General features: G+C 56.7%; 2 protein-coding genes across 5 annotated transcripts; one reads left to right on the forward strand and one right to left on the reverse strand.

Moving 5' to 3' along the window:
• Positions 1-1272: 1272 nt before the first annotated feature.
• On the forward strand, positions 1273-28745 carry CSNK1G2 (casein kinase 1 gamma 2). Of its 4 annotated transcripts, XM_082652122.1 has the most exons (12): positions 1273-1501; positions 18718-19150; positions 25932-25972; positions 26117-26186; positions 26265-26413; positions 26512-26746; positions 26812-26897; positions 26976-27060; positions 27160-27308; positions 27472-27555; positions 27640-27746; positions 27866-28745. In XM_082652122.1, exons 2-12 carry the CDS (start codon positions 18967-18969, stop codon positions 27918-27920), a joined length of 1245 nt encoding a protein of 414 aa, XP_082508248.1. In that variant the 5' UTR covers positions 1273-1501; positions 18718-18966; the 3' UTR covers positions 27921-28745. The 4 variants fall into 4 exon arrangements, with proteins under 4 accessions (XP_082508248.1, XP_082508247.1, XP_082508246.1 ...); XM_082652121.1 differs by having other exon boundaries at positions 26117-26413; XM_082652120.1 differs by having other exon boundaries at positions 27472-27746.
• A 12883-nt stretch (positions 28746-41628) lies between these two features.
• BTBD2 (BTB domain containing 2) lies at positions 41629-63953 on the reverse strand (the record flags this gene model as incomplete). Its single annotated transcript, XM_082652305.1, has 9 exons — positions 41629-42591; positions 43007-43153; positions 43445-43532; positions 43685-43877; positions 46901-47098; positions 47270-47375; positions 48457-48613; positions 52281-52400; positions 63559-63953. The coding sequence occupies 9 exons, from the start codon at positions 63951-63953 to the stop codon at positions 42430-42432; spliced, it is 1566 nt and encodes a 521-aa protein (XP_082508431.1). The 3' UTR covers positions 41629-42429.
• Positions 63954-68229: the final 4276 nt, after the last annotated feature.

Consider the following 68229-nt stretch of genomic DNA (forward strand, 5'->3'; position numbering starts at 1 on the left):
ATTTGAAACAAAGTTAAGGCTCAGGTTGGAGAGGGTGAGGATGCAGTGAGAAAGGACAACAGGGGAACGTGGCTTGGGCTTCCCGGAGGCGGTGACATTGCAAGTGGGGCTGAAGGAGGAGGACTGGGGCAGGACAAGCCCTAAACCGTTGTCATTTCGCCGCCCCCCTCCAGTTTAATTCTCCTCCCCCGTTTTTGGCTGCTGAGACCATGGAAATCTTCTTCCCGTCTGCTAGATCTAGCTCTTAGCCCTTAGGGCCTAGCCCTTGGTCACTCTGCCCCAAGTCACCTTGTAACACCATCTGAAACCGTCGTGTCCATTTATTCACCGTCCTGTCCATCCCCCGGCTCAGCACTTAGGACTCGCTGGGAATCCATGCCAAGAGCCTAGCTCACCATTCTATTTTCAGAGCCGCTGGCAGGCACTTAATAAAGACGAGAATGAGTGAGTCTCCTCCAACGGTAAAAATGCCCCGCCGGAGGAGGCCCTGTCCCGGGGGGAGCAGACACTCACTGCAGGGCCCTTGCCAGTCGCCCCATCCCCAAGCTTCCTCTCGGTCCGGGGTGGACTGACAGTGCGTGAGCCAGCACTCTGCAGACGACACTTGTTGAGCGCCAGCTGCGTGCCAGGGCCCGTGCTCGGCCGGAAGGCCCAGCTGGACCAGTGCCTTGGGTGACCCCCTCCTTGGCTCCTCGCTTACGTCACTGTTTCTTAGGACGCGGAGAAGCGCCGCCAAGCCTCTCGCCCGTCGACCTAAAGTCCTCGCCCCTGCCGGTCCCACCCAGCCGACTCCCGCCGCCCGCTCCGGAAGTCGGCCTGCCCCGCGCTGACCACGCCCCGCGGCACCGCCCGGCCGTGACGTCAAGTGGCGAGACCTTGACGTCACAGGAGCGCGGTGGGGCGGTGTCCGGGCGACCGGCCACGCGTCGCCATGGCAACGGCAGGGTGGGCCAGGGCCGGCGGCAGGAGCCCCGCCTCCCGGGAGGGTGGATGGGGTCCGGTTCCTTCACCCCGCCCGTGCGCGCCCTCGCGGCCGCGCGCCTCCAGTGGTCCCGGGGTCTGCGGCCCGGCCGCGCTGGAGCGGCCGCAAAGCGCGGCGGTCGTCGCGCGGCGCCACCCGCTGCCGCAAAGCGGCGGGCGCGCCTCCGGGCCCCGCCCCGCGCGGTGACGTCACGCGCGCGCCCCAGGGCCGCCGGCCGCTGCGCAGTGGGCGCCGGGCCCTCCCCCGCGACGCTGGCGGCGTAAACGCGGGCCGCGAGCGACGCTGCGAGACCGGGGCGAGCCGGGCGCCCGCGCGGCTGGGACAGCCCGCGCCCAACATGCGGAGGCCGGCAGCTGCAGCGGCGCCGGAGTGGGGGCCCGAGCGGGCGCCAGAGCCGGAGCCGGAGCGCGAACGGGGTCCGGAGCGGGGGCCCGCGCCGCGCTGCTGAGGGAGCCCGGGCCGCCCAGCCCGGCCGCCCGGCCGCGGGGCCACGGCCACGACCACGGCGGAGGCCGTCAGGTAACGACGCGGACGCCCTTGTCGGCGGCCCCACCCCCGCGGACTCCCGGACCACGCCGCCCTTATATCCCGAGGACCTCCCAGTTCCGGCACCTCGCAGCCCCTACATCCGCACTTCGGAACCCCGCAGACCCCTGCATCCCGTGTCCCGCACCCCGCGGACCTCACAGTTCTGACCCTTTCCTGTGGACCCCTGCACTGCCGACTCTGCTTCCCCACTGCCCCCTGCACTGCGACCCCACTGCCCCCTGCACTGCGACCCCACTGCCCCTCCAGCTCACTGACCCCCACACTCTAGACCCCAACCGCTTAGCACTTCTCCCCTGCACCCTGATCTTGCCGCCGCCAGCGACCCCCGAACTCAGGCCCTGTCACCTCTCACCCCCACTAATCCCCATACTGCAGACCTCATTGTCCTTCCTGATTCCTCACTCCAGACCCTACTGTTCCCTCACTCCAGACCTCAGTGTCCCCCACTGTCCCTCAGCCCCACCCCACCTCCCCCCTTCACCACCCCCCAGCGCTCAAGCCCACGGTCCGCTCCCCGCGTCCTCCCACCCCTCCAGCTCTCTCTACTGGGCCCATCGCTCCTCCCCACGCTGGCGCATACACTCGCCCCTCTGTGGCTCTGCAGGTTTTAGCGGGGAGCTGGGAGCAGGGAAGGGGAGCAACAGTAGGGGTCTGGTCTGGGGGACCTGTTGTGGGCTGCTCAGGAACTCCCGGCTCTCGCCTGGCTGCGCCTCCCCCTTCCGCCCTCGCCACCGGCTTTGTTTTCCGGAAACACTTCGGATCAGGGAGGGGAGTGCGATGTCTGCGTGCCCAGCAGCCACACTCATCCCCTCCCTGCCCTGTGCTTCCCCTGTTTCCTCTGCCCCTGTTTTCTCAGGGGAAGTGTGTTCACTATCGGGCTGGGGGCTGAGAGCACTGCTGTGACGTCCGAGGCGTCGTCCTGGGCAGGCTTTGGGCAGCTGGGGTAGTCCCTTGGCCTCCGGATGGCATTGTTTGCAGGAAACGGCCTGGAGAGCTCTGTGCACATAGGTGGAGCCTAGCATTCTCTCCCCAACCTCTTCCACAGGGGGACCCTGGCCAGGCCAGCATCTGGGACTCCAGGGTTGTTCACACATCCATCCTGAGGGGCTTCTGGGGGTCCCCCGTCCCTGCCCCAGGGGACACGGACAGGCTCAGTTGGCGTTTCCGGGCCCCCACGGGCTCCTGTGGTTCAGGGATGTGAGAGATCCGTGGGAGAGCACAAAGGCTCTGATCTGGAGGCAAGACCCGGGGCTGGGGGATGGCTCTGATTGGAAGGAGGTGGAGGCTGTGCTTGAGGGGAACCGGCTGAGCTGGGCCGCCGGTTTGAAAGGGGGAAGTTTGTGGTCCTCGCCAGGAGTTCGTTTTTATCTGCTGCGCCTCCACCAAGTTGTGGCTCCACAGGCGCGTGGCCAGGTGGGTTGGGGGGTTGACTGTAGCGCCCCCAGGAGCGCACACAGGCTTGGACAGGCCCGCCTCACTGTCTCCGCGGCCCCAGGTGTTCAGTTCCCCGGCTGCGGTGGTGTCTGTGGCCCTAGCTCTGAGGAGTGGAATGGGAGGGCCACTTGGGGGTGGTGGGTGTGGGCCGGGGGTCCAGCTGGTGGGGGGCAGCTCCCAGGCTGGGGGCCAGTTGTATGTGCTGCGTTTGCCCGTGGAGGGAGGGAGGGAGGTCGGGAAGGAGCTGGCTGGACCCCCACCGTAGGGGTGGGCCAAACCCTGGGGTCTGCAGCGGTCATCCAGCCCGGCTCTGGTTTTTCCGTGTGCAGTTGCCAATTGGGTCTTCTGGTCTGATTTCGAGTTCCTCTAAATTTTTCTGAAGCGGGTTGGGGACAGGCGTCTCATTCCCTGGCTCAGAGATGTGACAGCAGAGCCGTGTGTACACAGACTCCTCTGAACTGCTGCTGCTGGTTCCATCTTAACCTCCTCCTTTCAGCTACATAGTAATTACCTCTGGATTGCAAGAGGAAGTAGGTGAGGTTTGTTGGTTTTTTTTTTTACACTGAAAGCTTTCTATCTGTTCGTCCCAGCTCTGGGGAAGCCAGCCAGCCAAGAGGCGTTCCGGACAGCTGCAGGGGCAACCTGTGTCCTTGGGGGTTTACTGGTGGGTCTGAGCGAGCCGTCATTGTGGGCCCAGTCCCCGCAAGGTTGTACCTGGGGAAGTAGCACCTCCCCTGGACGTCCTGGAGCACCAGGAACTCCTTGTTCCAGTGCTGCCTGGGCCACCTCAGAGCAGCAGGTTTTCTCCTCACAGTTGTTGTGGGTTTGGGTTGCTGCCTGCCCCCCCTCCCCCCAGAGGCCTTACTGGGAGGCCTTACCAGGCTGCAGGCTGGGGAGGGAGTTGGCAGCGGGGTGTCATGGCCAGGGGCGTTGGGTGGGTCAGCATGGGTGGTGCATGCGGCTTGGGGTCGTGGTCAGTGTCTGGGGTCCAGCTGGTGCTGTCACGCCCAATGGGGGCCTTGCTGTCGTGATCTAGGCAGCGGGGTGTGCTCGGGAGAGCTCTGGCCGTCGGGTCGGGAATCTTTCCGCCGTGGAGGAAGGGTCCGCCAGGCCCGAGACCTGGTAGGTGCGGAAGGCCCTACCTCGGGCAGCTCCGTGTCTGCCCATCCCCGTTTGGGAGCTTTGGGGGGCCTGTGCTGGGCGATGGCCCAAGTGCCCATCCTACAGATGAGGAGGTGAGGCCTGAGTGACCTCCAGTAGGAAGACCTATGCTCCCTGGGCTCCTCTGGCCCACAGGGGCTGCGAGTACCCATCTCCTCCTCTCCTGGCCTCAGCCCCTCCCTCCTGCCCTGTCTTCCACAGGAGCTTCTGGTCCAGGCTGAGCCCACGCCCGCCTTTGTAGCGCGGGGCTCCATGCAGAGGGTCGGTGGGACTCTCTGGGAGAGTGGCTGGTAGCAGCACTTCCTTCTCCGAACCCCATGCGTCCCCTGGTACCCGGCACGGTCCACGGATGTGCACCCGCCCTGCTGTCACGCAGCCCTTCCTGTAAGCCCCTTTCAGTGAGCGGCAGAAGCCAGGTTGCTCGGAACAGACCGCGGTGCTTAAATTCCAGAGGGCGAGCCCCTCCCCTCACCGCGGAGACCCAGCCTGCAGAGCCCGTGCAGAGTGCGTGCGGGGCGGCAGGAGATCCCAGCAAGTGCAGATGTTGCAGTGCCTGAGCACCCCTGGTGCGGGACTGCTCTCCCCCGGTGCCCCCGCCAGCAGCCCGTCCTTTGGAGAACAGAGAGCTGCCCACCGTCCTCCCGCTGCTCGGAGCCTCTCCTGCCAGTGGCGGGCAGGGGCACCCAGGTGCTGGATCTGGTCCCGGGTCATCCTGGGTCATGGTAGGATCGCTATTTAAAGGTAGAAATAGGGGCTTCTCTGGTGGTGCAGTGGTTGAGAGTCCGCCTGCCGATGCAGGGGACACAGGTTCATGCCCCGGTCTGGGAAGATCCCACATGCCACGGAGCAGCTAGGCCCGTGAGCCATGGTCGCTTAGCCTGCGTGTCCGAAGCCTGTGCTCCGCAACGGGAGAGACCACAGCAGTGAGAGGCCCGCGTACCGCAAAAAAAAAAAAAAAAAAAAAAAAAGGTAGAAATAGATATACGGTATGTATCACAACTTTACGTTGGTCTGTGATGCACCTCAGTCTTAAAAAGTTGTTCTTGGGGACTTCCCTGGTGGCACAGTGGTTAAGAATCCACCTGCCAATGCAGGGGACACGGGTTCGAGTCCTGGTCCGGGAAGATCCCACAAGCCGCGGAGCAACTGAGCCCGTGTGCCACAGCTACTGAGCCCGTGCTCTAGAGCCCGCGTGCCACAACTACTGAAGTGCGTGCGCCACAACTACTGAAGCCCGTGAGCCTAGAGCCCGTGCTCGGCAGCAAAGAGAAGCTACTGCCACGAGAAGCCCGCGCACCACAACGAAGGCCTAATGCAGCCAAAAGTGGAACTTCCGCCCTCTTGAATGAGGGGACAGCCCTGCCTGGTGTTGGGGGCCAGGCCGCTCCCCCGCCAGCCCCTTGCAGGACGTAGGGTTGCAGGGCAACGTCGCTCATTGTGGGGCCTTGGTGAGTGTTTGCGGTGCCCCCTTGCGGCCGTGCCAGTCATGGGGGGCTCTGCTCGCTGTGGTTCCAGAGCTTGGCTGGTAGGCACGTGGCAGAGCTCTGCTGGGCGCCCAGTGGGTGACCCAGCCGGGACCGCGGGGCAGCTGGCTGGGGAGTAGGCTGAGATTAAGAATCCCAGGCAGAGAATTCCGGAAAGACTGGGGGCTTTCGTGGGGGGACGGTGGGGTGGCGAGGGCTGAGGTTGGGGGAGGTGCCTGGGGACACGTGCAGGCTCCCTTCCTCGTTGCTTCTAGAACAGGCCTTGGGTGTCATTTCAGGGGGCCACGCTGGGAGACTGGTGTCTTTACAGAAACTTGACCGTGCTGTGTGCCAGGCCGCACCGTCTCGGGGATCACCCACATGGACGGGCTGGCCTTGAAGCCAGCCGCTCGCGTAGCTTAACCCGAGCGGGCCGGGAGGGCCCAGGTCAGTGCCGATAGCTCCCAGGACCCCTTGTGCCACCCTGTGCGCCTCTTGCCCCACCAGTGCCCCACCTCCACCTTTGCTCTCACACTTGCACGGGGGCAGTTTGGGGAGCTCCCGCCCTGGCCTGGGCCCTCCCTCGGACTGCCGGCCCTCAGTCATGAGCTGCTTGTTTCCTGAAGCTGCAGCCATGGGTCTAGCGGGAACCTGCATGAGGGACTCTTTCTAGAACCAGGTCTCTCCCCTCGGCACTGTGGGCGTTGGGGCCGGGTCATTCTCTAGGGCAGCCCCGTCGTGACAGCCGCAAACATCCCAGGCGCTGCGCGGTGTTAGGGCGGCAGGATCAGCCCGGCGAGCACCCCAGCTGGGTGTTTCCTGCACTCCACAGCCTGCTGTGAGGGCCCGGTGGGTGCCCGTTTCAGGTGCTCCCTGAGTGCGTCTCCGGGCCTCCACAGGCCCACCTTTGCCCCCAGGAGCTGGAAGTCTGTGGAAGCAGGTGGGAAGGGGACCGGCAGAGGGGAGGCCCGGAGGGATGCGGCTCATGTGGACTGGACGTGGTGGCCGGCCAAGGTCCCCCCATGGGGCAGTGTCTGCCCCCTCACCTCGGGCCGCCCTGCTGCTCGTCCAAGGGTGACCCTCATCCTACCTCCTGGTTTCGCCCCTGGCCTCCAGGCTGCTGCCTGGGGAGTTGGAGCTTCCTCTGTGGCCAGATGAAGGGGGCAGAGCCAATCAGGAGACCGTCTCCCCTGGACGCTCCACTGCCTTCCCTCCAAAGCTGGGGCTCCAGCCCGGCCAGTCCCCACGCGCCCCTGGGTAGTGCCCCTCACCCAGGCAGGCTGCAGGGCGCGCCCGGCGCCTCTCACACCCCAGCCTAGGCTTCCCCGTCTGAAATGGTCATGACAGTACCCAGCTTGCGGGCGGTGCGGAGTATTTTGGAGGCCCAGGTGTCTATCAGGCTCCCCAGCCCTGGTCCGCAAGACAGACAGGATGTAAGCCGTGTGGATGGTGGACAGTGTGCTGGTACCTGGTTGAAAAGTAGAAAGCAACAGGTGACGCTCCGTTTACGTCATTTAATTTTGTTTTCTGAGGTATGATCATTGAAACGTTAATTGGTGTGAGAAGTTACTGTTGAGGCGGCTTATGTCCTTCCTATTGGGTATATATCCATACTCGTGGCTCATCACCATTTGGAAGCTAAGTTTTCATCGGAAACGCTTGATTTTAACAAATACACGGACTTGAGTAGAAAACATCAGTGCCTTTGGCAATGTGAGTCCTGGCAGAGGCTGTCTGCGCTGCTGTCAGTCATGGCCACGTGTAGCTGATAACAGTGTGGGGTGCCCAGTGAAATTTTAGTTTCAGACAAACCACCGAAAATTGCTTAGTATAAATAGGCCTCAAATAGCGCATTGGACATACTTGTAGTAGAAGTTATTAGCTGCTTATCTAAATTTCCGTGTCAGCTGGGCGCCCTGTGTTTTTATCTGTGTCTGGCCACCCCGGGCTGGTGGCAGCCTTCCATCGGGGGCTCGGGGCTGTGTTGGCCTCAGTGGGTTGGGGCCGGTGGCCGGCCTTGAGGTGTGGAGGGGGACCTTTGCAATGAGGAGGTGGTGCTCCCAGGCGGCTGCAGGCCCTGCCCCGGCCTCCGCATCTGGGGGTGGGCTGGGCATCTGGTGACTGTGATGCAGCCTCTGGGCAGTGGAGGCGCTCCAGCTCGCGGCCAGTCTGGGGGACCAAAGTCAGGATGCTGTTTGCTCGCTGAGCGGGGCCAGAGGCCAGCGGGGCAGTTCTGGGGCGAGAAGGGAGCTCCTGAGTGTGCCCAGGTGAGCGTGAGCCCGTCCTGGGCCATCGTGGGGACACCTCTGCGCCCCTGGGGCCTTGTCCCGGGCTGCTGGGAAGGACCGAGGCCGTGAGTCAGCCCTTCCTCCTCTCCCCACCTTCTAGCCGGTGTCTGCGTCTCTTACTTCCTGTGGGCACGAACCCCTTGTCCTCTGAAGGATTTATTGCGTGTCTGTCACAGAAGCTGCTTCAACTGGTGGGAGGGGGAGGCGTGGCTCTGGCAGCTGCACGTGCGTCGGACTTTGATCTGCGCTGGACAAGCCCTGTTCTCTGGGCTGCCTGCCAAGCCTCACGCCCTGTGCCCCTCCAGACAGCTCTGTGGAGATGCCACACACGCCCCCGGTTTTAGCTGAGGTAAGACTCCCAGACCATGCAGTTCGCTGGAGAGTACACCTTGGTGGTTTTAGTGTATTCACAAATTGTGCAGCCGTCACTAAAATCATTTCCAGAACATTCCATCACCCCCAAAAGAACCATGTCCCCATGAGCAGTCACTCCCCAGCCCATGACAGCTACTCACCACTCTCTGTGTCCGTGGATCTGCCTGTTCTGAACGTTTCCCATCAGTGGAGTTGCACCCTGTGTGTCCTGTGTCTGGCTTCTCTCACTGAGCATCGTGGTCTCACGGTCCATCCACGTGGTAGCGAGTGTCAGGGCTTCACTCCTTTTCGTGGCTGAGTGATGTTCCTGTGTGTGGAGGGACCACATTATTTATTCACTCCTCAATTGATGGACATGTGGGTCGTGTGTACCTCTTGGCCGTCATGAGTCATGCTGCTGTGGATGTGCAGACACAGGTGTGCGTGGACGTGTTCTCAGTTGCCTCAGGTGGACACGGAGTAGGTCGAGTGGGGACTGCGTGTTTAACTTTTGAGGAACTGCTGCTTGTTTTCCATGGCGGCTGCACCACCTTCTGCCCCACCCGCCATGGGTGAGGGTCCCGTTTGTCCACGTCCCCACCAGCTTCCTCTCCAGGTTCTGTGTCCTGGCCTCTCCCAGCATCTTTCCTGTCCTGGGTTGGGGTCTGTCCTTTGTGGTGGTGTCTGTCTCCTCAGAGCCTGGGAACCCTGGCCGGTTTTTGGAAGACCATTCTCCCACTGCCCTGCACTTTCCAGAATGCCAACCCTTTGGAGCATGTGGGCGCTGGGGCTGGTCCTGCCCTTTGACATCACAGACAACGGGCTGGCCCGTGGACTTCGGTCCTGGCGCCCTCGGCTGCTCTCCTCTGAGCAGGCGTGTCCAGTGCCTGGAGTGACCGGCAGGCCCCAAAGGGCCAGGTGGCCCCCCCAGTTGTGATACCACAAAACAACTGTCCTCTCGTTGGTGTTTTCAGTAGCAAAAGCCACACACACATTGAGGAGAATGGCCGTTACGACAAAGCGTGGGAATGTCTTAAGAACTTGCTCAGAATCTAGGAGGTGGGCACCAGCCACGCGTTGGTGAAGTCCTTCCAGACCGCTGAACAACACGGGCGTGTTTGTAAGCGGGTCCAGCGACACGCTGTGGACGGACCCGTCGGGATTGGCTGCGGGTTTCCTCCGTGTGGGGTAGAGAGACCGTCTCAGGCTGCGCCATGGGAAACGAAGCCCTGTGGGCCTCAGGCAAGCTCCTGGTGCACCAGGTCCAGGTGGGGGGTTGGGGAGGGAGGACCGTGCAGGCTCCAGCCTGGATGCAGGAGCCCGGCCCATTGGGCAGGCGCTGGGCCTCCTTCCCAGAGGCAGCTGCCTCGTGATGCCCCCGGCCCTGAGGGGAGGGCCCGGGTCTTTGTCCCTGACTCCTCACCCGGTGGGGGGCTGGCCGGACGGGTGGGCTGGTGGGTGTGGTTTTCTGGCGAGTTTGCAGGTGCTCTGGGGGGCCCCTTAATGTCCTCCCTCGTGTGTCTCTCCGGCCCCTGCATCTGCGTGTCCCCCTCCACCCCAGCAACCCCGCTTCCGTGCCCAGCCGGGGCTCCGCGTGAGGCTCCGTGCTGAGAACCCTCTTCCCCACCCTTTCCCCCGCCCTGCTCCTGAGCTCAGGAAAGTTTGCACCTGCTGGCAGGGGCAGGGAAGGCACAGAGGAGCCCCTGGGCTGCAGTCTGGCTTCCTTGCTGTGGAAGCGCGGAGGCCGCTTCTGAGGGCCCTGACGTGCCTCTCCCAGCACCTGGCCTGGGAGCCCAGGTTTCCATCGTTTCCATCGGCGCACGTGTCCCCGCCCCACGCTCTGGCCCTCAGAGGCCTTCACGTTACTTCCCTGCTCTGCCCCTCGTGCTCTCGGACCCCTTTCAGCAAGTAGCCGCCATGTTCCCCCCGGACCTGCTGTGTCCCTGGGGAGCGCGTTGGGTGGATGGGCTGCCGTCGATGGCGGTGAGCGCCGTGATGCTCTTTGAGGGGCTGGGTGGGTGACATTGGAGTGAGGACTGGAGTGGGTGCTGGGTGGGTACTGGGGGAGCTGCTAGAGGAGGTGGAGGTTTTTTTTTTTTTTTTTTTTTTGCGGTACGCGGGCCTCTCACTGTTGTGGCCTCTCCCGTTGCGGAGCACAGGCTCCGGATGCGCAGGCTCGGCGGCCATGGCTCACGGGCCCAGCCTCTCCGTGGCATGTGGGATCTTCCCGGACCGGGGCACGAACCCGTGTCCCCTGCATCGGCAGGCGGACTCCCAACCACTGCGCCACCAGGGAAGCCACGGGGTTGTTTTTTAAATAGACTTTTTTTTTTAAAGTTATTTATTTATTTATTTTGGCTGCGTTGGGCCTTAGTTGTGGCACGTGGGATCTTTCATTGCGGCGCGGGCTTCTCTCTTAGTTGTGGCGCATGGGCTCCAGAGTGTGTGGGCTCAGTAGGAATCGAACCCGCGTCCCCTGCATCGGAAGGCGGACTCTTACCCACTGGACCACCAGGGACGTCCCTAAACAGACTTTGTTTTAGAACAGTTTTAGATTTACAGAGAGGCTGTGAATCAGTTCAGAGGGTCCCCGTGTGCCCACGACCAGCCCCTCAGCACCTCCCGCAACCCAGCTGATGGGCCCGTATTCATACGTCATCCTCAGCCAGAGTCCATGCTGCCCCACGTCCTCTCTACCCCACGTCCTCTCTGCCCCAGGCCCCCGGGCTGTGCTGGTGTCGCCCGCTCTCCTGGGGTGGGGGGCATGGCCGTCTCCCTGTCTCTGTCTCCTCTCCTCACAGGGCACCCGTCACAGCTTCAGGCCCACCCTCATTTGCAGATAAGGTCACAGTCCCAGACTCCAGGGGTGGGACGTGTCTTTGGGGGACACAGCTCAGCCCCCTCCTGGGACCGATATGGGGCTGCAGTGCAGGCACAACTGACCTGAGCACCCAGGACGAGGGGTCACGCAAGGCCTGTCATGTGGGCTGGGATGGTGCTGCCCCCTCCATGGGCGGCTAGCTCACTGCGAAGGTGTGGACAAGGCCTTGGCGGAGGGGCTGCAGGGAGAGGCCAGCCTCCGCGGTGATGGAAGGTTCCAGACCTGCTCGTCCAGGACAGTGTGCGGCAGCCCCGGCGGTGCTGAGCTCCTGGCACGTGCCTGGTGCCACCGAGCGCGCTTCTGTGTGTTTGCCTTCTGTGAATGCGTGGCCCGTGTCCTGGGGCAGGACGGCCAGTTGTGCCCGTGCGGCCGGCCCGGCCCTGTCTCTGCGCCTCCAGTTGTCTTGTGTTCCACCTGGCATCATGTGGGGTTTGGACGCCCGCCGTCCCCGTGATCGGACTCCTTCTGTGTCCCTTCCCGCCCTCCCCGACCCCCGCCTGTTCTCCTTTTAGCTCTCTGTAGGGAGGCTTTTAAACGTGCCCAGACGCAGCGAGAACAGGCCAGTGAGCCCGTGGCCCGGGCCCACCCGTTCCCAGCATTGCGAGCGATGCAGCACCTCAGCTCGTTCCAGGTGCTGTGTCCAGGGGTCACTGCCGAGCACTCCTCCGGTAGGTTCTCGAGTCGCCCCTGCACAGAAGCGCCCGGTGACTTCTGGGCTGAGGCTGTGGGGTCTGTCGTGAGAACGTTTCAAGTCTGTGGAGAGGTTTGAAGGAAAGCGCTGTCAGTTCCCCAGTCCTCCTGGGCTCGCCTGTAGCTTGGCTGTGCACCTGTGCGTCTCTGCCCACACTTGCTCTTCATGACCCCGAGCCTGCGGCTGCCCCCGAGCGTGAAGTCTGGCCCCCTTCCACCCCTTTCTCCAGGGGGCGCAGCGTCTGGGCAGCAGGCGGCTTGTGCCGCACACGGACTTTTCCTCGTGGCTGCTGAGAAGGTGATGCCGGGCTGCGCCTCGGCGTGCTCCAGCATTGCTGGTGGCGGTTACCTGCAGCCTCCGCCGGGTGGGGTGCCCCTTCCTCTCCCGTCTCCTCAGGTCGCGTTCCCTTGTCTGTCAGTCAGTGTGTTGTGACCCATTTCTGCCTAATTCATTTAGGTGTCGACCTCGTCCTGGGGGCTGGTCACTGTTTTAGGGCCACTTCCTAGCTCTGTGCTGTAACTCCACGTTGCGGTGACCTCAAGCTTCTAGGCTGCGGCCCCAGGGCCGGCGCGTCTCCAGGGTCCGGGTCCCTCTTGGGGAGCAGTGCATAGGCACCAAGACCTGACGCTCGGGGTGCTCACGGCTGCTGGGGTGCCAACCCCGGCTCTGGGTGACCCTGGGGAGGAGGCCCTCCCTACACGTGTCACCAAGGCCCCGTGGGACGGAAACGGGCTCAGCCTGATGGAGGGACACGCGTGTCCGGAGGTGCCTCAAAGGGGGCCGCAGCCACGATCCCACCAGAGTCCCGGCACTTCCCAGGCGGCACCCACCAGGGCCTGCCGTGTGCGGTGGAGCCAGGCAGCCTCTGAGGGACCGCCCCCAGGAGAGAGGCTGCCCATCTCCGCCCCAGACTGGCCCTGCCTCTGGGCCAGGGCTGTGCCTGTGATGTCGGCCAGGGACTGTGACATCACTGGGTAGAGGCGCTCAGACAAGGGGGTTCCCGGGGCCTCCGCGAAGGGGACCTGGCCCAGGCCCTGACGAGATGGAGGACCCCCCAGAGAACACGGCAGGTAACTCACCTGAGCTGGAAGGCAGGCCAGGGGCCGCCTGGGGACTGGCCTGGGGGGCAAGAGTGGGTCGTCGGGACTCAGCGGGGCCTGTGGAATTTAAGTTGGCCATGGGGGCCTGAGCAGAGCCCACACCCCTGGAGGGCCTTCCCTGCATGGGGGGAGAGTCCAGGTGCCCCTGGGAGGACCTGAGGGCCATGTTGGTTGGATCGAGACTGGCTTTGTTTTAGGGTTGGGTCAAGGACTGGGTACACCGCCCCCATGATGAGTTTTAGCTTCGGCGCTTGCACCGGGGCTGGCATCACACACACCTGCCTCCTGGTCCCCCAGGTGTGCCGGGGGGCACCTGCAGACGCCCAGGCTCCTGGCAACGTTTGGCTCTGGTTTTAGCCCTGTGTCCACTCTCTGTTACCCCTGCTCCCCCCAGGTCAGTGGGGGACTCGCTCTTGCCATCCCCCCTCAGGCCCCAGGAGGGGACCCAGGATAACCATCCTGTGGATGGTGGGACGACCCCTCCGTGCGCGCTGCGGGTGGCTGCTCTCATTTGCGGGGTGAGCAGGGCTGGCGTCCTGTCCCTGGGAGGCTCAGGGTCTAGGGCTCCTCCCCCGCCTCCCCGTGGTGGCCACACGCCTGCCTGTTGTCAGGAGGCGGATGGAGGGGCCGTAGGCCTGCCCTGCTGCTGTCGGCCCGGCTGGGTGAGCTGCGGTGGGGCCTCTGGCGTCGCGTGTGGGCTGCGGGCCAGGGTGGGGAGTACACACGCCAGAGTCTCTGATTTTGTCCTTGGCTCCCCGTCGGGAGCCCCGTGGACATCGGGGCGTGGGGGCCAACACGGTGCGCCTAGCACCGCAGCCCCTGTCGACGCGGGCTATGCCCTGGCTCTCGGCTCACACAGGGCTCCTTCCCTGCTGTGCCCGGTCATGCCCGTCTCTGCATGGCGCCTCCTGGACTCTCGGCCCACCGGCTGCCGCAGGTGTGCTTGCGAACGTGCCTCTCCGCGCTGGCTGGAGGGCCCCCTGCTGGACAGTGTGACCGGGAGAACAGGCCTGCTGCTGGGGGTTGTGGCCGGGAACCCACTGCTGCCCGAGCCCTGGGCACGGAGTAAGCGCTCACCTAACACAAGCCGTCCTGGGAGGCGGCAGAGGAGAAGGGTCTGCCGAGGGGAGTGTCGCCGGACCCTGAGGCTTGCGTCCTGCAGGGTCTGGGAGTGAGGGCCTGGTAGTGAGCACCTGGGGGTAGGGGCGCTTCTGAACAAGCCCGAGGGGGCGTGTCTCGTGGCTTTGGGGCCGTCAGAGGTTCTGTGAGCTCGGAAGGGTTTGCACCTGGGGACGTGAGGCCAGGCGGAGGCGAAGGCCGTGCCTCTGTGGATCTTGGGCTGGGGCCGAGAGCACGTTCCGCCTGGCCTGAAAGCGGGGGTCGCGGCCCGGAAAGGAGGCCTGCTAGGGAGCCAGGTGCCGGTGGCGGGGCACGGGCTCCCAGGCGGGTGGGCTTGGAGTACAGAGGAGTGGGGCCCTGGGAGGGGTTCCTTGTGTGTGCTGTGGGGCTGGGCGGTGTCAGGGTCCCCCGCCCCATAAAAGCTGCTTGCACAAAGCGGGACCCAGACATGAATCCCTGCCCGCGGGGGTGCGTGGGTCGCGGCGGCGGGACGCGGGACGGCGAGGCGCCCGCCCCGCACTGGCGCAGATGCGCCCAGTCCTCCTGGCCTCGTCTGCGTGGAAACCACCCTCAGAGGTTCCTTAAGAACCTCGGCGCTCGTCCCCTCCCGCTTGTGTGTGCGTCCCCCTGAGCTCACGGCCCCGTGGTGGCCTGCTGCTGGCGTCTGCCTGCCCTGCACCCTGGCTGCTTCTGCCGCTTGCAGGCGGGAGTGCCTGGCGGGAGTGCGCGGGGCATCCTCGGGGAGTGGAGCCGAGGAGTTGGGAGATCGCAGGGCTCAGCTTTTAATCTTTGAAATTCCCGTGGGTTTTACATCCACCTCTGGTGTGCCTGCGTGTGTGTGCACAGGCATGTGGTGGTTTGTTTTTTTTGTTGTTTTTTTGATTTATTTTTGGCTGCATTGGGCTTTCTCTAGTTGCGGCGAGTGGGGGCTACTCTTCACTGTGGTGCGCAGGCTTCTCACTGCGGTGGCTTCTCTTGTTGCGGAGCAAGGGCTCCAGGTGCGTGGGCTTCAGTACTTGTGGCACGCAGGCTCAGTAGTTGTGTCTCGCAGGCTCTAGAGCACAGGCTCAGTAGTCGTGGCACACGGGCTTATTTGCTTCACGGCATGTGGGATCTTCCCAGACCAGGGCTCGAACCTGTGCCCCCTGCATTGGCAGGAGGATTCTTAACCGCTGCGCCGCGAGGGAAGTCCCCAGGCATGTGTTTTTAATTTCTTTCTGACAAGAAAGAAAATCCGGCTGGAAACCACCCTTAAGTATCCATCAGCAGGGTGGCCTGTAGATTTTGGTGTTCCCTCTCTATGGAATCTGGGAGGACTTCAGCAGAATGAATGAGGGTAGCGTGTCCAGGCGTGTGGTCCGGGCACAAGGTGCCCAGGGTGTACAGGGCACGGGTTCGCTGCGTGTGTGCAGGTCTTGAAACAGCAGACGCAGGGGGCTGGGCACCAGGGGTGGTGGCCTCAGTTTTCTGCAGGAATCCCACGCCGGCTGGTTCCCATCTCAGGGAGTGTTTGCCTCCTGCCCGTTTCTGCTCCATCTGGCCTCTCGGCGGCTCCAGAAGTGAGTCGTGTGCAGTCTCCCGTGTGGTCAGGCATCTGGCCGCTCTGAGCCTGGCTCCACCTGGTCCCTGTGCGCACCTCCCCCACTGCTGGGTGCCTTTTCCACAGGCACCCGTGAGATGAGCGCGTGTCCGGCGCTGGCACGGGCTCTGGGGGCAACGCGTGCCCAGAGGTGAAGCAGGACCCCCACGCCCCGGGCAGCTGTCCTAAAGCTGGGCGGCAGCAATGCCGGGGGATGCGGAGGGCGTGGGCGGGCGCAGGAGGGGGGCAGCTCTTCTGGCAATTAAAATAGAACTTCCACCTGACCCAGCAGTTGCAGCCTAGGTCCGAGCCGGGAGACAGCACTCGCCTCCTGGGGGTTGTACACAAACGCCCCGGCCGCACAGTTCACCGCAGCCCAAAGGTGGGCACAGCCCGGGTGTCCTCCTGTGGATGAGCGTGCCCTCCACACGTAGCAGCATCACTCCGCCACAAGAAGGACAGAAGCCCTGACACTCGTGGACGGACCCTGAGAACACGATGCTCAGTGAGAGAAGCCAGACACAGAAGGACCCACGGTGTCCGATTCCACTGATGGGAAACGTCCAGAACAGGCAGATCCACAGACACAGAGAGTGGGTTCGTGGTTGTCAGGGGCTGGGGAGGGGGAGGAGGTGACTGCTGATGGGGACGGGGCTTCTTGTTGAGGTGATGGAATGTGCTGGAATTTGAGGTGATTGTAGCACAACTCTGCAAGCATAAGCTGTGGTTCAGTAAGAACCGTTGAACTGTCCACTTTATTTATTTTGGCCTTGCCGCGCGACATGTGGGATCTAGTTCCCTGACCAGGGATCGAACCTGGAGCCCCTGCATTGGGGAGCATGGAGTCTTAGCTACTGGACCAGCGGGGAGGTCCCACTATTTCCTTTGTTTTTAATGTAGTTATTTCCTTGTAAGTTTGTAACAGCTGTTCCCAGTTGACTCCCAAATTCCTGATGGTGAACAGCTGTCCGCCCGCCCACCCCCCACAGGGAACTAACTGCTTACAGGTGGGGAGCGGCCTGGCCCGTGGCATCGGAACCCCTGAGACGCCGAGGGTGTGGGGAGTGGCCTACTTTGCTAAGGGCCCGGATTCTGGGCCACGCCCCTCCCTGCCTGCCTTTGGGCCTGCAGTGCCCGTGTGGCGTCCCCTTGGCTCAGATCCATCTCCTGCGAGTGCAGCCGGTGAAGGTGGAGACAGACGGGTGGCCGCCCGAGCAGGGGCACCGCTTGGCCAGCGACCAGTGTGTCGTCCACAGGCGCGGACAGCGCTGCTCGGGCGGGGGCGCGCGGCCCCGGGCCGGCCCCTTGCTCAGGTGGCGCGGCTGCGGTGCCGGGGTGTCGGCTGGTGGGAACCCCAGGCAGTGGCGGAGCTGGGCGCACGGTTCTTGTTGGGGTCGCATTGTCCACACACACCGTCCATGTGGTTGGGAAGCTGCCGGCCTTAAATGGTGAGGTTTGTCCTGAAGCCTGGGCCCCTGCCTGTCTGGGCATCTCCTGGGCTCCCAGGCTCTGGCTGCTCCGGCCCTGCACGCCCCCCCGGGCAGCGATGACCTGCGTGGGTGCCGAGCATGGACTGGCGTGTGCACGCGTGTGTGAGCATCTCCCCACCCCGTCCTGCCGGCTGTGGGCCTGCCTCTAGGCGCATGGCCAGAGGCCCCCTCATTTGGGCCTGTCCTCGGCCTGCGACTCTTGGCACCTGTGCCGTCGGTGACACACGGTTGCTGGCTGGCCCTTCCGAGCATCAGGCCCTCGGTGGTAGGTGGGGGCGCTGGGGGCCATGTGAGAGGCCAGTTGGGGGCTCGGGCACCCACGGGGGTGGGAGGCGACCCCCTCATCGCCCCCCCCAGGGCACCGGGCCTCAGTGCTGGTCCTGCCACAGCCCGCCGGGGGCTCCCCCGGGTGCCTTCATGGGTTGTGGATGAGCTACAGCTGGGCCGCCTACCTGGCGTCAGGGCCCTCACCTGGCCTCACCTCCCCCTACCCCTGCAGGCATTCGGGGGCGTGGCCTCCACCAGGTGTCAGCCCTTGAGTGCTTGGTGGGGAGGGGAGCACAGGTGTGAGCCTCGCAGTGGCCAGTCTGGGCCCAAGGGGAGCTTGGGCAGGCAGAGGGCGTGGGGAGGTGTCATAGGAGCAGGTTAGTGTTTTCTTTCTAAAGCGATTCCTGTGGCTTTGGAGTGAGAATTGGCCAGAGGGGACAAGAGGAGGCGAGGGCCTGTAGGAGGGCCTGTGACCCTCGTGAGAGGAGGAGGTGGCTTGAGAGGCTAGGCCAGCTGGCAGGGGAGAGCCCCGTCCGTCTGAGCTGCAGGGTGACTGGTCCACGTGGTGGGGGGAGGAGGGAGAAGCCGGCACCACAGACAGACCTTGGGAGTGTATCCCCACCCCCCAGCTCGGGTGGCCAGCCCCTCCCTGTAACCTGGAGGGCTATCGGGGTGCCCACCGTTCCCTCCACAGCCCCAGCTTTCTGCTGGAGAGGCCAGGCCGGACTCGCCTTGGGGGCGCGTGTCCAGCCAGCCCCGTCAGGCTCACAGCCCATCTGCCCGCACTCGGGGCCCTTGCAGCCCCTCCTGCCCTCTCACTCTCCTGCAGCAGCAGCCAGTCACCCATCTGTCCACAGGGTCACGGGCTCCTGGAACGAGGCCCAGGGACGTTGATGTCACCTGGATATTGGGCAGGGGTGGGGTGGGGGAGAGGCAGCTCGGAGGCCCCCCAGGTCTGTGGCAGGGGCCTGTCTCCTAGCCTCGGGCACTTTCTGCTCTGCACCTGTCCTCTTCGGAGGAGCAGTGCTGGGGCCTCTGTTGCTCAACTAGGCGTCTCCTCTCCCAGCACAGCCGTCCTCTAGCCTGGGGTGGGCCGGCAGGCGGCACGTGGAATTCTCGGAGGCCCGAGCCTCCCTCCCCTCTGCCCCCAGAAGGTCACAGGTTGCACGAGCCTCCCTCCCCTCTGCCCCTAGAAGGTCACAGGTCGCACCTGCATATCAGAGATCTTTACAGAACACGGTCCCGCCACCATTTAACGCCCAGTCCCGGGTCCCCTGCCAGGCTGTGCTCTGGGCCCCGGGGCACGTGGCGGGCGGGCGCATCGCGGCCTTCTAACCCGTGCCTCTGTTTCTCCTGCAGCCGAGAGCCACGAGATTTGAGCTCCCGGGACCCGTCAGCAGCATGTGTCCTCCCCCCATGCGTGACCCCAAGGCCACCGAGAAGAGCGCTGCGGCCGGGCCCTCGCGAGCGCCCGCGTCTCACTAGCAGGAGCCCGCCGGGCGCCATGGGGTGCTAGCCCTGAAGAGCCCCCGCGACCACAGGTCTCCGTGGAGCCGGGATTTGCACGGCAGCAGAGTCACCGTGGAGAGGCCAGGGTACCACAAACTTATGGATTTTGACAAGAAAGGAGGGAAAGGGGAGTCGGAGGAGGGCCGGAGAATGTCCAAGGCCGCCGGCCGGAGCAGCCACGGCGTCCGGAGCTCGGGGACCAGCTCGGGGGTCCTGATGGTGGGCCCCAACTTCCGAGTCGGGAAGAAGATAGGCTGTGGCAACTTCGGGGAGCTCCGGCTAGGTGAGCCCCGCTCGTTCACTTACGGGGAGGCGGGGGCGGGGGTGGACGTGAGGGCTGGGAACGCAGGTAAGCGCGTGTGGGTTTCTGTTCCCTGCCCCCGGAGGAGGCTCTGCAGAGGGCTGGACCCCGACAGCTGTGGGGCGGTTGTGCCAGGGGCCCCAGGCCCACAGAGCTCAGGAGGCTGGTGACGCGGAGGTGGGGGTCCAGGGGCATCTCCTGCACAGCACTTAGTGGTTGGAGCTTAGTGATGGGCGACCCCCAGCCCCCGTCCAGTGGTCCGTGTCTGTCTGTCGGCTGGTGTTGCTGGTGTCTGACATGCCCAGCGGCCTGCGAGGCCGGGAGAGGCCTGTCCTGAGCCTGAACCTTGGCCATGCCAGAGGCGCTGGGATGGGATCAGCAGCGGGTCCTCACTGCCCTGGGCTCTGGGTCTGAGCCAGTGGACTGCCAGCAGCAGGGGCCCAAACTGCTCACGGGAAGGGCGGAGGTGTGGGAGAGACAGGCGCCTCCCCCGGGTGCGGGGCCCCGCGTGCCCAGCCTGATCTGTGCTGCACGGTGGCCGACTCTTCAGCTTCCCCGACGGGGCTTCTGCGCCCCAACCCTGCTGCCCCATTAGTGTGTGCACGTATGTGTGCCCACACGCACACTGGCTGGCACACGCACACTCACGTCCCCCGGCCCAGTCCTGTCCTACAGCCTGGGGGTGCCCCTTGTGGCTTTGGGGACCCAGATGGCTGTCCTGGGTTCTGGCCTTGGCATTGGGAGCCGCAGCCTAAACAGCACAGGTCTGGGTAAACAGATGGTGGAGCGTGCGTTGGGGACTGCGGGGGTAGTGGCTTTTGGCTTACAACGCTCTTTAAGGATCGAGGTTTGGTTGTTGCTCCACACCTCAGTATGCGAAACCCGCGGTGCAGGGGCTGACTGTGCTGGTTGTGCTGTGGGGTTTTCTGTCAGGGGCTGGAGCCCGCGGTACAGGGGCTGACTGTGCTGGTTGTGCTGTGAGGTTTTATGTCAGGGGCTGGAGCAGCTGCAGATTTCGGTATCCTCGGGGGCTCCTGGAAGCATTCCCCTGGAGGCTGAGGGGCAACTGTGTTCTTTCCTGCCAGGCTCCTCCGGCTCAGTGCCTGTGGTTTTGTGGGCCTGCAGTTAGTCGCTGTTTGTTACTCTGTCCATCTGTATGACTGCACCCCGTTTTGTTCATGCGTTCTCCTGCTCAGGGACCTTTGGCTGTGCCCAGATTTGGGGTGTTGTGAATAAAATTGCCCTGAGCACCTTTCTTCAAGTCTCGCGTATGAGTGTTTTCATCAAAGTGCTGGGTCACGTGTGCTTATGAGAAACTGCCAGGCTGGTTTCCAAAGCAGTCGTACCCCTTTGAACTCCCGCGGGCAGCGTGTGAAGGTTCTCAGTATCCCACATCCTCATCAACACTTGGAGTTGTCAGGCTTTTCCACTTGGAGCGTGCTAGCGGGTGTGAAGTGGTGCCTTACTGTGGACTTTATTTGCATTTCCCTGATGACTACTGTTGACCACTGTTCTCCTGTATATAGTGTGTCTTGTCTTGTGCCTGCTGCAAAGATTTTTTCATCTCTGGGTTCAGATGTTGATTCGGCCTTAATTTAGGTGTGGTTTTTTTTTCTGTTTATTCTGCTTTGGGTTCATTGCGCTTCTAGGGTATGTATATTAACACTCTTTTGTTAAATTTGGAAAAACTTTGCCATCATTACCTCAAATGTTCTTTCTGCCTTTGTTTAGTCTCCTCTCGTTCTCATACTCCAGTCACACATTAGGAGTGTTTGATGCTGTCCCACAGGTCCCTCAGGTTCCTCTCAAGTTTTTTTTCAGTCTTTTTTCTTTCTTCAGCCTGGATAGTTTTTACTGCCTTATTGTAAGTTCACCCTTTTTTTTCTTCTGCAGCGTCCAATATATTATTTGATACATCCATTGAATTTTTCATTTGATACACGGTATTTTTCACTTCCATTTGATTCCCTTATTTTTCTGTTGAAATTTTCCATCTGCTTGTTCATTTTGCCCATCTTTTCCTTAAAATCCTCGAACATACTTGCAATGGCTTTTTAAAAGTATATATTTATTTTACTTATTTATTTTTGGCTGCATTGGGTCTTAGTTGCGGCACGTGGGATCTTTGTTGCAGTGCACGGGCTTCTCTCTAGTTGTGGCACCTGGGCTTCTCTCTAGTTGTGGCGTGCAGGCTCCAGAGCACATGGGCTCTGTAGTTGTGGTGCATGGGCTCTCTAGTTGAGGCATGTGCGATTAGTTGCCTTGCGGCGTGTGGGATCTTAGTTCCCTGACCAGGGATCAAACCTGCATCCCCTGCATTGGAAGGCAGATTCTTAACCACTGGACCACCAGGGAAGTCCCAGCTTTTTTTAAATTGAGGTATAGTTGATTTACCATGTTGTATTAATTTCTGCTGTACAGCAAAGTGATTCAGTTATACATATATTCTTTTTTAAATATTCTTTTTCATATTGGTTTATCATAGGATATTGAATATAGTTCTCTGTGCAATACAGTAGGACCTTGTATCTGCTGACGTGTTACCTAACATCTGCTAACCCCAGCCTCCCACTCCATCCCTCCCCCAACCCCTCCTCCTTGGCAATCACCAGTCTGTCCTGTATGTCTGTGATTCTGTTTCATAGATAGACTCCACATATAAGTGCTATCATATGGTGTTTGTCTTTGTCTTTCTGACTTGCTTCACTTAATATGATAATCTCTAGGTCAATCCATGTTGCCACAAATGGTATTATTTCATTGTTTTTTATGGCTGAGTAGTATTCCACTGTGTGTGTGTGTGTGTGTACACGTCTTTTTTCTCCATTCCTCTGTTGATGGACATTTAGGTTGTTTCCATGTCTTGACTGTTGTAAATAATGCTGCTAATGAACACAGGGGTGCATGTATCTTTTTGGATTATAGATTTGTCTGGATATATGCCCAGGAGTGGGATTGCTGGATCACATGGTAGCTCTCTTTTTAGTTTTCTGAGGAGCCTGCATACTGTTCTCCACAGTGGCTGCACCAATTTACATTCCCACCAGCAGTGTAGGAGCGTTCCCTTTTGCAGTAGCTATTTTAAATGCTGTGTCTGTGGTGCCTTTGGCGCTGTTTTTCCTTCTTGCAGTGCTGTTCCTTTTTTCACATGTCTAGTGATGTTTTATTGTCTGTTGGACAATGTGGGTGCCACACGTGAGGCCTGGATCATGCTTCATCCTGGCGACTCATCATGACCCCACCAGGGACTGTTTCTCAGCTTTGATAGGGTGGGTGGCAAGCAGGCATTACTCAAGGGCTGGGGTCGCCCCCTCCCAGTGTGTGGGCTTTCTGGGTTCTCAGCCAAATGTCCGGGGGGTTCAAGGTGGCCTCCGTGCTCTGGGTGGTGGAGGCTCCAGCGTCCTCCTGCCCTGTGCAGCCCCGGCATCTCCCTTCTGCTCATGGCCCCCCGGAGGCATTCTCTGTCAGGCCTTGCAGACTCTCCCACATTTCACACCTACTGCTGAGCTGGCTGTTGGTGAGGCTCAGAGCCTGGAGCACCCGAGGTCCCCAGGAAGCTGTAAATCCAGACTTCAGATGCCCGCATGCACGTGCGCGCACACACACTCTCACCTTCAACTCATCTGGACTCCAGGACTTCGGCTTCCCCACGTGCACAGTCAAAACAGGAGGTTTCTTGACCAAGACACAGAATAAGATGACCAATTACCAGAAAGGATCAGTTAGGCATCATCAAAGTTTAAATTTCCAGAAATGTTGTTTAGAGCACGAGTAGGGGGGCTTCCCTGGTGGCGCAGTGGTTAAGAATCCTCCTGCCAATGCAGGGGACAGGGGTTCGATCCCTGGTCTGGGAAGATCCCACATGCCGAGGAGGAACTAAGCTCATGCACCACAACTACTGAGCCCGCGTGCCACAACTACTGAAGCCCGCGCATCTAGAACCCGAGCTCTGCAACAAGAGAAGCCACCGCAATGAGAAGCCTGTGCACTGCAACGAAGACCCAAAGCAGCCAAAAATAAGTAAAATTAAATTAAAAAAAAACAAACACGAGTAGGCGAGCCACAGACCGGGAGGTGCTATTTGCTGAGCACCATTGGACAAAGCGCTGTTACCCGGGACGCAGGAGAAGACAACAGCTTGGTCAGCAATAAAAAAACAGGTGCTGCGATTAAAACTGGGCCAGAGATCTGAACAGACACCACCCAGAAGCAGACGGACAAGCGGCTGGGGGGCGTGGAGGGCACCTCGCCTTGTTGGCCCCGGACAGGACTTCTGCTCCGTGCGCAGCACAAGCCAGCAAACCTGCCCAAGAAGTGACAGGAAGGCCCGTGCGCAGCATTCAGTAACGGACACTGGAGACGGGCCAGGTGTGTCTGTGCTGCGACGGACGTGCCCGGGCAGGAAGCCAGAGCGAGCCGCGTCATGCGTGTGCAGGGAACCCCAAGGAGCAGGGAGCATGTGGGGTGGCCTCTCAGGAGGTGAGGTGGCGGTGACGCTGTCTGTCCTCACGGGATCGGGGTGGCCCAGGAGCACACATTTGCCAAAGCTCATCAAATGCTGTGCGTTTCCCAGGTAAATGCCTCCTTCCAAGGGAAAAACAAGCACTAAGTACAAATCGAAGTTGATCTGCAGGCTGCAGTGTTTAGGGGGCAGGGTGCTGAGGTCTGCAACTTCCAGACGCATCTGAAAATGAGATGAACAGGTGATGGCAAACAGAACAGAGCAATCGCGGATTGTGTGACCCAGGCAGCCAGGGTGTGGGGCTCCCTGCGCCCAGCTCTTCCTGCTTTTCTGAATGTGTGAAACTTTCATCATAAAGAGTGTCGGGGAAACACAAGAGGCATGCCTGTTATTTAATGAAAATGAGGAGGACTAGATGGGCGCTTTCTTTCTCTGCCGCTGGGTGCCTTTTACTCGTAGTAACCGAAGGAGTGGAATCTGCAGGAGGGGCCCCTGCGGGCACCCGCTTCGCACAGTGGCAGTGAACAGAACAGAGAGGTAGAAAGCTGGGAGAGGAAGAAATACAGCTGTGACCTGTCTCGGACGGCTTGATTGCCCACGTGCGGAGGCCAGAGTAGTCTTTCAGTAAACAATTAGAAAGGAATGAGTTTGGTAAGGCTGCTGCATGTGCCAACACAGATCGACTGTATTTCTCTGTTGGAGCAACGACTGGAAAACAAAAATTTAAGAATAGTCCCGATCGTGTAAGAGCACCAAAACCCATCAGGTGCCTCCAGAACAAATCTCACAAAGGCCGCACACTCTACGCGGAGCAGTAAAAACATCGCCGAGTCTCAAAGGCCGCACACTCTCTACGCGGAGCAGTAAAAACATCGCTGAGAGAAGTTAACTCTGGAGACATGGACGGCACGGTTCTCCGCAGACTCGGGGCCACCCCTGCAGTTGTCTGGGGACCAGCTGACTCTATAGACGGGGACGGACACCAAGGCCCTGGAGGAGCTGAGGCTGAGCTGAAGACTCCAGGCCAAGCACCACAGTGATGAGACAGCCGGGATGGGCAGGGACCCGGGGGACCGACTGACAGGCATGCGGGCCCCTGACTTGGGCTTGTGGGGTCATACGCACCGGTGTCTTGGCCACCCACGGGTGGGGCAGAACGGCCTGGTGCAGCTGTCTCCCAGATTGTCCCACTGCAGTGGGATGGAGAGGAAGCTGAGGCCTCTTCCCACACTGGATCCTCTCAGAAATAAGACGCAGCAGCACGGCACTTCGGGCGTGAGGTCGCCTGGAGGAGCAGCGCACCGTGGGGCTGAGTCGGAGCTCAGGACCTGGAAAGGCGGGACGGCAGCACCAGGAGGGGCAGAGGGTGGAGCGTGTGCACAGCGCTCACCGTGCATGCAGACGGCCACCCAGGGGCTGGCCCACACTGTGCATGCAGACGGCCACCCAGGGGCTCAGCCACTGGTAGGAACTGTAGCAGGTGAACAGCTCGTGTTTTTGCAGTTTCGTGAGGTTGAGCGCCATGGCTTGTTCTCCGTGGGCACCTGGAGGTCCAGGTGGGCCAGCGATGGGCCGCGTGAGATGTCCTGCCCCAGGCATGTCTGTCTAAGCTGAGGACGCAGGTTACACTCCCTCCTGATGGGCTCCTGGCTGGGGCCCCTGCTCCCCAGCGAGGGGGCGGGGCTTGTCCTCTGGACGTGTACAGCTCAAGGCCGGAGTTCCTGGCATTGTGGAATGGGGGGCGCCTTCGGGGTCCCTAGAGGCTGGAGCGGTGAGCATAGGTCAGGTGGCGGGGGGGGGGCCTCACAGAGCCTCTGGGGACGGTGGGGGGAGGGTGTGTGGGAGGGGTGTGATGTCTCCTCCAGGTTCCCTGCGGCTGGAGCTGAAGAAAGGCCTTGGGGTCACCAGGACTCTTTGTTGTGTTTTCACTTTTTTAGATGGGAGAAGTTGGAGCGTGTTGGCGTGCTGGCGGGAAGGATCCCGCAGAGGACTTGGGAGCAGCCCCGAGTGGGCGGAGGCAGGGTTGGCCTCTGGGGCGGTGCTGGAGGAGAGGGCAGGACAGCAGGGAGGGGGCCCAGGAGATGAGGGTGCGGGGGCAGATGCGGGTTCCCACGGCCGGTGGGAGTACCTTGCAGGCCCGGGAGGGATGGGCCCATCCTTTTCCCTTCCAGGTCCGGGAGGGATGGGCCACGCTCAAGGAGGGCTGCCGCAGAACAGGAGGTGCCCCTTGGACGGGTGGGTCGTGAGCGGTCTCCTGTGTGCTGGGGGTCCTGCCGACCTGACGTGCCTCTCCTCCCACAGGAAAGAATCTCTATACAAATGAATACGTAGCTATCAAATTGGTGAGTCCGGGCCCTGCCCCCTTCCCCCAGTCCCCAACCCGGGCAGGCCCCTCGCCGGCCCCCAGCAGAGGCTGTCCCCACGGGCCGGGAGGAGGGCAGGACCGCGCCCTGCGTGACATCCATGTGTCCCCTCGTCCCTCCCAGGAGCCCATCAAGTCCCGGGCGCCGCAGCTGCACCTGGAGTACCGCTTCTACAAGCAGCTCAGCGCCGCAGGTACCCCGGGGCCGGCTGTGGGAGCGCAGGGGGAGCCCGCCCGGGCGTCGCGTGAGTCTGTGTGTCCTCCACCCGCAGAGGGCGTCCCTCAGGTCTACTACTTCGGCCCGTGCGGGAAGTACAACGCCATGGTGCTGGAGCTGCTCGGACCCAGCCTGGAGGACCTGTTCGACTTGTGCGACCGCACGTTCACTCTCAAGACAGTGCTCATGATTGCCATCCAGCTGGTGCGGGCCGCGGGAGGGCGAGGGGGCCGGACGCTGTGGGGCGGCAGAGGGAAGGTGGGCAGGGCGGAGGGAGCCCGCTGAGGCCCGCCCGCCCGCAGATCACGCGCATGGAGTACGTGCACACCAAGAGCCTCATCTACCGCGATGTGAAGCCCGAGAACTTCCTGGTGGGGCGACCGGGCACCAAGCGGCAGCACGCCATCCACATCATCGACTTTGGCCTGGCCAAGGAGTACATCGACCCCGAGACCAAGAAGCACATCCCGTACCGCGAGCACAAGAGCCTGACGGGCACGGCGCGCTACATGAGCATCAACACGCACCTGGGCAAGGGTGAGCGGCGTGCGGGGTGGGCGGGGGGGCGTGAGGGCTGCGCTGACCTGCCGTCCCCCCCGCAGAGCAGAGCCGCCGTGACGACCTGGAGGCGCTGGGCCACATGTTCATGTATTTCCTGCGCGGCAGCCTGCCCTGGCAGGGGCTCAAGGTGGGCGCGCCGGGGCCGGGGCGGGGCTGGGGGTCTCCTGCGGGCAGCGCCTCGGTGCCAACCGCGCTCTCCCTGCAGGCCGACACGCTCAAGGAGCGCTACCAGAAGATCGGGGACACTAAGCGGGCCACGCCCATCGAGGTGCTCTGTGAGAGCTTCCCAGGTGAGGGTCTGCCCCCCGTCCCCCGCACTCCCCGCAGACCCCCTGCCCAGTGCCGCCGCCCTGCTCCTCCACGCCCCCCAGCCCTGTCGCTGTCCGCAGAGGAGATGGCCACGTACCTGCGCTACGTGCGACGCCTGGACTTCTTCGAGAAGCCGGACTACGACTACCTGCGCAAGCTCTTCACCGACCTCTTTGACCGCAGCGGCTTCGTGTTCGACTACGAGTACGACTGGGCTGGGAAGCCCCTGGTACGTGGGCGGAGGGGAGGCTGGTGCTGGAGGGGGGCCCCTGGCGCGTGGGGGCAGCTGGCAAGGACCCTGAAGCCCCTGTGCTCGGGGGCGGGGGTGGCTGGCACGTGACGTGGGGCGGGGGGTGGCTGCCGGGCCTCAGCCGCATCCTGCCCCCTTGCAGCCCACGCCCATCGGCACGGTCCACACCGACCTGCCCTCGCAGCCTCAGGTTCGGGAAAAAGCCCTGCTATACAGCAAAAACCAGGTGAGGGGCCGGCCGAGGACCCCAGCAGCGTGGGGGTGGGGAGAGCAGGGCCTACAGGACTCCCGTGCCCCTCTTGCCCCGCAGGCACTGAACTCCACCAACGGGGAGCTGAATGCCGATGACCCCACCGCTGGCCACTCCAACGCCCCCATCACGGCCCCCGCAGAGGTGGAGGTGGCCGACGACACCAAGTAAGGCCCCCGAGGTTGCTGGGGGCTGGGACTCCCTGGGCCCACCCCCTCGTGCCCGTTCCCCCATCCCCCTCTTCTCCAGCCTGCGCCGCCTCCCAGCCTGTGCCCACCCCTTCCAGGTGCTGCTGTTTCTTCAAGAGGAGGAAGAGAAAATCTCTGCAGCGACACAAGTGACCCCGGGGCGGTGGCCTCTGAAGCCTCCCGCTGCAGCCCCTCGGGGCCCGCTTTTCCACGGCCGCGTGGCCACCGCTGGACGCAGACTGCAGGCCCGGCAGAGCTGCCAGCCCCCGCGTGGGGTCACTTCCTTCACGTAAGACTTTGGCCGAGATTTCTACACCTGTGTCTAGTCCTCCCCTCCGAGAGCATTAACTATTTAAAACAAGGAAGAGAGAAAACCACAGCGGCCGCCCTGCCTTGTGCCCCTGCGCGTCTGCTGAGTAAGTAGCGCGGCCGCCTCCGTCCAGCCCGCCGCTCGCCCGTTAGTGTCATAAAGTGCAGCTTGTCTCCCTCGATCCAAAGGCCGTTTTCTCGAGGGGGCGCTGCGGGGCGTTGCTGCCAGGGGTGAGCCCGCCCTGGGCCTCCCCAGACCAAAGGGGAAGGCGGGATGAGAGCGGCCCCCAACTGAAATGCTGCACCAAAGCCTGGGCCGGTGGGCGCAGCCCGCGGGGGGTCTGCACACCTGCTCGTGGAGCCGCCGGCCTGGAACTCTCGGGGTGGCCACCGCGTGGCCCGTGGGCTCCTTGTGTCGCTCTGCGCTGCCGGCCGAGCCGTGGAGACAAGCGCCTTAAAGCCCATCCGAGCCCCGCAGGTGCGTGTGGAGCTGGCAGCCTGTCGGTGCGGCCCCCGTGGTCCCCTGGGGCCCGCGTGCTGAGGGCAGAGCAGCTGGGGGCGCCCCGCGTGTGCGTCTAGGTCTTGCTTTACAAAAAGTGTACAGAAATGGCACTTCCGTTTCTCTGATGCTTCCTGGAAGCCATAGAACTTAGGGGCTTTTTTTAAAAAATAAAGGAAAATGAAACCAATTCTGAGCGTGGTGTCCAGTCTTTCCAAGGGGCTTGGCTGAGGCCAGCAGCAGCTCACATAGCCAAGTCCCTGGGAAGGGACAGGCTAGGAGGCAGGACAACTTGGGGAAGGAGCCGGGGAGTGGCAGCCCCCTTGCTCAGGAGAAATAAACGGTCGGAAACAAGGTAACAGAACTGAAGTGGATGTAAGAACCAGGTTTAGGACTTCCCTGGTGGCGCAGTGGTTAAGCATCCACTTGCCAGTGCAGGAGGACACAGGTTCGAGCCCTGGTCCCAGAAGGTCCCACATGCCGCGGAGCAACTAAGCCCAGGAGCCGCAGCTACCAAGCCTGCACTCTAGAGCCTGCGAGCCACAGCTACTGAGCCCACATGCCACAACTACTGAGCCTGTGCGTCTGGAGCCCGTGCCCTGCAACAAGAGAAGCCACTGCATTGAGAAGCCCACGCACCACAACAAAGACCCAACGCAGCCAAAAAAAAAAAACCAGGTTTGGTCTACTTGGGGCTGGTGGAAAAAAGAGCCATTGAAGTAAATCACAGTGAGAACAGCAAACACGGGAGCTGAAGGACAGGCTCCTTGCCGTTGTCTGCACAAGTCCATCTGAAACCCTAACCCTAAGGCTTCCCTTCCAGGAGCAAAAAGGTACCAGCTGTATGTGAATGGTTAGGTCTTGAGTGAACCCGACAGCACAAAGTGGGAAGCCCTGTGACAGCATCACAGTCACTGTGGACGCGGCTGAGGAAAAATGACTTTGGTGGCTATGGACTAATTGTTTATATCCCCCAACATTCAGATGGTGCTGCCAGACCCGCAGTGGGGGACAGTGTTAGGAGGCATGGGGCCTTCATGATGGGACTAGCGTCCTGGTAAGGAGAGGAGGAGAGACCAGAGCTCTCTGTGCTGGGTGAGGATGCAGCGGGAAGGCGGCTGTCTGCAGGCTGGGACGCGGGCCCTCACCAGGAACTGGCCACACCGATCTCGGACTCCAGGACAGTGAGAAATGCCATGTGTGGTTTCAGCCTGTGTTGTTCTGTTAGGGCAGCATCAGCTAAGAAAACATAACAGCAGCAGTTCTTGAAACAGTTTCACAAGGATCCAGGTAGTTGAAAACGATGGCAGCCCACCGTCTGTCCCAAACAACACAGAACCACTGGGAGGAATGCCTGCCGCGTGCAACATCCTGCCTACACTTACAAAGTAAGGAACACCGCCAAGTCCCCCGTGGGAGCCTGGCCTCCCTCCCAGCCCTTTCTCTCTGCTGGGCCGTGTGGGAGCATCGGCAGGGGGCAGCCATCAAGGTGGGCAGAAGCCAAAAGGCAGAGGTTCACAGCACAACCTGCACATGTCCCTTGCCCCAGCCAGGAACCCCAGCGTCCCCAGGAGAGAGCATGAGGTCGGAGAAGGGCAGACTGTCCCAACAGCGTCAGAAGATACGAAACCATCTTGGATCAGAAATTCAAAAACAAGGGACAGACGCGGACAAAAACCAGACTTGGAAATGGCTGATCCAATTCTGGAAGAAAATGAAAGAACAGATGATTTTAGAAACGAAGGATAAACTGTAAGGTGCCCCAGGCTCCAGGGGAGATCTGAGAAAAGGCCTGGGAAGCAGAACAAGACGGTGAAGAGTTGACGCAGTTGCTGACGCAGGAGATGGTGGCCGAGTGAGTGTCGGTTGCTGGGAGTTCCCTGGTGGTCTAGTGGTTAGGACTCCGTGCTTTCACTGCTGTGGCCAGAGTTCAATCCCTGGTTGGGGAACCGAGATCCCGCCAGCCACACAGCACAGCCAAAAAATAAAAAATAAAGCTGCTGCTGAGGGGAACTTTTCCAGGTAGAGCCTGGAATCTCCACCACGAATTAGAGACAGTTGCCCACAAGGCACACCCTCGCAAGGATGCGGGAGGACCTTACGAGGACGTGCACGGGGAGGGCCGTGACTGGGGCCTGCAGACAGAGAGGTAGAATCGTGCACTGAGGCCCGAGAACTCGGCTCCTCAGCCCTTCCAGAAGCTGGTGGAACGAGCCTGAGCTGAGGCTCCCACGTGCTGCCAGGGTGTCCCTCCAGCACCGAGGCCTGGGAAGGCCAGTGCTGCCTGCCCGGTCCGGGATGGAGGGGTAGAGGCCACCTCTGTGTTGTGGGGAAGTGGAAATGGCGCAGCTGGGAGAGCAGGCGGAGAGGAGGCCAGGCCAGCCCTCTGGCGGTGCCGGAACCAGAGGGGTCGGCTCATGTGGCGGTTTTCGTTATAAACAGGGAAGGAACGCAGAAGAGAGGGGCACCTGTGTGATGTTGGCCTATTCCCACTTACCCCCACTTGTGCTATTTTTGCCATTTATTTTACTTCTGACATACGTTATAAGCCCGCAACTCCCTGTCATTATATACGGTCAAGTCTTTCAAATACATTTTTTTAATAAATTTATTTTATTTTTGGCTGCGTTGGGTCTTCGTTGCTGTGCGCGGGCTTTCTCTAGTTGTGGCTCGTGAGCCCTAGAGCACAGGCTCAGTAGTTGTGGCGCACGGGCTTAGTTGCTCCGTGGCACATGGGATCTTCCCGGACCAGGGCTCGAACCCGTGTCCCCTGCATTGGCAGGCAGGTTCTTAACCCCTAATTTATTGATTTTTGGCTGCGTTGGGTCTTCGTTGCTGCATGCGGGCTTTCTCTAGTTGTCGTGAGCAGGGGCTACTCTTCGTTGCCGTGCGTGGGCTTCTCATGATGTGGCACCTCTTGTTGTGGAGCACGGGCTCTAGGCTCGTGGGCTTCAGTAGTTGTGGCGCGTGGGCTCAGTAGTTGCTGCTCGCGGGCTCTAGAGCACAGGCTCAGTAGCTGTGGCACACCGGCTTAGTTGCTCAGTGGCATGTGGGGTCTTCCCCAACCAGGGTTCGAACCCGTGTCCCTTGCATTGGCAGGTGGATTCTTAACCACTGTGCCACCAGGGAAGCCCCTCAAATACATTTTTAAGAAGAGTTTTGTGGACTTCCCTGGTGGCGCAGTGGTTGAGAGTCCATCTGCCGATGCAGGGGACGCGGGTTCGTGCCCCGGTCCGGGAGGATCCCACATGCCGCGGAGCGGCTGGGCCCGTGAGCCATGGCCGCTGGGCCTGCGCATCTGGAGCCTGTGCTCCGCAACGGGAGAGGCCACAACAGTGAGAGGCCCACGTACCGCAAAAAAAAAAAAAAAAAAAAAAAGAGTTTTGTATGTTCACCCACGTGGTCACGCTTCCCACTGCTCTTTGTTTCATCTGCTGACCCACCAGAGGTTCCATCTGAGATCCTTTCCTTTCGGTCTGAAGAGCTCCCTTTAATACGTCTCGTGGTGCGGGTTTACTGGCAACAAATTCTCCCAGCTTTTAGTGGCCTAAAAATATCTTTATTTCGCCTACATTAGCAGAAGGTATTTTCAGTGGGAATGGGATTCTGCGTTGGCAGGTGGTTTGGGTTTGACTTTCTTGCCTCAGCATTTTAGAGATGCTATTCCGTTGTTCAAGAGGTGACAAGAGGTGAGCTGGCCCTGTTAACCCCTTCAAAGGAATGTGTCTTTTTGTCCGGCTGCTTTTTTTTAAAATTTATTTTTGGCTGCGTTGGGTGTTTGTTGCTGTGCGCAGGCTTTCTCTACTTGGGGTGAGTGGGGTCTACTCTGTTGCGGTGCGCGGGCTTCTCGTTGCAGTGGCTTCTCTTGTTGTGGAGCACGGGCTCTAGGCGCACGGGTTTCAGTAGTTGTGGCTCGCGGGCTCAGTTGCTCCGCGTCATGTGGGATCTTCCAGGACCAGGGCTCAAACCAGTGTCCCCTGCATTGGCAGGCGGATTCTTAACCACTGTGCCACCAGGGAAGCCCTGCTTTTTATAGTTTGAAGTTATTTGACTCTGATGGGTGTTTTTGGTTGTTTTTTTAAAGTATAGTTGATTTACAATGTTGTGTTAGTTTCGGGTATGTAGCAAAGTGATCAAATTTTATATATATGTGTGTATATATATGTGTGTGTGTGTGTGTGTTCTTTTTCAGATTGTTTTCCATTATAGCTTGTTACAAGATATTGAATATAGTCTCAGGGCTATACGTAGGTTCTTGTTGCTTATTATATGTATAGTAGTGTGTTTCTGTTAATCCCAGACTCCTAATCTATCCCTTCCTCCCATCCTCTTTGGTAACTGTAAGTTTGTTTTCTGTGTCTGTGAGTCTGTTTCTGTTTTGTAAATGTGTTCATTTGTATTTTTTATATTCCACATATAAGTGATATCATATGGTATTTCTTTGTCTGACTTATTTAGTATGATAATCGCTAGGTCCATCCATGTTGTGGCAAATGGCATTATTTCATTTTTATGGCTGAGGTAGTATTCCATGTATATAGGTACCACATCTTCTTTATCCATTCCTCTGTCGATGGACATTTAGGTTGCTTCCGTGTCTTGGCTATTGTAAACAGTGCTGCTGTGAATACTGGGGTGCATGTATCTTTTCAGATTAGCGTTTTGTCTGGATATATGCCCAGTAGTGGGATTGCTGGATCATATGGTAGTTCTGTTTTTAGTTTTCTGAGGAACCTCCATACTGTACTCCATAGTGGCTGCACCAATTTACATTCCCACTAACAGTGTAGGAGGGTTCCCTTTTCTCCACACCCTCTCCAGCATTTATTGTTTGTAGACTTTTTGATGATGGCCACTCTGACTGGTGTGAGGTGGTTCCTCATTGTAGTTTTGATTTGCGATATATGTGTCTATACATATTACGTATATAAATAGATATATATGTATTTATACTGTGTGCAGATTAGGAACGATCCTGAAGTGAATGATATTGTGATTATAATATACCAGAAAAAATGTATATATCATATTTCCTATTCATCCATCAAGGGACACTTAGGTTGTTTCTATGTCTCGGCTATTGTGAATAATGCTGCAGTGAACATGGGGGGTGCATATATCTCTTCAAGATACCTGATTTCATTTCCTTTGGATATATACCCAGAAGTGGGACTGCTGAGTCATATGGGAATTCTATTTTGAATTGTTTGAGGAACCATCATGCTGTTTTCCATTGCGGCTGTATCTGTGTTTCTGTATTTCTGTAGATTTCTGTAGTGAATCTGTTCTTTTTCTCGTTTTATTTTTAACCACCTAAAGTTATGGTCTGCCACAACAGTCTATATCCTAACCAGAAATTGAACCCCTTTTATTATCTCTTTCATGTCTGTAGGATCTGTAGTGGTGTTCCCCTTCTCTCTTTTTTTTTTAATAAAGGGAACTTTATTTTTATTTATTTATTATTTATTTATTTTTGTTTGTGTTGGGTCTTCGTTGCTGCGTGCAGGCTTTCTTTAGTTGCAGTGAGCGGGGGCCGCTCTTCATTGCAGTATGTGGGCTTCTCATCGCGGTGGCTTCTCTTGTTGTGGAGCACGGGCTCTAGGGCACGCAGGCTTCAGTAGTTGCGGCACAAGGGCTCAGTAGTTGTGGCGCATGGGCTTAGTTGCTCCGCAGCACGTGGGATCTTCCCGGACCAGGGCTTGAACCTGTGTCCCCTGCAGTGGCAGGTGGATTCTTAACCACTGCGCCACCAGGGAAGCCCCCGCTTCTCACGTTTGGTGTTAGTCATGTGTTTTCTCTTTAAAAACAAACAGAAACGTTTGCTATTGTTTTATCAAAGGACCAAAGGTTTGTTTGTATTTCATGTTTTTCGTGTTTTCTGCTTCAGTTTTGGCCTCATTATTTTGTTGTTTCTCCTGTTTTGGGTTGAACTTGCCGTTAATTCTCTGGTGTCTTAAGATGAAACCTGAGACCATGGATTTTAAACCTCTCTTCTTGGGAATACCCTGGCGGTGCAGTGGTTAGGACTTGGCGCTTTCACTGTGGGGCCCGGGTGAAATCCCTGGTCAGGGAACTAAGATCCTGCAAGCTGTGTGGTGCAGCCAAAAAATTAATGATAATAAATAAGTAAAATAAACCTTTCTTCTTTTCCAACCTATGCATAAAGTGTAAGTGTTCCCCTCAATTCTGCTTTAGCAGGATCTTCAAATTTTGGTGTATTATAATCACCACCATTCAGTTCAAAGTCGTTCTTAATTTCCATATGGTTTCTATTTCAGCCTATGTTTATGTCAAGGAGTTAATTACCAAACACTTGGGGATTTCTTGTTGTTATCCTATGATTGATTCTAGTTTGATTCCACTTTAGCCAGAGAACATGCTCTGCAGGAGGTAAATTATTCTTAAACCTGCATTACGGTACATAATATTACCTATTGTGGTCATTGTTTCCTGTGCACTTGATAAAAACCTGTGTTCTGCAGTTGCTGGGAGTAGTGTTCTGTGTATGTCCACTAGGCAAGTCTGCTGTTCATGTTGTTCATGTTGTTCCGATCTTAATGATCCTTCCTGATTTCTTCTGTCATTTATAGAGCTGTGTGATGGTGTCCATCTCCAACTATGAATATAGTTTTGCCAGTTTTTCAGTTTTGTCCTGTCAGTTCTTTTTTTTAATATATTTTAAAAAATATTTATTTATTTGGCTGCACTGGGTCTTAGTTGCAGCACATGGGATCTTTAGTTGTGGCATGCAGGATCTAGTTCCCTGACCAGGGAGTGAACAAGGGCCCACTGCATTGGGAGTGTGGAGTCTTTTTTTTTTTTATTATTATTATTTTTTTAAATATTTTATTTATTTTTGGCTGCATTGGGTCTTCGTTGCATGGAGTCTTCTTCATTCTTCCTCTTCCCCTCCTTTGGGACTCCACTGACAGACGTCAGGCCCTTTGACTGTGTCCCACATCCCTTATGATCTGTTTCATTTTCCCATTCTTATTACTTTTTACTTTTCTTCACATTGGACATTTCTTATTGCCCTGTCTTCTGTTGTGTCCAGTCTACTGTTGCTCCTAGCTGCCAATATTTTCATTACAGATATTGTATTTTTCAGTGCTAGACTGTCAAATATAGATATGTTCCAACTCTGTTGAATTTTGTTATTTTTTTTCTTATTTATTCATTTAATTTTTTTTTACATTGGAGTATAGTTAATATACAATGTTGTGTTTTAGGTGTACAGCAAAGTGACTCAGTTATACATATATCTATTCTTTTCCCACTTCGGTTATTACAGACTATTGAGTAGAGTTCCTTGTGCTATACAGTAGGTCCTTGTTGGTTATCTATTTTATGTCTAGTAGTGTGTATATGTTAATCCCAACCTCCTAATTTATCCCTCCCCCCACCTTTCCCCTTTGGTAACCATAAGTTTGTTTTCTAAGTCTGTGAGTCTGTTTCTGTTTTGTAAATAAGTTCATTTGTATCATTTTTTAGATTCCACATATAAGTGATATCATATGATATTAGTCTTTTCTGTCTGACTTCACTTAGTATGAGAATCTCTCGGTCCATCCATGTTGCTGCAAATGGCATTATTTCATTTTTTTTTACGGCTGAGTACTATTCCATTGTATGTATGTACTGCATCTTCTTAAATATTCATCTGTCAGTGGACATTTAGGTTGCTTCTGTGTCTTGCCTATTGTGAATAGTGCTGCTATGAACATTGGGGTGCATGTATCTTTTTGAATTATGGTTTTCTCTGCATATATGGCCAGGTGTGGGATTGCTGGATCACATGGTAGCTCTCTTAGTTTTTTAAGGAACCTCCATACTGTTGTCCATAGTGGCTGCACCAATTTTCATTCCCACTAACAGTGTAGGAGGGTTCCCTTTTCTCCACACCCTCCCCAGCATTTATTGTTTGTAGACTTTTTTTAAAATTAATTAATTTTATTTTTGGCTGCGTTGGGTCTTCATTGCTGTGCGTGGGCTTTTTCTCTAGTTACGGTGAGCGGGGGCTACTCTTCAGTGCGGTGTGCAGGCTTCTTACTGCAGTGGCTTCTCTTGTCACGGAGCATGGGCTCTAGGCGTGCAGGCTTCATTAGTTGTGGCACGTGGACTCAGTAGTTGTGGCTCGTGGGCCCTAGAGCGCAGGCTCAGTAGTTGTGGCTTGTGGGCTGTAGAGTGCAGGCTCAGTAGTTGTGGCGCATGGGCTTCGTTGCTCCGCGGCATGTGGGATCTTCCCGGACCAGGGTTCAAACCCGTGTGCGCTGCATTGGCAGGCGGATTCTTAACCACTGCGCCACCAGGGAAGTCCGTTTGTAGACTTTTTGATGATGGCTGTTCTGACTGATGTGAGGTAATACCTCGTATTATAGTTTTTTTTTTTTTTTTTTTTTTTTAGCTGTACGCGGGCCTCTCACTGTTGTGGCCTCTCCCGTTGTGGAGCACAGGCTCCGGACGCGCAGGCTCAGTGGCCATGGCTCACGGGCCCAGCCACTTCACGGCATGTGGGATCTTCCCAGACCGGGGCACAAACCCACATCTCCTGCATCGGCAGGTGGACTCTCAACCGCTGCGCCACCAGGGAAGCCCCTCGTATTATAGTTTTGATTTGCATTTCTCTAGCAGTTAGTGACGTTGAGCATCTTTTCATGTGCTTTTTGACCATCTGTATATCTTCTCTGGAGAAATGCCTATTTAGATCTTCTGCCCATTTTTCGATTGGGTTTTTTGGTTTTTTTGATACTGAGCTGCATGAGCTGTTTGTGTATGTTGGAGATTAATCCCTTGTAGGTCGCATCGTTTGCAAATGTTTTTTTCCCATTTCTTAGGTTGTCTTTTTGTTTTGTTTATGGTTTCCTTTGCAGTTCAAAAGCTTTTAAGTTTAGTTAGGTCCCATTTGTTTATTTTTGGTTTTATTTTCATTACTCTAGGAGGTGAATCCAAAAAGACATGGCTGCAATTTGTATGAGAGAGTGTTCTGCTTGTTGAAATTACTATTACATCTATTTTGTCCATTTTTCTACTGTCTTGAATATATGAACTCTCTGATAACTCCAGTTTCTTTTATTGTTTTTGAAGTATAGTTGATGTACCGTGTTCTGTTAGTTTCAGGTGTACAGCGAAGTGATCCAGTTACCTGTGTATCTGTTCTTCTTCAGATTCTTTTCCATTATAGGTTATTACAGGATATTGAATATAGTTTCCTCTAAGTAAGTCCTTGTTGTTTATTTTAGACATAGCACTGTGTGTATATTAATCCCATACTCCCAATTTATCCCTCCCCCCCCCCCCGACCTTTCCCCTTTGGTAACTCTAAGTTTGTTTTCTATGTCTGTGAGTCTGTTTTGTACATGTGTTCATTTGTATTATTTTTTAGATTCCACATATAGTGGATATCATATTTGTCTTTCTCTTTCTGATTTACTTTGTATGATAATCTCTAGGTCCATTGATGTTTCTGCAAATGGCATTATTTCATTCTTTTTTTATGGCTGAGTAGTATTCCATTTTATATATGTAACATTTCTTTATCCATTCATCTGTCAATGGACATTTAGGTTGTTTCCATGTCTTGGCTATTGTCAGCTATTATAGTGCTGCTATGAGCATAGGGGTTACATGTACTTTTTTTTTTTTTTTTGACGTGCATTTTTAATGTCTTTATTGAATTTGTTACAGTATTGTTTCTGTTTTGTTTTGGTTTTTTGGCCTGAGGCATGTGGGATCCTAGCTCCCCAACCAGGGATTGAACCCATACCCCGTACACTGGAAGGCAAAGTCGTAACCACTGGACCACCAGGAAAGTCCCTGCATGTACCTTTTTGAATTATGCTTTTGTCCAAATATATGCCCAGGAGTGGGATTGCTGGATCATATGGTAGTTCTATTTTTAGTTTTTTAAGGAACCTCCATACTGTTCTCCACAATGGCTGTACCAATTTACATTCCCATCAACAGTGCAGGAGGGTTCCCTTTTCTCCACATCCTCTCCAGCATTTATTGTTTGTAGACTTTTAGATGATGGCCATTCTGACTGGTGTGAGGTGGTATCTCATTGTAATGTTTTGATTTGCATTTCTGTAATAATTGGTGATGTTGAGCATCTTTTCATGTGCCTGTTGGCCATCTGTATATCTTCTTTGGAGAAATGGCTGTTTAGATCTTCTGCCCAATTTTTGATTGGGTTGTGGGTTTTGTTTATTTTTCAATATTTATTCATTTGGCTGCACCAGGTGTTAGTTGTGGCACGTGGGATCTTTGTTGCTGCGTGTGGGATCTTTTTTTTTTAGTTGCAGCATGCAGGATCCTGTAGTTGTGGCATACAGAATCTAGTTCCCTGACCAAGGATTGAACTCAGACCCTCTGCCTTGGGAGTGCAGAGTCTTAACCACTGGACCACCAGGGAAGTCCCGGGTTGTTTTTTTTTGTTTGTTTGTGTTTGCGGTACGCGGGCCTCTCACTGTTGTGGCCTCTCCCGTTGCGGAGCACAGGCTCCGGACGCGCAGGCCCAGCGGCCATGGCTCATGGGCCCAGCCGCTCCGCGGCACGTGGGATCCTCCCGGACCGGGGCACGAACCCGTGTCCCCTGCATCGGCAGGCGGACTCCCAACCACTGCGCCACCAGGGAAGCCCCCGGGTTGTTTTTTTGATATTGAGCCTGCATGAGCTGTTTGTGTATTTTGGAAATTAATCACTTGTAGGTCACATTGTTTACAAATATTTTCTCCCAGTCCATAGGTCGTCCTTTCATTTTGTTTATGGTTTCTTTTGCTGTGCTAAAGCTTTTAAGTTTAATTAGCTCCCATTTGTTTGTTTTTGCTTTTGTTTCCATTACTCTAGGAGGTGGATCCAAAAAGATACTGCTGTGATTCATGTCAAAGAGTGTTCTGTATATGTTTTCCTGTAGGGGTTTCATAGTATCTGGTCTTATATTTAGGTGTTTAATCCATTTTTAGTTTATTTTGTATATGATGTTAGAGAATGTTCTAATTTCATTCTTTTAGATTTAGCTCTCTAGTCTTCCCAGCACCACTTAGTGAAGAGACTGTCTTTTCTCCACTGTATATCCTTGTCTCATAGACTGACAGTGAGTGCGTGGGTTTATTTCTGGGCTTTCTATGCTGTTCCAGTGCTCTATATGTGTGTTTTTGTGCCAGTACCATACTGTTTTGATGACTGTAGCTTTGTAATACAGTCTGAAGTCATGGAGTGTGTTCTGACTTCAGCTCTTTCTTTCTTTCTCAAGATTGTTCTGGCTATTTGGGATTGTGTTTCCATATGAATTAAAAATTTTTTTGTTCTAGTTCTGTGAAAAATGCCATTGGTAATTTGATAGAGATTGCATTGAATCTGTAGATTGCCTTGGGTAGTACGGTCATTTTAACAATATTGATTCTTCCAATCTAGGAACATGGTATATCTTTCCATATGTTTGTGTCATCTTCAGTTTCTTTCATCAGCATCTCATAGTTTTCTGCGTACAGGTCTTTTGCCTCCTTAGGTAGGTTTATTCTTAGGTATTTTACTTTTTTTGATGCAATGGGTTTCCGTAATTTTTCTTATATTTCATTGTTAGTGTATAGAAATGCAACAAATTTCTGTATATTAATTTTGTATCCTGTGACTTTACCAAATTCATTGGTGAGCTCTAGTAGTTTTCTGGTAGCATTTTGAGGATTTTGTGTGTATAATATCATGTCATCTGAAAATAGTGACAAGTTTCCCTTTCCAATTTGGATCCCTTTCATTTCTTCTTTTGATTGTTGTAGCTAGGAATTCCAAAACTATGTTGAATAAAACTAAGAATGGGAGTCCTTTTCTTGTTCCTGATCTTAGAGGAATCGCTTTTAGCTTTTCACCCGTAAGTATGATGTTAGCTGTAGGTTTGCCTAATATGGCCTTTATTATGCTGAGGTATGTGATAACTCCCATTTCTGAAGTACATGTGGATCGGTTTCCGTTTTCTCTCTTGCTTTGTAATTTTTGAGTTGCCGTAGGACATTGTCATGACAGCTGGTAGAGGCTTATACTGTCCGTCTTTCTCCAGAGGGTGAGTTGCACGTTCCTTTTGGCAGGTCACTGTGACCCTACATAGCTACACGTCTTGGGAGTGGGACGCAGATGTCTCGGGGGCTGTTCTGACAACCCCACCATCTTGTTGCATCTCGTTGCCAGGCTTTGCTCCTACTCATGCCCACCTGCCATGGGTGCCCCAGCTGTGCCCTCATCTGACACCATTTGTCATCCTGTCCTGAGGCGGCAGCCCTGAACTGCAGTGGCCTCCAGGACAGACTGCTCTGGGGGCTACAGTGGAAGGCCTGGCCCCCCACCCCGTGGATCCCTCAGCTGGGGTCTGCCTGCAGTGTGGCTGGTCTCAGGAGGTGACACAGCCTGAGGGCCACAGTGGATCTCGGCAGCCAGCCCAGTCCTGGGTCTGGATCGTCCCTGCCTTGGAACAGTAAGATGCCACATCCTCCTTTGGGCCACCTCGGGTGTAAACTGTTACTTGCACCCAAGAGTCCTCACTGCACAGAAGGAGGGGCCAGGGGTGGGGTGTGAATGCAAGGGGACTCCCCTGGTGCAGAGCCAGCAGGGCCGCTCTGGGGTGCAGCCCCAGGTCCAGAGGGCAGAGCTGACAAGATCCCTGCATGGCTCACTGCAGTGGGGGCCCTGCTGACATCCTCAGAAAGTGCCAGGAGGCTCCCAGGGCTGCACCAGGGCACAGCCCCACTGCGTGGCCATCACCTGCTGGTGGCTCTGCCCACCCTGCCCAGGGTCCCTGATCGCTGCACAGCAGGGGCACAACGGGAGCCCCAGGGTTTTGTGCAGAGGACAGAGGGTCCGGGGAGGGTCCGCAGCCCACGTGGAGGCCCGCGTGATTTGGACGCCCCGAAGGTGAGAAGTCTGTGTCAGGAGATGGCCCCTCCTGTGGGCCCCCTAGCCCAGCTGGCCCCTCTAACGGTGGGTAAACAGATGCAGTGAGAAGGGCCAGGTCTCCAGCTGCCAGGGGCCCATTCTGCTGGGAAGCAGCACGTGGGTCAGGGCCGGTAAGTTTCTTTCCTTTATTTAAAAAAAAAACATTTTGGGGTGTGGTGTGAGGACACACCTTCCATGGCTTCGGGGAGGACACAGGCTCCAGGTGGAAGCATGGGGGTGGGGAAGGGACAGTACCTGGGGGTCAGGGAGGGGCTGTGCCCTCCAGCACCTCTGTGCAGAGTGCTCGCTGGGGGCCGGGAGTGGGGCTACAGGATGTGCAGGTGGGCCAGCTGGGATGCGGCCCCCGTGTGTGGCCCGCAGCCTCGCCCTTCCCAGGCAGACAGGGTCTGCCGCCCGTGTCCACAGCTGCAGGGGCTGGGAGGGGCCGTCCAGGAGGGCTGGACAGGGATGGTCCTTCACTGGGCCCACGGGCTGGGCCTGGGGCTGGCAGGAAGCTGGCCCGCAGGACCTCGGGAGGGCTTGAGCCCGCATCCTAGGGGTGGGTCAGGGTGGTCTGAGTGTCTCCAGTGAACAGAACAGAGGAATGCAGGACCCAGGCCCGCTAGGGGCCCCGTACGTGGTCTCCTACCAGAGAAACGGGAATCCAAGATGCATTGCCACGTGCAGCTGAAACAAACACGAGGCAACACCCTACACGAATCCTATGGTCGGGCAGCTGGTCAGGCAACCCTGAGCTGCAGGGGCAGCGGGCGGACCCTCGGCTCGGGGCAGGGTCAGGCCGGCCCTGCCCCCCAAGTCCTGAGGGGTTGTCTCCCACTGCCCTGCCCATCCGCCACCTCGGAACAGAGGAGCCCTCCTGGCGCCCGGGACCGAGGCAGGGGGAGCAGCGGGTGTGGCGTGGGATGGGACAGCCTAGGTGTAGAAGATGACCTCAGGGATCTGCCCATCCTCCACGGACGTGCCATTGTTGTTCCCGGCCGCGTAGCAGAAGGTGAAGCACGTCTTGGCCCCAGTCGTGGGCGACTCGTGGGTGACCTTGCGCAGGCCCTTGGTGCCGTAGTGGGAGTCCGGGCCCTGCGGGGTGGGGCCCGGCGGGTCAGGATGGATGTGCTGCGTTGGACAGGGCGCAGGATCCTGACCCGGCGCAGGCAGCAGGCCCTCCATGGCTGCGACGCAGGGTTGCGCGCTCCTAGCCCCACGTCGTCAGAGGTGGGCAATGGACTGGGAGGCAGGGTCCAAGTCGGGGTCCCAGGTACGGCTCAGGGGTCAGGTTCAGGGTTGGGGTCTTGGGTACGGCTCAGGGGTCAGGTTCGGGGTCAGAGTCCCGGGTTTGGCTCAGGGGTCAGGATCAAGTTAGGGGTCGGGGTCCCGGGTACGGCTCAGGGACCAGGGTCAGGGTCTCGGGTTCGGCTCAGGGATCAGAGCTGGGGTCTCGGTCCTGGGTGGGGTGGGGCGTCAGGGGCACGGCTAGGGTTGGGGTCGGGCACACCTTGAGCGTGGCGCAGGCCGTGTAGTTGACATTGGGCAGCACCTCCACCGGCTCCTTGAACATGACTCGGAAGGTGCTGGCGGAGCCGTCACAGCTGAAGCCTGTGTCGTTCTGGCCCAGGACCGTGTTGCTGTCTGTGTGGATGATCTGTGGGCCAAGAGCCAGGCACAGCTAACTCTGGCGCCCCGGCCCCTGTGCCCACCCGCAGAACCCCCAGGAGCCTGGAGCCCAGGGCTGAGCCCCACCTCCAGGCCCTGCAGCGGGGGGGTCCGACCCGTGACCTGCGCGAAGCAGGCCAGTGGCAGGAGTGGGGAGGCATCGTCCTGGGTCCCCCAGACTCCAGAACACTCGTGCCACCTTGGGGGAAACACAAGCAGACCCGCGACTGAGAGGGACGCGGTGGGATGTGGAGGGGCAGGGCCTGGAGGCGAGCGGTACCTGGATGTTCACTTGGTAATCGGTGGGGCCGTGGATTGAGCCATAGAGCCCAAAGCCAACCACGAAGATGCGCTTGTTGACCGAGAACCTGAACCCGTCAGAGGAGGGAGATGCTGAGCTAGCTCGACCGTCCAGCGCCCGCCCCTCCCCACGGAGGACCCCAGCCCCCCAGCCCCCCAACCCCCCCGCCGCTGTGCTCGCTGCCCGCGCCTCCCGGCCCTGCGCCCGGCCCGCACCTACCTGATGCGGTCGCTCGTGCCGCTGTAGCCCCAGCGGCTCTCCACCTGCTGGAAGCGGTTGACGCTGCACTCCTTCCCGCGGAGGCAGCAGCGTGGACGGTCAATGAAGTCCACGCGTGGCTTGGGGTTGACGGTGAAGTGCAGGAAGAGGCTGACCACCTCGCGGTCCACCAGGATGCCCGACTGTGCGGGCCCTGAGGGCACAGGGGCGGGTAGGGAAGGCTGGGCAGACCCCAAGCACGCAGAAGACACTGGAAAGCATGGCACCCAGCCTCTCAACTCCTCAGCATCTTTCTTCTGCAGAACATCACCGGTCCAACCACCCCCGCGGGGGGATGGCCCTTCTGCCACGTTTGGGGAAGGACCCGAAGCAGACATGGGGCCAATGCTCTGAGTTGCTGGCTAATCGGGCAAAATCCCCCTCACTGCCCCAGGCCTCCCCACCTCCACTGGGACCACCCCAGGGGACCACTGCTCTTCCACAGAGCACCTGCCGCCCTGCCCGTCCACCCCGGGCACCTACACAGACAGGGGGGATGCCAGCCCCCAAGAGAGGCCCAGAGTTGGAGAGGAGTCTGGAGGTGGGGGCCTGGATGTAGCCATGAGCTGGTGACAGGGGGCAGCGCGTGGGGCAGACAGGTGGTGCGGAAGGATTGTACACGCCTCTGCCCACCACCTGCACCGGGACAGGGTGCCTGACGCAGGCCTTACGGCACCACCCTTGCTTTACAAGAATCACTCATTCACCCGCTTTGAGCTCATTTCTGCGCAGGTCAGCCACAACCCGGCCCACTGCCCCAACAGCTCACAGGCACACAGGTCTGAGCAACAGGGCAAGAGAGCTCCATGGATCACAAGAGCAAGTTAAGATACAAAAGTGAACACAGGGCTTCCCCGGGGGTGCACTGGTTAAGAATCGCTTGCCAATGCGGGGAACACGGGTTCGAGCCCTGGTCTGGGAAGATCCCACATGCCGCAGAGCAACTAAGCCCGTGCGCCACAACTACTGAGCCTGCGCTCTAGAGCTTGCGAGCCACAACTACTGAAGCCCACGCGCCTAGAGCCCGTGCTCCGCAGCAAGAGAAGCCACCGCAATGAGAAACCTGCGCCACAACCAAGAGTAGCCCCCGCTCAGCACTAGAGAAAGGCCACACACAGCAACAAAGACCCAACACAGCCAAAAATGAATGAATAAATAAATAAAAGTGAATACAGATAACCATTTTTTTTTACATCTCTGCATAGAGAATACAGAAAGAAAAATACATCAGACCTCAGTTGTGACACACTGAGCCAGGGGAGTCTTTGGGGGAGTTTTTTTCCAAACGTCTACATTCTTGTAATTTCAAGTGGAACATAAGAAGCAGGAGAATTCTCTACAACACACTGAGTGACAAAGAGCTGAAGCCTCGCAGGCCATGCTGCAGAGGGACAAGGCCAGAGGCCCAGCACACAAGCCCTGGACACACACACACTCATCCCAGGCACTTGCAAGCTGAGGGGTGGTGGGCTGTTCTGGCCTGGAGGCCCATCATGGGAGAGTGGCGAGGGGGCCAAGGGTGAGGGGTGGCGCTTCTAGGAGACCTGAGACCCCGGATGATTTGGCGGCCAGGTGGCCTATGAGGAGAGTGGTTTCGGGGGTGCAAACGGGGCTGGAGAGGGGTCCAGCAAGGCTCACGCAGATGTCTTAGGCCAAGACAACTCAACACTATAGCTCGGGGCTCTCACCCGGGGCATCCTGCCCCCCAGGGGACACTGGGCAATGTTTGAGGACATCTGTGATCAAGACTGGGGTGCAGGCTTCCCTGGTGGCGCAGTGGTTGAGAGTCTGCCTGCCGATGCAGGGGACACGGGTTTGAGCCCTGGTCCAGGAAGATCCCACATGCCGCAGAGCAACTAAGCCCGTGAGCCACAACTACTGAGCCTGCGCTCTAGAGCCCAAGAGCCACAACTACTGAGCCCGCAAGCCACAACTACTGAAGCCCACGCGCTTAGAGCCCGTGCTCCACAACAAGAGAAGCCACCGCACTGAGAAGCCTGTGCCCATAAGGAAGAGGAGCCCCGCTCGCCGCAACTAGAGAAAGCCAGCGCGCAACAACGAAGACCCAACGCAGCCAAAAATAAACAAACAAACATAAAAAAATAAAGCCCTCATACTGTTAAAGAAAAATGACTAGGGGTGCTCCTGGCATCGAGGGGGTGGGACCAGGGAGGCTGCTCCACACCCCACAGTGCCCAGGACGGCCCCCCCCAGAGTAGGACCCGGCCCCATGTCTGCAGTGCCCAGGCTGCCTCGGTCACTGCTGTACTGCCAAGGCCAGGTACCCAGGAGGTGCTAAGTATCTGACGGATGAGTGACCCCCAGTGTGGAGACAGCCTCTCAGGCTTCGCCCCAGCACTGAGGGAACACCGTGGACCGCCAGATAAAATGCAGGACACCCAGTCAAGCCTTGATTTCAGATCAAAGAGGGCTGATCTCTAGGATAAGCGTCTCCCAGCTGCTGCACGGGACACACTTAACACTAAAAAAAATTGTTTGCTCTTGTTGCTAAATCTGGCAACCCTAAGCCTGGGTGGGAGCAGGGGCAGCACGGACCGGGGAGAGGCAGGACAGCGGTGCACCCGCCACGGGGCTGCATCACGGAGCCCCGTCCAGAACCTTCCAGGCCAGTTTGGCTCCAGGACCGTGGTCGGCACCGGCCATGAGAATGACATGAAGGGGAGGCCCAGGCCCAGGGGAGGGGTCGCCAAGCTGGCCACCGCTGCCGCTGCTGCACATCCCCAAGACCCGAGTGTGCCCCAGCGTGAGAGGCAGGGTCAGGGCCAACCCCACCTGGGCCCAAGCCCAGGCCCAGCAGCAGCGGCCCACAGTCCCAGACACTGGCCACCCTTTCATGGGGCTCGTCAAGGACGTGGGCACCAGAGCCCAGCTCCCAGGACCTGAGCCCCAGACGGGACCCTCAGGGGCCTGGTACATTCAGACACGTGCGTGTGGACACCCGAGACGTGGGGGTGGGAGAGGCTGGGACGCGGGAGGGTCGGCATCTGGGGGTCATTCCATCTTCACCCACTTGAGCCAGTCCAGGCTCCCGCATGGACACGGCCAGCACCTGACCCACTGTGGCCGGGCCGAGGGTCATGGGACTGAGTCACACGCAGCAGGGTCCCTGGGGTCACACCCCTCCTGAGCGTTCCCTCGGCGCCCCATGACCGTTACCTGCAGCAAACTCCTCGATGGTCATCAGCGGGAAGCGGATGAGGGCCAACGCCTTGCCCAGAACCTTCCGCTTGTTCTCAGGCGTCACCTGCAGCTGCTGCCGCTGACACTCAGCCTCAGACCAGCGGACGACAGCGTTGAACAAGCGCACCTCGCGGATGCCCAGGGTGTCCCGCTCCAGCACGGCCACCAGCGTGTCTGCAGGGGAGGGGCCATCAGCGAGCGCCGGCCTCCATGGCCTCGGGGATGACCTCTGACCGGCTCGCGGCCAGGCTGTCCACGGCCCGTGCAGCAGCAAAGTGGGGCAGGCGGCGGGGCCTCGGTGGGACGCATGTGACCACCGAGCCCTCCCCGGCCCTGTGGCCTTACCCAGGTCGATGTCTGTGAAGCCCTCTGCAGTGATGGCGTCGGCCGTGTTCTTGTCGATGTTTTCCAGGCACAGGCTAGCGAGCTGTGGTTCGTCGAAAAGCCTCGCCTGCGGGGGAGAGAGCCTGTCAACACCCAGCCGGATGGACCCTGGCTCCAGACTGGGCACAGATTTCAAGTCCCGGGCACAGATTTCAAATCCTGGGCCGAGGGTCCAGAGGGATCTTCTTTCTTGAGGTTCACAGACTCTCAGTAACCACTGCCTGGGGCGGGGGTCAGGCCTACACCTCAAAAGCTGGGGCGCCTAGAGGTTCAGGCTGGAGGCGGGCCCAGTCGCCCCTTGCAGCAGGCAGGAGCCCGGGGGAGACGGCTGAGAGGACCCGTGGGACGCAGCAGCGCTGTGCTTCTGACCGAGAACTCGCACACGGGGCGGGGGCCGGGGACGGAGAACCTGTGGAGCAGCTCGACGCCCACACCCCTGTGCATCAGTCTCTGCCTAGGGCCTGGCTAGGAGGCTAGGACACCCCACGTGGCTGCAGCTCTCAGCAAATGGCCGGGAGCAGCTGGCCCCCACCCGACCGTCCAGGCTCTGGCCCTTGAGAGCGACTCAGCAGACGGGGCCAAGGCCCAGGTGCCATCTCAGCGAGGGGTCTGTGGAGCCACGATGACACTCGGGCTCTGCCCCGTCCCGCCAGGTTCCCAGCCCCCACAGTGGTCCAGGACCGCCACAGACCGTCAGACCGGACAACCCCAAAGGGTCCCCCTCCAAGAAACCTAGTACGGAACGCCTTTCCCCCCACACCTGAGCTCTGCACAAGGACACCAAAACGCCAACGGGAATCCTTTAGTAAATGACTGTTGTGAGGCCGGCCTGCCAACAAGGTGCACTGCACGAGAGGCGACCAGGGAAACGCCGCGGTGCCACCAGGGGCAGGGACAAGGGCAAGATGAAGTGAGGGAGACACTCACCCGGGCGCAAGAGTTAAGCGGCGCCTAAACTCCGAAATTCCCCCATCCGTCCTCCCCTGCCCCGGCGTCCTTACTCGCACCCACGCACCTGCCTCCTTGCGCAGACCCGGAGCACCTGCTCCCCAGCGGGTCCCGCGCCCTCGCCCCGCCCCGCAGCCCTGCTCGCCCCGCCCCCTGTGGCCTCGCCCCGCACCTGCACACCTGCACCCCCCGTCCCGTACCTGCGTCAGCAGCATGAACGCGTTGTCCGCCCGCAGGTTCTTCTTCAGGAACTCCACGCAGTGGGCCTCGAGCGCGGGCACCGCGTACTTCTTGGCGGTGTACAGCGTGGTCATGACCGTCTCAGGCCCGATCTGAACCTCGTCTGAGTAGAGAAACCTGGAGCGGGGTTGAGGGCGGGGGGAGCGGACGGCGGCATGAGGACAGCCGCCCAGCCCCACCCACCGGCCTGGCCCGAGGAACCAACCGAATTAGCATCGGTCGCCCTCTGACCTGTGGATGTGACCCCGCAAAGGCAGTTACCCGGGAAAAGGAGTGCCCACAGGCAAACCCTGGAAACGAGTCTACACAGCAGGTAGGCCTCTGTCCGGCTCCTCCGTGGGCAGCACGGGATTTGCCCCGGGACGCGGAGAGTTTTCCGCACCACCACCCCCCCCACCGCCCCGACCCCGCCACAGCCGACTGCCATGCCCGACCACTAACGGGACCAGAAATGCCGGCCGGAATCGCAGATACCGGATGTGTTGACCACTCGCCATCGGGCCGACTCTACATGTGGGTCAGAAGTCAGGGTCGATTACAAAACCACGGGGAGATGGTGAGAAATCACAACCCTGGTCCGTCTGGTGGGAGCGCCTCAGAGGCGGCCCTGGGCGCGCAGCTCACCCCTCTGCGTCCAGGAGAAATGACGCGTGTTCACAGCAGCGCGATCCACGCGAAACCACCCGAGTGTCCGTCCACGGGCACCATGGACACGGGATTGGGGGCGGGGTAGAGGAGCCCAACCGGGAGCCGCCCAAAGAGCACGTTCCTGGAAGGGGCCCCCCTCTCCTGGGACTCACTCCCCTGAGAATGCACAGGAAGCCCGAACAGCAGCGGCCGGCGGGGTCAGGGACAGGACGGCCACCCATGGCAGCAGTGCGGAGGGGGACCTGGTAATGGGACAGGCCGAGACACGTGCGGGGAGATGGGGGAGCCCTTCACATGCCAGTGGAGATAGTGTCCACCCTCTCGGGGGGGCAGCTTGGTTACCAAAACCCAAGCTGATATGGGGAGAGACAGAGAGACAGAGAGACACAGGGATGGAGCGGGAGACGGAGAGAACAGCCTTCCACCCCACATCTCACCAAGCTTAGACTAAGGCAGGGTTTGGCTTACTGCAACCCGTCACCTGTTTGGGGTCTTGATTTTTTTTTATAGATATGACTTTTACATTTTTAAAAATTATGGTAAAATACATATAACATAAAATTTACCATTTTAACCATTTTTATCAGTAGCATTAGGTACGTTCATATTGCTGTGCAACCATCCCCACTATCCATCTCCAGAACTTTCTCATCTTCCCAAACTGAAATTCTGTCCCGACTCCCCCTCCCCCAGCCCCCGGCCCCACCATCTACTTCCTGTCTCTATGGAAGTGACTCCTCTAGGACCTCCTGTGAGTAGGTTCACACTGTATTTGTCCTTTTTCATCTGGCTTATTTCAATAAGCATCATGTCCTCAAGGTCCATCCTTGTTGGAGCAAGCGTCAGAATCCTTTTTTTTTTTTAATTTTAATTAATTTATTTATTTTTGGCTGTGTTGGGTCTTCATTACTGTGCATGGGGTTTCTCTAGTTGTGGCCAGCGGGGGCTATTCTTTGTTGCAGTGCACGGGCTTCTCATTGCAGTGGCTTCTCTTGTTGCAGAGCACGGGCTCTAGGTGCACGGGCTTCAGTAGTTGTGGCACATGGGCTCAGTAGTTGTGGCTCGTGGGCTCTAGAGCGCAGGCTCAGTAGTTGTGGCGCACGGGCCTAGTTGCTCTGTGTGTCCCCATGTCCCCTGCATTGGCAGGTGGATTCTTAACCACTGCACCGCCAGGGAAGTTGCCAGAATCCTTTATGACATAAACGGGTGCTGAATTTCGTCAAAAGCGTTTCCTGCCATCTACTGAGATGATCGTATGGTTTTTATTCTTCAGCCTCTTGATGTGGTGTATCACGCTGACTGATTTGCAGATACTGAAAAATCCTTGCAGCCCTGGAATAAACCCCATTTGATCATTGTGTATGATCCTTTTAATGTGTTACTGAATTCCAGAATCCTTTTGAAGGCTGAGTAATATTCCGGTGTGTGGATGGATCACACCTCGTTCATCCCTCAACTGTTCATGGACACTTGGGGTGTTCCCACCTTTTGGCTGTTGTGAATCAAGCTGCTGTGAACACAGGTGTGCAAATCTCTCTTCGAGCCCCCACCTCTCCCTTCTTTGGGGGATGTACCCAGGAATGGGGTTGCTGGAGCACATAGTGATTTCTATGTTTAGCTTTTGAGGCTCGTCCACTGTTTCCACAGTGGCTGCCTCATTTCACATTCCCACCAGAAGCACACGAGGGTCCCAATTTCTCCACCTCCTCGAGACAAGTCGTTTTGTTTGTTTTTTAATAATAGCCACCCTGGTGGGTGTGAAGTGATATCTCACCGTGCTTTTGTCCCCTATTTTGTACATAAAGTTTCCTTGGCCCACAGTCCTGCCCACAGTTTACAAATCCTTCCAGGCTGCTTTTGCAATGTCGGCGGGGAGCTGTGGAGACAGAGCCCCTACCCTCCCACCCACCCCGGGGCAGCCTGCGGCCCCTGGTCTGAGGGACCATCTGAAAAGTTGCCTAAAGACAGAGGAGTGAGATTATTCCACAAAGTGCTGTGATCAGCCCACAGGATTCAACACTGTTAGATGGAGCTGAAGGGAACCAGTTTACACCCTGCAGACACCAGAGGAAAAAAGGAGATGACGACACAGTGGGTGGGGAGGGGCGCTCTGAGCACGTGATATGAATGGGACCCGATATGAATGGGAGCAACCAGCCCCGCCCCGCCCGTGGGCCCCGCCCCCGTGGTGCTGAGAGGCAGGTTCACTCCATTTTCTTCCTTATGCTTTCTTTTCTCTTCTTTTCTTCTCACCCTCCCTTTTTCTCTCTCTCTCCCTTTTTTTCTGTGAGCCAATGCCATTTTTATAATCAGAAGGGGGAAAAAAATAAGCTCCACATCTGAAGAGCTGTCTTGACTGTTCGGGATAACCTTTCAAGCCACCCAGACCATTTACACCAGGGTTTCCGGACAGGGGAAGACGGTGCTCCGCGGAGCAGGGAGGTGTATGGGAGTTCCACAGAGCTCGCCGGCCTCCTCCTCGGTGGAGTTGCAATCTGTGGGCGGCACTCCCACCCCCAACATCCACTATATTTGTTTTAAAGACCTTGAGAAAAAATTTGAAACCCAGGAAGAAAAAATATAGGTGGAATTTAAAATTCTTGCCTCAGGCTATTTCTTCAAAAACTCTTGAAAGGATGAAAACTTAGGGACTCACACACGCTGCAGCGTGGGTGGACCTGGAACCGCGATGCTCAGTGAGAGCAGCAGATGCAGAAGGACACACAGGGTGTGATCCCACTGATGGGAAACGTCCAGAACAGGCAGATCCACAGGGACAGAGAGTGGGTTCCTGGTTGTCAGGAGCTGGGGGAGGGGGACGCCATTCCTTTGGGGGTGATGGAATGTTCTGGAATTAGAGGTGATGGTCGCACACTCTGTAAACATACTAAATGTCATTGAATTGTACACTTCACACAGGTGAGTTGTATGGTATGCAAATTACATCCTGATATTAAAGATACAAAAATGAAAATGGGGGGGGCGTCCAGAGCCCACCCCTCACTGAGGAGGTGAGTTCTAGAAATCTCCAGGGAGCTGGGGGCTCTGGAGGCAATGTCACCAGGGCTCTATTTTTTTTAAACATCAGGTGTGTCTGTCCCTCCCCCCAGGGCGTGAAGGACCTGGAAAATCTTACTTGAGCAGTGCCAGGAAGGCAGCGGGCTCCACGTCCGGCAGCTCGATCTCGGTGGACGTGGTGGCCATTCCCCCGTTGAACATGGCATCAAAGACGGCGCTGCCCACGGCCAGCACGAACCTGGTGTGTCAGAGAAGACCCGGTTACCCTTCGCGAGGCCCACCGGTCCCCACCGCCCGAGCCCGGGGGGCTGTCGGGGCCCCGGGACGTGGAAGGCGAGTGTCCCCGTAGCAGTGACACCCCAGCCAGCACCTGCAGCAGATGCTGTGCCCAGAGCATCCTGCCCTGGATGCTTCCGTTAGGAAGGCCCTGAGGACTGAGAAGGCAGCACGTGTGGATCGGTGGCAACAGAGGCCGGAGAAGCGAAATCGTCTCCCCAGGGGCTGAATGGCTTATGGCAGAGAGCTCATGCCCTCCCCACGCAACTCATTCACTCCCTCCCTCCGTCATTCCCTCCCTCCGTCATTCATTCACTCGCTCATTTGCTCATTCACTCACGGATTCACCCGATCATTCATTCACTCAACCACTCCCTCCCTCCGTCATTCATTCACTCACTCATTCCTTCACTCACTGATTGGCTCACCCACTGATTCATTCATTCATTCACTCCCTCATTCATTCGTCATTCACCCCATCCTTTCATTCATTCATTCAGTGACTCACTCAACCACTCCCTGCCTCCCTCATTCACCCGCTCCTTCATCACTCCCTCCTCGCTCTACACACACGGCCCCCGTGCTGGGGCTGTGGGCACTGAGACCCTGGCCTTGTTGGAGGAAGGCAGCCACGGGTCCACGGTGTGGACAGCCTGACAGTGGGGCAGGAAGGAGAACGCAGGGCTGTGAGGGCGCAGTCAGGAAAGGCCTGGCGGGGTCACCTGCATCGGGCTGAGCCCGTGGGGAAGGGCGTGGAGGCCAAGGGAGCATCCAGACATGGGTGGCCATGGGGGCCTGCAGGTTCTGCCTGGCATCATGCGCCCACTGTGCTGTGCACCCGCGGTCCCCAGGGCCCGCCCCACAGCAGCCTACCCCGGGGCGGCCCTGCAGAGCCCCTGTCCTCTGGGTCTGCAAGGCCCCACATCGCAGCCCCTCCCGGGGTCCCCACGGTGACACACGCAGGGCTCTGAGAGGCCACCCCCTTGCGGAACCGCTGGAGTCGGCAGCCACAGCCCGATTCCCGGCCTCTGCCCAGTGCCCAGGGGACGTTCCCACCGCTCCCAGCGAGCCCCACCCGGGCGGCCCCCTACTCTCCACGAAAAGAACCGCCTCCCACCCACTCCTCCGTCGTGGACTGGTGCTCCCGGCCCCGCCAGGCCCTTGTCTGGTCCCCAGTCTGGCCCGGGGCTCTACGGCACCCCAAAGGCCAGACCAGCGATGGGGGCCAGGTGGGAAACCGAGTGTGAGTGTAGTGGGGAGAACAGTGTCTCCAAAGTCATGTCCATCTGGAACGTCAGGATGGTACCCTGTTTGGAAACGGGGTCTTTGCACATGCCATTTATTAAGATGAGGCCACCCAAATCCGGGCTGGCCCTAATCCAATGACTTATTAAAGGGAAATGTGGACCCAGACACACAGGGAGAGGCTACGTATTGCCGGAGGCAGAGCCTGGAGCCCCAGAAGCCGGAGGAGGCGGGAAGGACCCTCCCGGGAGCCTCTGGAGGGGGCGCGGCCCTGCAGTACCCTGACCTTGGGCTTCTGGATCCCGGAACTGAGAGAGGACAGATCTGTGCGGCTTTGCCCATCCAGCGGCGGTGCTCATGCCCTGTGCTGCCCCACCGCGTCCTCGAAGCCCCGCTCATTCACCACCGCAGCTGGGCCCCTGGAGCCTCACTGCACTTCCCCACGCACACTCTCCATAAATAAAGTGTCTTCCGGTTCCTCCTTTCTTTCTAGATTAAACAAAGCATCTTGATCTCCCGCGGGGAAAACTTTCCCCAACGATTCACTGGCAGGAAGTAAGAGGAGGCCCAACTGGGCCTGTGTGTCTGTGCAGAGCCCCGGATGCCAGGCTGTATGCACCCTCAGTGCCCTCGGCGGACGTGGCGACAAACCCCAGGGCTGGCAAGGCCACTGGGTCGAAGGCGGGCTGAACATCTCCAAGGCTCCTCCACCCACAGCCTCACCCGCCGGCCCCTCGCTCGCCTCCCACCAGGAGTCTTCTACCCTCCCTTATCCATCCATCCTCAAAAACATGACGGTGAACACGGCAAATCAAAGCCACCATGAGACACCACCTCACCCCCACTAGGAAACGCCAGCTAGGATAGAAAATCCGGACAATGACCGGAGTTGCTGCGGATGTGGAGAGATCAGAGCCCTTGTGCAGGGCGGGTGGGGACATAAAGGGTGCAGCAGCGCTGGATGGCAGGCCAGTGGGTTCATCGGAGGGTTCAACGTGGAGTTACCGTCTGACCCGGCAGTTCCACTCCTAAGTTGCGTACCCGAGAGAAACGAACACACACGTCCACATAAAACCTGTGCACAAGTGCTCACAGAGACACGATTCACAGACAGCCAAAGGCATCTGTCCAATATCAATGGACAGATGCCGGATGAACACAGTGTGGTCCCTCCATACATACAAGGAATGTTAGTTACCTTAAGAAGAAGGAAATTCCGACACATGTTACAGAGTGGATGGACCTTGGGGACGTGATGCTCAGTGAGACAAGCCAGACACAGAAGGACACACACTGTCTGATTCCACTCACAGGAGGTCCCTGGGGGAGTCAGATCCACAGAGACAGGAAGTAGACGGTGGGGCCAGGGGTTGCGGGCTGGGGGCTGGGGGACGGGGAGTCAGTATTTCATGGGGACAGAGCTTCAGTTTGGGGAGATGAGAAAGTTATGGAGATGATGGTGGGGATCATTGCAAACAATGTGAATGTGCTTAATGCCACTGAACTGTGCGCTTAAAAAGGGTAAAGAGGGTGAACTTTATGGTATGTGTATTTTACCACAATTTAAAAATTTTAAAAAAAAGAAAGAATGACATACTACCCTGAAGGGGCAGGGAAGAAGAGGCCAGCTAAGTAGCTTTGGGAAACAGGTTAAAGGCTAAAAGAACTGCATACAAATACTGTGCTTTACTTAGTAAAAGTATTTTTCACAGGAGAGGGTTAGCAGCTCTGAAACTACTCTTCATATCTAGGTTTGTGCTACCAAGTAGACGTGTGCAGAATGAGAGCCAGGGTCCTCATCGTGGGAGAAAACAGTTATAGATGGGGGGGGCTGGAATAAATTCTGGAGGGCTGAACCGAAATCAGAGCGATCAAGATGATCTCGTGGCTTTTAGACAGGTAGCTGGATGGTGGATGGATGGACAGATGGACAGGCGGGTGGAGAGACACAAATAAACAGAGACATGTGTGTGTTGGTACATTTCCTCACCCTACCTGCTAAAAAGGTCTCTAAACAACAACACCCCAGCAGCAGCAGGCACACCCAGCACCCAAGTCTTGGTTTCTAAATACCATTTTCCACTAAAACGAACCAGAGCTCCTTGGAGAAATGGCTGACTGCAGGGCTGGGGCAGGGGAAGGACAAGACGAGCTTGGAGTATCTTGTGGCGCCAGAAAGTAAAAACACGCTCCAACATGACAGGGAAATGTTGAACGGACACAGGAGCCAAATCTGGGACGATACGAACAACAAAATAATGTTCGTGTCGGATGATGACCCCCAGGATAAAATCAATATCCATGAGTCCATGATGAAATAAATATATAACTGAAGAAATGGATGAGTAAGGGAGAAGGGACAGCTCTTCCTTTTAGAACCCCAGTTAACAAATGCAGAGGGAGTTACGGAAATAGGAAATCACCATATGGCAGGTGCTAGAGTAAATAACTCTTTCCAGCAGGAACCACCATACACCAGCGGGCAAAGCAGGAGGGGGAAATGGGATGTCTGTACAGTCCCAAAGTATCCCTCGGGAAGGGTGATTTACAAGGAGACGGTGGTGACATCCAGTGGAGAAATCTACCCCATGACCAAGGCTCACGTCACCAGAGGTGGGACAGATGGATGTCACGGGCTCAGAAGTTTTACATTCAAACACACAAAGGGAATGAAAGGAGAAAGACGGGGAAAGACATGCCTTGCATTCGGAAACCACCAGAGAGCTGGAGCGGCTACACAGATATCAGACAAGACAGACGTGAAAAAAAAAAAAAGACAGACGTGAAGATGAGGAGTATTACTGAACAATGGACGTTTCATGTGAACAGAGGGTCAGTACATGGGGACAGGTAACAGTACAAATGAATACACAACAGAGTCCCAAACTACACGAAGCAGAAACTGACTGTTAAAGGAGAAAGAGGCAATCCCACAATTATCGTTGGAGGTTCTGATGACTCACTCTCCACAACTGACAGAACGGCCAGACAAAATCGGCAAGAATACAGAAGACTGAACAGTGCTGCCAAGCGACCTTTACGGAACCCTCAGCCCAACGACGGCAGAATGCACGCTCTTAGGCGCAATGGCACATTCTCCAGGACAGACCACATGCAAGGCCAAACAAAGATACTCAGAGGCACTGAAAGCAGTCAAAGCATGTTCTCCAAAGAGAGGAATTAAACTCCGTACCAACAACAGAAAGACCTCTGAGAAATCCCCAAATATTTGGAAATGAAACAACACTTCTAAGTAACCCATGGGTCAGAGAAGGAACACAAGGGAAATTAGAAAAGATCTTAACTGGAACAAAAATGCAAACACGGCGCATGAAAATGTAAGGGATGCAGCTAAAACAGTGCTTAGAAGTAAACATTATATATGTATTAAATAAAGATCTAAAATCAGCAAGGTGAGCTTCCAGTAATTCCCTGGTGGTTCAGTGGTTAGGACTTGGCACTTTCACTGCCGGGGCCTGGGTTCAGTCCCTGGTTGAGGAACTAAGATCTCGCAAGCCATGTGTGGCATGACCAAAAAATAATTAATTAATTTAAAAAATTAAATCAGCAAGGTAAGCTTCCATCTCAAGAATCTAGAAAATGAAGAGCAAATCGAGCCCAAAGAATGAAGAAAATAATAAAAGTGAGAGGAGGAATTAATGAAACTGGGAATGGGAAAATAGAGACAATACAATGAAACCTAAAGGTCACTCTTTGGGGGTGGGGGGCGGGGAAATCAACAATTGCTAGAACTTTAGCTAGACTGACCAAGAGAAAAAAACACAGATTACCAAAATCAGGAATGAAAAAGGGAACGTTACTACAGACCCTATAGGTGCTAAAAGAACTTTGAAACAACTTTATGCCAACAACTTAAGACAACTTAGAGGAAATGGACGACTTCCTGGAAAGACTTCCTGCCAACACTCACTGGTGAAGAGAAAATCTAAACAAACACATAACAAGTAAGTGAACTACTCATTAATAACCTTCCGGAACTTCCCTGGTGTCGCAGTGGTTAAGAATCCGCCAGCCAATGCAGGGAACACGGGTTCGAGCCCTGGTCCGGGAAGATCCCACATGCCGCGTAGCAACTAAGCCCGTGCACCACAACTACTGAGCCCGCGTGTCACAACTACTGCAGCCCACGTGCCTAGAGCCTGTGCTCTGCAACAAAGAGAAGCCACCACAAGAAGCCCGCACACTGCAACGAAGAGCAGCCCCACCTCGCCGCAACTAGAGAAAGCCTGTGCACAGCAACAAAGACCCAAAGCAGCCAATTAAAAAAAAAAAAAAAAAAATCTTCCCACTGGGACTTCCCTGGTGGTGCAGTGGATAGGACTCTGCGCTCCCAATGCAGGGGGACCGGGTTCAATCCCTGATCAGGGAACTAGATCCCACATGCATGCCACAACTAAGGAGCCCACCTGCCGCAACTGAGGAGCCCTCAAGCCGCAACTAAGGAGCCCGCCTGCTGCAACGAAGACCTGGTGAGACCAAATAAATAAATAAATATTTTTAAAAATCTTCCCACACAGAAAAGCCCATTCCCAGAAGAAATAATACCAACCCCATGCAAACTCTTCCAGAAAGGAGAGGGGGAGGGAATATTTCCCAACTCACCTATGAGGCCAAAGACACTCTGGAACCCTCGGGCACCAGTGGGGGGTGGGGAATGGGGCGGCCACTTTGGAAACCAGTTTGGCAGTTTCTTAAAATGTCACATTACCCTGTAATTCCAACATGCGACCCCTAGGTATTCACCCAAGAGAAAAGGAGCAGTTCTTCCACAGGCATATTTCCACACGAATGTGGAATGTTCATGGCAGTATGATTCCTCGTAATGAAAAGCTGGAAATAACCCATATAACCCGTATGCCCATCGACTGGTGAGTGGACAAGGCATGGTCCATCCATGCAATGGAATTCAGCAGTAACGTGAATTGCTTTAGCAATACAAAGAAATGAACTGCCGATACAACGGTGTGGATGGACCTTATAAACAGCACACTCAGTGAAAGAAGCCAGACCAAAGCCCACACATTCTACCATTCTAATTCTATGAAATTTCTGCAAACAGCAAAACTAGAGAGAAAGAAGGAGGTCAGTGATTGCCCAGGGATCAGGGTGGGAGTGGGGAAAGGGGCTTCTGGGGGTGACAAAAGTGCTCCCAAACTGGGCTATGGCAGTTGTCACACAAATGCATAATTTTCTACATGGCCAATTGTCAGATCAAACAAACCAAAATCCATTAAAAGCACTCGATAACATCCCATGCCCACACTTCATGGAAACTCTTAGTGAACAAGGGATGGAAAGAAACTTGTTACTGTATTAAAAAGGATTTGTCAGAAACCAGTATCAACGATCACATTGAACTGTGAAAAACACCTCTGTTACGGAACAATGCCCCTGGTGGTCAGAAATGCAATCAGAACAGAAAAAATGAGGCAGAAATATGAGAGAGAATGAGAAATTAATTGCCCATAACGTGATTGTCTCACTTAAAACTCTAAATTCAGGGCTTATTTAAATCTAAATTAAAATTAAGGTAAATAAAAGATTCAGTTTGGGAATTCCCTGGTGGTCCAGTGGTTAGGACTCTTCGCCTTCACTGCCGAGGGCGCAGGTTCAACCACTGGTTGGGGAACTAAGATCCCACAAGCCACGCAGTGTGTCCGAAAAAACAAAACCAAAAAAAAGGATTCAGTTCCTCAGTTGCAAGAGCCACAATTCAAGTGCTCAGCAGCCACAAGTGATTAGTGGCCAGGACTGGAGCGCATAGATCTAGAGCAATCCCAACATCACAGAAAAGTCTACTGGACAGTGCCAGACCACAGAATCAGTGGAGCAATTATTAATGCTAAGAAGGGTTCAGAAAGAAATCGTTCAAATAGATAAAAATAAATGCGCAAAAAATCTACAGCTTCCCAGCAAGAACCAACTAGAAAAAATACAATGGAGAAATTACTCACAACAGAGAAAAAACAAACAAAAACTAACCAGAAACTTAGCAATATACGTGCAAGGCCTATTTGAATAAACTACAAAACTTCCCTAAGGTTTCACAAAAATGCCCTGGATAAACACGTTCCCAGATATATTTTGTATTCTAAACTGTCAGCTCTCCCAACCTGTATCTTTGCAAAGACCAATCCCTCCAGGCAATTCCTTTAGCATTTGATAAATTGATTCTAAAGATCATAAGGAACCACTGAGGCAGAGGCTGGTCAACTACAGCCCTGGGACTCAATCTGGCCCACCGCTTGTTTTTGTAAATAAAGTTTTATTGGCACACAGCCACACCCATTCATTTCTGTCTTAATGCATTTGTGTTGCTATGCCAGAATTAAGCAGTTGGGACAGAGACCGTGTGGCCTGCTGATACTATATACTATTTGGGTCTTTACAAAACTTTGCTGGTGCAAATTTACCTGAAGGTAAGTCCCACAGGGAAAGAGATGTCTTCTGTCAGCACTGTTTCAATGACTGTTGGATGCAGGGAGGGACAGATGGATGGATGATTGATTCTGGAAGAGTTAAGTGTGTGAGACGAGCTGAAAAAAGTCTTGACAAGGAGTAAAACTGGGAAGAACAGCCACGCAGTTCTCAAAACCCACCATAAAGCCACAGTCATCAAAAAACGTGTTATTGGGCTAAGCACACACAGATCGATGAAGGAGAAGGGACCCCAGACACAGACTGCTCCACTTCTGGGACTTCTCTGCACTGCTAAGTTTTCCGTGATAGATGAATAAAGGTATTTTAGATATTAACGTGGGACCACCCGATTTGTGCACAGTGCTACCCTGAAGATGCTCGGTATTTCCTCAGAGGGAGCCCCGCGAGCGCGAGCGTAGACAGTGGACTCACAGGTTTCCTGAGCACCTGCCGTGCCAGGCATTTTCCTGGGCCTAGCAGGAGGGAGAGAAGCAAAACCCTGGGGCGGTCCAGTGGCGGGGACTCCGCGCTTCCACTGCCAGGTGCCGGGGTTCAATCCCTGGTTGGGGAACTAAGATCCCACAAGCTGTGACTCAGCCAAAAAAAAAAAAAAAAATCCTGCTCACAGGAAGCCAATGACGGCAGTCGCAGAGAAAGTTAGGAGGAGAAAGCTGTCAAAACGCCGTGCAGGGCGAGGGGGTGGGGCTAAGGCGACTGGGGGCGTGGGGCAGGGGGAGGCTCCGAGTGAGGTACGAACTTGTCCAGGTGCCATCACTCATGCCAGGCCCTCCTGTGTCCCACCCCCCGGGTCACCCTGTACCCAGAATTCACAGCCCCAGCCTGAGACCACCCCAAGCCTGGGTCCTGGGAAATGGTGGGTCCAGACCCCATGGCCTTCCTCAAAGTTAGCACGAGCCCCTCCCCGGCTGGGCCCTGCTCCCCAGTCACCAGCTCAGGATGCTCTCCGCCCCAGGCCCGCATCCAGGATGCCACGTGGCTTTCACTTGTGTCCTCAGGCTCCTCCCAGGACTGGCTGGCGTCCTGCAGCATGGCCCCAAGCTGGGTTTATCTGGTATTTTCTCCGATAGGACCAGGTGTACTGGTTTCCTGGGGCTGCTCTAACAAATTACTGCAAATTGGGTGACTTGAAAGAACAGGAATTTCCTCACGTTCTGGAGGCCGCATGTCCAAGGTCAGTGTGTCCCAGGGCTGTGCTGCCCCCGGAGGGTCCCGGGGAGGGTCCCCCTCTTGCCTCTTCCAGCTTCTGGGGTCCCAGGTGTCCAGGGCTTGCGGCCGTGTGTCCTTCCCATCTCTGCCTCTGTTGTCACATGGCCGTCTTCTCTCGGTCTCTCCTCTGTCTCTCATAAGGATACTTGTTGGATTTAGGGCCCGTTCAGATAATCCAGGATGATCTCTTCTTGAAACTCTTAATCACATCTACAAAGACCCTTTTTCCAAATAAGGTCCCGTTCACAGGTTCTGGGTGTCAGGATGTGGACACACCTTGTTGGGGGCCACCATTCAACCCACTACACTGGGGTTAAGGGTTTGGGGTGGAGCACACTGAGGTGAGGTGCCCTTCTCATTGATTCCTTCTAGGGGGACCCTGACACCCCCAGGACATCACCCTGAGGTCGACCTTGACCACCTGGCTGAGGTGGCATCTGCCGGGTTCCCCCAAGGTGGGATTCCAATCTACTCTTTACAAGCAAGTCCCCAAATCCAGCCCACCTGGGACAGAGGCGGGAGTTAGGTCCAGCCCGGGAGCATGGCGCACGGTATTAGGAATTTTCCCCACTCCTGTCTGTGTTCCATCAGTGAGGCTGCGAGGTGTTTCCTTTATGCGTTGGGTCACATCCTCACCTGCATTTTAAGCCAGCCTGTATGGAGGATGAGCCCCAGGCCACTGTGATAAGGACCTGGTTGGGTCACAGGGTCCACCCTCCCTGTGGCCCTGGGAAGGAGGTGTCTGAGTGGTCAGTCCCAGGTCCTGGGGGGTGGGGGGGAACTGAGGCTCAGCAGAGCCCAGGGTCACTCACGGTACAGTCATCTACCTGATCGCTACAGGTAAAATGTCAACAATGCATATGAAATAACAACCCAAAGGCTGAAAAGACAAAGAACCAGAACCTTTGATCTGGGAGGTCCACACAGCAGGAATGTGGGACAAGAAAGGCACGACGGAGGCTGGGGGCTCACAGGTGACACATCAACTGGCCCCCTACTCACAGCTTGCGGGAGAGGTGGGAGGGCCACAACACACACACACACAGGGCACGGAGGTACTGGGGACCGCATCACGGGCCTGGAAGCTTCCTTGGACAGGAATCTAGACCCAGTTGTATATAAATAACCAAAAACAGCCAGAAAGAGGAATCTCGAAGGCACAAGTTAAATAAAGGCCACACGCCAGAAAGGTGGGGAGGACCCTCACAGCAGGTTGGGGGACACTCCAGGCAGAGTGGTGAGAACCCCTGCAGCCCCCCTCCCCAGACAGAACCCTCCCCAGCACCCCCCAGCGAGCAGGGGCAGAGGAACCAGCAGTGGGCAGGACGCTGTCTGACATCACTCCCACCCTACCCAAGAGTCTGGGTGCTGCACCCTGGAGACTGGCAGAGGGATGGGGCCTGGACCAACACCCCCCCGCCTTTCGAAAGGAGGCCTGTGGGATGGGGCGTCACAGAGCTGGGTGATCGCAGAGCTGGGAGTCACTGGGGGTCCTGGGTTCACAAGGTGGGAGTCTGGTGGGGCTCTGGGGGCCTCAGCCCCAGAAGGATGGGGCACTTGGGGGAGGAGGTCACTGGGGCAGGAAGGAGGAAATGGAGGGAGATGGTAGTGTCTGGGGGTCCTCGGGCTGGCCAGGCTGGGGGTTGCGGGGTCTGGGGAGCCTGGCAGGGGCTGAGGGGTCACAGGGATGCTGGGGGTGGAAGAGGTCACTGGGTCTGGGAGATCCTGGCCAAGGTGGCAGGGTCAGGGGTCACAGAGCCAGGAGACGCTGATGAGAGTGGAGGGGCAAGGGTCGCAGGACCAGAATACGGCCAGTATCTGGAAGTACGAGTGGAAGGGGGCCTGGCAGGGTCACAGGGCCTAGGGGTGCTAGGGCCCGGGGATGGTGGTTACTGGAAACAGCAGAGTCCCAGGGATGGTGGGTGTCCCGGGGTGAGGGCAGGTCCCTGAGACCAGCAGGGGTTCCAAGAATAACGGGTTGGGTCCTGGGACGACGGGGTCCTGAGGGTGGTGGGGTCCCGGGAACGGCAGGGGTTCCAAGAAGGGCGGGTCCTGGGGGATGACTAGGTCCCCGGGGATGGCGGGTACCCCCGGCGGGGGGGAGGGGTGGCGGGATCTCAGGGATGGCTGAGCCCCGGGGGCTGGCGGGGTCTGGGCCCGGGGATGCTGGGTCCCCGGGGGCGGCGGGTCCCGGGACGGCGGCCCACCTGTGCGCCGGGATGCGCTGCGCGCCGAGCCCCTTGCCCACCAGGAAGTGCACGTCGCAGAGCACCTCGTTGTTGAAGAGGAAGGCGAAGCGCTCCTTCACCGTGGGCTTGGTGGCCTGCCAGTTGTAGACGGGCTCGCGCAGCAGCGCCCCCGCCCCCGGCTCCTCGGCCGCCCGCTCCCCGCCCGCAGCGGCCTGCGCGCCCGGCCCCGGCCCCGACACCGACACCGGCGGGGGCGGCCCGGGGGCGGCGGGGGCCGGGGCGGCGGCGGCAGCGGCGGCGGCTGCGTTGCCGGGGGCCGGGGCGGCGTTGGCGCTGGGCCCGGGGCCGCCCCCCGCGCCCGGGCCGACCCCCGGCGGGCACGACGCGCGCCCGCCGCTCCCACCCGCCGCCATCTTGTCGGTGCGGCGCCCGGCGGGGCGGGGGCGGGGCGGGGCGGGCGGGGGGAGGGCCTGGGAGGGGGAGGGGAGGGAGGCGAAAGGAGGGGGCAGAGGAGGGGGAGAGGGGGAGAGGGGAGGAGGAGGGAGAGGGAGGGGGAGGGACAGGGGGAGAGAAGGGAGGGGGAGGAGGTGGGGGACTTGGAGAGCAGGGAGGAGAAGGGAGGGGGCCGGGGAGGGGCTAGGAGGAGGGAGGGGGCGGGGCAGGGGCACGCGGGGGCAACGGACCTCGTACCTCCGACCGTGGGCCTGGACCCCAGACCGCAGACCTCAGACATGGGACCCCAAGTGCTAGATCTCGTACTTCACACCCGGGACCCGGACCCCGGACTCTATATCCTTTACTTCAGACCCGGACCCCCAGATCCTGGACCTCAGACCCTGACCCCCAGATTCTAGATCTTTAACCTCAGACCCCGGACCCCCGGATTCTAGATCCTTCACCTCAGACCCCGACCCCAGACCGTGGACCCCATACGCTGGAACCCAGGTACAAGAGCCCAGACCCCCTACTTCAGACACTAGACCCCAGACCCAGAAATTGCGACCCCACACCTCAAGACCCTGACCTCGAATTCAGGATCGCCAGCCCCAAATCCTAGATCCTCCATCCCAGCAGCCCCAGACCTGGGACCCCAGTCCCTATATCCCAGACCTCAGGCCTCAGAACTCAGGCACTGGATCCCAAACTCCAGACCTCAGATTCCAGACCTGGGGCTCCAGAACTCAGATCCCCGGCCCCAGACCCCAAATCAGACCCCAGCTCCAGTCCCTGAAACCCAGATCCCAATCTCAGACCCAGGACCCCCAATCCCAAAGCCAGACCCAACGCCAGAGTCCAAACCCCAGACCTGGGATCCCAGACCCTATCCCCAGTCGGTCTGCCTGCCCAGTGGACGGGACAGCACTGAGTGTGTGGCAGGGGAAGCTGAGGCCCGGGCAGGCTGCCACTGAATGCAGGGAGGATGCTCTGTGCCTCTCAGACTCAACAGATATATGGAGCCCTCCTCTGGGCCAGGTCTCGGCTGCTCAGCGCCGGCAGAGCTGGAAGCCTTAAATGGCTAACTGCACCCACAGTGTCAGAGTGACAGAATGCCTTGAAGATGAGGCACAGGGAGCTAGGAGGGCATAAAATGGGGTCCCTTGAGCAACCTGGGGGTTGCAACCTGGAGATGCAGCCTAGGGGATGTAACGGGGGTACAAGTTCAGGGGGCAGCGGGCAGCCCGGAGGGCTTTCTGAAGGAAGGGATGCTGACCAGTGACTTAGAGTCAGGAAGATGAATAGGGCTTGGGTAACCTCTTTAAAGTCCCAGAAGTCAGGGGCTGGGTAGAGAGGGAGGGGTGAGGGGCCCTCCGCCGCCCCCCATCTGAGCATGGGACTTGAGTAACACCTGTGATAATTTAGCATCTAATAAGTGGCTGGGAGACCCCCAGGGGTCTTGGACCCGGTCCATCCCATGGAGAAGGGATTTCTGCGTGTGGGCTGTGGCCCATGGACACCCAGGAGAGCCACAGGCAAGACATTCTGCCTCAGTGTCCAGTCTCTGCCAGAATCCTGGCCAATTCTTACCTCCAAAGCAGACCTTGAAGCGACTCCCTTTTCCTGGGTCCCCACAGAGGCCGGCTTCACAGGCGTTCAGCCCCTGCACTTGATTGAATGCTCTGCTGTCACCATTGTGAAATTCATAATAATTTTTCGACAAGGGGCCGCGTGTTTTCATTTTGCACTGCGGCCCAGGTCCCACTTCTCCTCCACTGCCGTCTAGAACTGCCCAGCCCTCTCTCTGACGAGCCCCAGCCCCAGCTACCTAACCTCCCTTACTCTTTTTAGAATCTAGGCTCCTCCCAACTTAAGCCAGTTCTCTGGGAGCCAATGCGTAAAGCCCTACCAGTACTTCCCTCAACTGAAAGCCAAACACCCTCACCTGGGGACCACATTTACCCCCAGGGCCGAGGACCCAGCTGCACAGATTTTCCCAGCCCTCTTAGCTCGACGTCTCTCAGCCCCGCCTCATAGGATGTACTCCCATCCTCAGCCTTGGGCTCTGGGTTTTACAAAATCTCACTTGCCATCCTCTGCTCTTTGGGGTGAGAAATTTCCCAAAGACCAAACCATACAACGTTATAACCATGGAAAAAGACATCCTGAACCCAGAGATAGTAGTGTTTTTGTTTTTGTTTTTTAATATTTGCTTCTCTTTTCAAGAAAGTATTTAAAAAAAAATTTTTTTTATACTTTCTCTTTTTTTTTTTTTGGCCTCACCACATGGCATGAGGGATCCCTGACCAGGGATCGAACCTGTGCCCCCTGCAGTAGAAGCACAGAGTCTTAACCACTGGACCGCCAGGGAAGTCCCTGGAAATAAATCTTTTTCAAAGATTTTTCTTTTTCACTCTAAAAGTAATATATACAAAATAAAGGCGGGAACTTGGAAATGCCAGAAAAAATTCAGGAAAAGAACATGAATATCATCTATCATATTACTATCCAAAAATAACCAATGTTAATACTGTATTTATTATCTTTTTTTATTGTTTAAGAGGAGAATCTTTTCATATAGTTGGGATCACCCTAAATATATATCATTTGGTAAGAAGATGTCAGCCTTTTTAGGTAGGGATGCTAAAACATGGTTCACCCAAATAAAATCGGGCTATGGATATAGAACTAGCAGCTTGATAAAGGACAAAAACCCTGATTCTTGTCTTTTGAGGATAATTATGAATTCATGGCATTCAGACTTGAGTAGTTTCATGAATTGGTCATTAACTAATCATTATTGACGTGGGATACCTTTAAGTGGGCTCCGGTGTACCTTCAACACACCCAGAACTTAGGCATCCCTTCTTTCTGGCAACAAGATCTACTAGGCCCATACTGCATCTTACCTGCCCTGAAACATAAAACCAGCTATTCTCCGAAGAGCCCTTATTCCTTGGGGTGGGGAAAAGTACCGATGACTGCCTTTTGGATATTGGGACCCCTCTCTAATTACTGCCCACAAATTTGTGGTGGAAAACTGATTAAAAACTACTTCAGTGGTCAGGTAGAAATAATAAATTTCAAAGATTGGAAGATCCTGTTGCTCTCATTTAGTTCTAACAATGCTGCAGAACACGTGCCCTCAGCAACTTCGGCCTGCCTGCGGGCCAGACCCCGCCCACCACCTGTGGTTGTAAATAAAGCTTTACTGGTACACAGCCACACCCACTCATTTACACATTACGTACAGCTGCTTCCCGGCTTGCATGGATTTGAGTAGTTGCCACAGAGACATTATGGCCAGCACAGCCGAAAATATTTACTCTCTGGCCCTCTACAGAAAACATTTGCAGATTCCTGCTCTATAAATGCCTCACCCAAATTATAATTTTACTCTTTTATCGTTTTGTGAACCATGTGAGTCTCCGAAGATCCTATTATAACTAGTGTAATTTCTTGTTTTATCTGGCAATATAAAATATAAATCCAGGCCATGACAGTAAGATCAACAATACCTAAGATAATTGCAGGTTGGAAATTAAGATCTAAGATCACAGAAGCTATCAGGATGAGTGTGAATGACTCACTCACGGATTGGTTAAGGGACCAGGCATATGACCAGTCCTGGCCAATGAGATCAGAGGAAAAGCCTGCAGGGGTGGGTACGCCCCTAGCATCCCGAGCCTGGAGGCTGCCCTAGCTTACAGCTATTTGTTCTGTAAACTGATAAACGTCTTTATGGAGTTAAGCAAGCAGAGTTGTGTTCTCTGTTACTCATGGCTACAGGCGTGTAACTGCTGCAACTGGCCCTGGTGGCCACCTCTGAACACCTCCCGCTAATGACAGACAGGGAAGTGACTTTGTTCTTGCATCTGTTTTGATAATCCCTGATAATAACTGTGTGGTTATTCACAGGTATCCTACAGTATCCTGGGGAGACTGGTTCCAGGACTGTTGCACATACTAAAATCCGAGACTGCTTAAGTCCCTCATGTAAAATCGCATAGTATTTGCATACAACCTATGCACAAATGATACATATATTATTTCTAGATTATGTATAATACTTGATACAATGTTTTGTTTTGTACCTCTGTTCCCCTACCAGGGATTCAACCTGGGCCATGGCAAACATGTTGTAGATCTTAATAGAAGTTCAAGTTGCGCAGATGTGTGCATCTGTCAAAACTCAGCAAAAGGGGACTTCCCTGGCGGTCCAGTGGTTAAGACTTCGCCTTCCAATGCAGGGGG

The sequence above is a fragment of the Grampus griseus genome, assembly GCF_964374135.1.
Source record: "Grampus griseus genome assembly, chromosome: 3".
Taxonomy (NCBI): Eukaryota; Metazoa; Chordata; class Mammalia; order Artiodactyla; family Delphinidae; genus Grampus; species Grampus griseus.

Excerpts from the sequence above, each read along its gene's own strand:
- CSNK1G2 (XM_082652120.1), top strand. The coding sequence starts at position 18,967 with ATGGATTTTGACAAGAAAGGAGGGAAAGGGGAGTCGGAGGAGGGCCGG. Across the intron at positions 26,187-26,264 it reads CAAGCAGCTCAGCGCCGCAG|AGGGCGTCCCTCAGGTCTAC; the intron begins GTACCCCGGGGC and ends CTCCACCCGCAG. Across the intron at positions 26,747-26,811 it reads CAACACGCACCTGGGCAAGG|AGCAGAGCCGCCGTGACGAC; the intron begins GTGAGCGGCGTG and ends TCCCCCCCGCAG.